At 34.3% G+C, this 72,089-nt stretch overlaps 1 protein-coding gene across 1 annotated transcript; it reads right to left on the bottom strand.

The window, feature by feature from the left end:
- Nucleotides 1-35,248: 35,248 nt before the first annotated feature.
- Nucleotides 35,249-37,131, bottom strand: LOC107961188 (probable indole-3-pyruvate monooxygenase YUCCA3). Its single transcript, XM_016897396.2, has 3 exons — nucleotides 36,453-37,131; nucleotides 35,995-36,366; nucleotides 35,249-35,585 (listed from the first exon to the last, which is right to left on the bottom strand). Exons 1-3 carry the CDS (start codon nucleotides 37,086-37,088, stop codon nucleotides 35,358-35,360), a joined length of 1,236 nt encoding a protein of 411 aa, XP_016752885.1. The 5' UTR covers nucleotides 37,089-37,131; the 3' UTR covers nucleotides 35,249-35,357.
- Between the last annotated feature and the right edge of the window lie 34,958 nt (nucleotides 37,132-72,089).

The raw sequence follows: 72,089 nt of genomic DNA, 5'->3' as shown, positions 1-72,089 counted from the left end.
GATCACTGAGTAGTCGAGTTGGAACCGTCTTACCCAACACAAGGTAAGTCATTAAGCATGTAGTTGGTATTATTTCAAATGGTCATAATGTTTATGTATTGATGCTGAATGGAATGAATAAATATACATATATATATATATGCATGTACGTATGTGATGATGAAATTGATGAATGAAAAGAAAAGAGGTAAGATGTACTGAGTTGTTGATCTCGGCACTAAACGTGCGGGTATAACCATTTATGACCATGAGATTGGCGCTAAGTGCGCGGGATTAAATTGTACAGCACTAAGTGTGGGATTTGACTATGTTGCACTAAGTGTGCGAAATGAATATGATGCACTAAGTGTGCGAATTGACCATGCGGCACTAAGTGTGCGAGTTTGACTATGTAGCACTAAGTGTGCGATTTGATTACGTAGCACTAAGTGTGCGAGTTGATTATATAGCACTGAGTGTGCGGACTCAATATACATTCGTGAATCATTATGGACACTATGTGTGCGACACTATTGAGTCGATCGCGGACAGCGGATCGGGTAAGTGTCTTGAGTACACGGCTAATAGGTGCTATGCTTATACTTGGTGTTGAGCTCGGTAAGTTTGAACCTATGTGACAACTATACTTGAAGTCACGTACATAAAATTTATCGTAGGATGGGTGAAAGGCCGTTTAGTCGTTTGATTGTAACGAAAATAAATTGATTTATGAAAATGCTTCAATGTCCTATTGATGAGTATATGGAATGTGAATGCATGAATTGATATGAAATTGAATCGATAGGTTGGAGGAACTATGGTATGGTTCGGAATGGATGGAGTAATTAGCCTCGTTCCATTTTGTTTTCTCTTGTGATAATGTTATTGATGGATGGTAGTGCATAGCTTATGACTTACTGAGTTATAAACTCACTCGGTGTTTCCTTGTCACCTATTCTAGGTTTCTTGGACACATCTCTTTTTGCGTGATCGGGCCGTCATCGAAGTCATCACACCGGATAGCAAGTTTTGGTACTTTCTTCTTAGTTGGCTTAGAAGAACATTTTGGCATGTATAAGCTATTACGTTGTGTTTGAACTTTGGCATGTAAACTTTAAGCCATGCGAAAATGGCACGAATGTTCGATTGAGTTGGATCAAGGGTAGGCATGAAATGGACCTAGTTACTTTCGTAACAGATGCTGGCAGCAGCAGTGTCATGAGATTGAAAAATCACTAAAAATAGTAGGAGTGGAATTAATTGATGAATAAATTATGTAATCGAAGCTCGATGAGTCTGTTTTCATGAGGAAGTAACGAAAAGATCATATGGGCAATATATTAAGAGATAATCAGATTTTTGTGGGACAGGGCCAGAACGGTTTCTGGATTCCCTGCTCCGACTTTGGAAATTCATTATAAATTAACCAGAGATAATTAGGGGTCGTACCATATATGTATAGATTCCACTCTGAGTCTACTTTTCATAGAAACAAACGGCATCAGTATTGAAGTCCCGTGCAGGGAGATATCCAAGTCGTAATGGGCAAAGGTCAGTGTAGTCGACCCCTGCAACATGGGAGACTTTGACTAATAAACTGTACTAATTGGCCTGACCAAAAATTCTAGAAAAAAATACATAGATGGGCACATGAGTCTAGTTTCTGGGAAAAATTACGAAACTGATTTTTGAGTTACGAAACTCAAGATATGATTTTTAAAACGACTAGTACACAGATTGGGCAGTGTCTGGAAAATAAATTTTATAAGGGGTTAAAGTCAGTTAACACCTCGTGTTCGACTCCGGTGTCGGTTTCGGGTTCGGGGTGTTACATTTGATTGGTATCAGAGCTATGGTTTAGTCAGTTCTAGGACTACCATAGCACGTATGAGTCTAGCTATACATGCCTTAATGTTAATGTTTAAAAGGGTGATGACTTCTGACGGTTGAAATGTTTTTGTTTTGATTAGTAAATGGATCCCGGTGTAGAAAGAACCCTAGCGGATGACGTTGAGAGCGTAGCGGCTGCTCCTGCACAAGGGACGCCGCCTGTTGAACCTCAGTCCTCTGCGAATAATCAAGGTGAGGGGGCTAAACAAGCCTTCTTTACCATGATGAATGAGTGGGTCGCGCAATATGCCCGAACCAACCCGGCTGTCCAACAATTCCCAAATTTGAATAATCCACCCCAAGAGCCTGTAATGCCATCAGTCGCTGATCCTATGAGGCTGAGTAAGCCACCTGTAGACTTGATTAGGAAGCGTGGGGCCGAGGAGTTCAAGGCCATAGTAACTGATGATGCCGAAAGGGCTGAGTTCTGGCTTGATAACACCATTCGGGTGTTCGATGAATTGTCATGCACACCTGACGAATGTCTAAAATATGCTGTATCTTTGTTGCGAGACTCAGCCTACTATTGGTGGAGGACCTTGATTTCCATAGTCCCAACGAGCGAGTAACTTGGGACTTCTTTCAAACGGAATTCTGAAAGAAATTTATTAGCCAACGGTTCATTGATCAGAAGCGTAAGGAGTTCTTGGAACTCAAGCAAGGCCGTATGACTGTATCTGAATACGAACATGAATTCGTAAGACTCAGTAGGTATGCCCGGGAGTGTGTAGCTGATGAGGTTGCTATGTGCAAAAGATTCGAGGAAGGATTGAATGAAGATTTAAAGCTACTAATGGGTATTTTGGAAATAAAAGAATTCGTAACACTAGTCGAACGAGCCTGCAAGGCGGAAGAACTTGGAAAGGAGAAGAGGAAGGCTGAATTTGAAGCTAGAGATTATCGTAAAAGATCGACGGGTAAAGCTCCGTTCTCAGCTGTAAAGAAGTTCAGGGAGGACATTAATAAGTCGAGGGCGACTGCGGGAATTTCCATCAGGGCAAGACCATCGATGGGCTCCCGAGCTACTTCGGTAGCTAGTGTGGGCAATAATCGTCACGAGAAACCTGAATGTCCCCAATGTGGAAGACGACACCTAGGTGAATGTTGGGGCAAGTCTACTAGCAGGGCCTGTTACGGATGCGGTTCGAAGGACCACTTCATTAGAGATTGCACGGAGCTGGATGAGAAGAATAAGATTCAAGGTGCAAGACCTAGTGGAGTGACATCTAGAGGTAGACCACCGAGAATTTTAGGAGGCAGGGGTGGTAGTCAGAGGGGGGCCTCTGATACGGCCGATCGAGCCGAGAACCGTACTCCTGCTAGAGCATATGCCATTCGCGCACGAGAGGAGGCATCCTCCCCCGACGTCATCACTGGTACCTTCACTCTCTTTGATACTAATGTGATTACATTGATTGACCCTGGTTCTACTCATTCATATGTATGTGAAACCTTAGCAACCAGTAAGACTCTACCTGTTGAGTCTACTGAGCTCGTAATTCGAGTATCAAACCCTTTGGGTCAATGCGTACTTGTTGATAAAGTGTGTAAGAGATGCCCTCTAATAATCCGAGAATCCTGTTTTCCGGCCGATTTGATGCTTTTGCCGTTCGACGAGTTTGATGTTATTCTTGGTTTGGATTGGTTAACCGCGCATGATGCGGTTGTGAATTGCAAAAGCAAGACTATCGATTTGAGGTGCGCAAATAACGAAATAATCCAGTTGAGTCTGCGGACTTAAGGGGGTTGCCAGCTGTAATATCAGCAATGTTGGCCCAGAAATATGTAAGGAAAGGGTGCGAAGCATACCTCGCGTATGTACTTGATGACAAGGAGTTAGAAAAGAAACCCGAATCGGTGCCGGTGGTTTGTGAATACCCGGATGTTTTTCCTGAAGAGTTACCGGGTTTGCCACCTGTTCGGGAGGTAGAGTTTGGTATTGAGCTTGTACCTGGAACTACGCCAATTTCGATCGCTCCGTATCGTATGGCACTAACCGAGTTAAAAGAGTTGAAAGCTCAGTTGCAAGAATTGACGGATAGAGGTTTCGCTCGACCGAGTTTCTCACCTTGGGGTGCACCAGTATTGTTCGTGAAAAAGAAAGACGGAACCATGAGGTTGTGCATTGACTATCGTCAACTGAATAAAGTGACGATAAAGAATAAGTATCCGTTACCGCGTATTGATGATCTGTTCGATCAATTAAAGGGAGCATCGGTGTTTTCAAAGATAGATTTGAGATCGGGTTATTATCAGTTGCGGATTCGAGATTCGGACGTACCCAAAACTGCTTTCAGAACGAGGTACGGTCACTACGAGTTCTTAGTGATGCCGTTCGGGCTCACTAATGCCCCTGCGGTGTTTATGGATTTGATGAATCGGATCTTCAGGCCGTATTTGGATCGGTTCGTAGTTGTGTTTATTGATGACATCTTGGTCTATTCAAGAGATGAGACCGAACATGCTGAGCATCTGAGGCAAGTGTTGCAAATTTTGCGGGATAAGCAGTTATATGCTAAGTTCAGTAAGTGTGAGTTCTGGTTAAGAGAGGTTAGCTTCTTGGGTCATGTGGTATCCGCATCGGGTATTCGAGTTGACCCGAGCAAAATTTCAGCCATACTTAACTGGAAGCCTCCGAGAAATGTTACCGAAGTCCGGAGCTTTCTAGGGCTCGCCGGTTATTACCGACGATTTGTCAAAGGTTTCTCGATGATAGCCACACCAATGATGAAGCTACTTCAAAAGGATGTTAAGTTCGAATGGACGGAGAAATGTCAGAAAAGCTTCGATCAACTGAAAACTCATTTGACTGAAGCTCCAATTTTGGTGCAACCCGAATCGGGTAAAGAGTTTGTCATTTATAGTGACGCATCCCTACTTGGGTTGGGTTGCGTATTGATGCAAGAAGGTCGAGTTGTGGCCTATGCGTCAAGACAATTGAAGCCACACGAAAGAAATTATCCGACCCATGATCTCGAACTAGCCGCCATTGTGTTTGCATTGAAAATATGGCGACATTATTTGTTTGGTGAGAAGTGCCATGTGTTTTCGGATCACAAAAGTCTCAAATATTTGATGACTCAACGAGACTTGAATCTGCGACAAAGACGTTGGCTTGAGTTGTTGAAAGATTACGAGCTTGTCATTGATTACCACCAGGGAAAGGCTAATGTGGTTGCAGACGCCTTAAGCCGGAAATCACTGTTTGCTTTGCGAGCGATGAATGTACACTTGTCTGTTCTACCTGACAATGTGTTAGTAGCTGAATTAAAAGCCAAACCATTATTGACTCATCAAATTCTTGAAGCTCAGGAAGTCGATGATGAATTGGTTGCAAAACGAGCTGAGTGTGTTCCGAACAAGGAATCGGAGTTTCAGATTGATGATGATGGTTTTTTGAGGTTTAGAAGTCGTTTGTGTGTTCCAAGGAATTCGGAACTCATTCCGATGATTCTGAACGAAGCCCATTGTAGCCGAATGTCAATTCACCCGGGGAGCACGAAAATGTACAACGACTTGAAACATCGGTTTTGGTGGCATGGTATGAAACGAGACATCTCCGACTTTGTTTCGAGATGTTTAATATGTCAACAAGTGAAAGCGGAACATCAAGTGCCTTCAGGGTTACTTCAGCCGATCATGATACCCGAGTGAAAATGGGACCGAGTCACAATGGACTTTGTGTCCGGACTGCCATTGTCCGCAAGTAAGAAGGATGCGATTTGGGTTGTTGTTGATAGGCTGACTAAGTCGGCTCACTTTATCCCCGTGCGTACGGATTTTTCATTGGATAAACTAGCCGAATTGTATGTTTCTCAGATTGTGAGATTACATGGAGTACCTATTTCTATCGTGTCGGATAGAGATCCGAGATTCACCTCGCGATTTTGGAAGAAATTGCAAGAAGCTTTGGGTACCAAGCTGCATTTTAGCACCGCTTTTCATCCCCAAACCGATGGTCAATCCGAGCGGATAATTCAGATACTCGAGGATATGCTGAGATGCTGCATCCTTGAGTTTAGTGGTTCATGGGAACGGTATGTACCTTTGATTGAATTCGCTTACAACAATAGTTTTCAATCAAGTATTAAGATGGCACCTTACGAGGCTTTGTACGGTCGTAAATGCCGTACACCATTGTTTTGGACCGAGCTCGGTGAAAGTAAAATTTTCGGAGTTGATTTGATTAAAGATGCCGAACAGAAAGTAAAGGTAATCCGTGAAAGTCTGAAAGCAGCGACAGATCGTCAGAAATCGTATGCGGATTTGAAACGAAAAGACATTGAATATCAGGTGGGAGATAAAGTGTTTCTTAAAGTTTCGCCTTGGAAAAAGGTACTTAGGTTTGGCCGTAAGGGCAAGTTGAGCCCGAAATTCATTGGGCCGTACGAAATCTCCGAACGAGTGGGGCCAGTTGCGTATAGATTGATTTTGCCCCCTGAGCTTGAAAAGATCCATGACGTCTTTCATGTTTCGATGCTTCGACGCTATAGATCTGATCCATCGCACATAATTAGCCCATCAGAGGTTGAAATTCAAGCCGATATGAGTTATGAAGAAGAACCGATGCGTATCCTAGCTCGTGAAGTGAAGGAGTTACGAAACAAAAGAGTTCCGCTAGTAAAGGTGTTATGGCTCAAACACGGGATCGAGGAAGCTACTTGGGAAACCGAGAGCTCGATGAAAGAACGATATCCAAACCTATTTACCGGTAAGATTTTCGGGGACGAAAATTTCTTAAGTGGGGGAGAGTTGTGACAGGCCAAAATTGACCCTAGTCGGGAAGTGGTTTCGGGACCACAAAACCGAGTCTTATAAATAATTAAAGATTATATTCTGTGTTTATGATGTGCGTAAATGCTTGTGTGATGGTTCCATACTTTAATTTGGTCAGTGTATGTGGAATTTATTAGTAGGGACTTATGTGAGACAATTTAGAAATATGCTAGGCAAGTGTTCAAGTGGCCCATTAATATATGTGGGAAAGTGTTTGTCCTTGCATGTCAAATTAGCCAAATTAAAGCATAGTGGCTGGCCATGCTATGGGGGGAAACATGTCACCAACATATTATGCTAGTGATGTATGCTAAGAAAAATAAAATAAAGAGCATGATAATTAAACAATGAAAAGGAAGGGTGATGAAAAAAAATGGTCTCATCCATACCCTCCCTTGTTGCCGTGAGTTGAGGAAAGAAAACAAAAAAAAAATGTGTTCATTCTTGAACACCTTTGGCCGAATAGAGGAAAGAAAGGAAGGGGAAGAGCTTGAGAAAATCGGCTATGGTGGTTTGCTAGACTAAGGTATGTTTGATGTTGTTCTTGAGATGCATGCATGTTTTAGTAGTTGACTTGAGTTCTAAAAACCCATGGTTCAATTTTGTGGATTGATGATGATTTTGTGTTTTTCCATTGATGAGTGCTTGAGCTTTTTGATAGTTGTTGATGAAAAGTGAAAGATATGTTAAAGATTAATATGTTAAATTAAGGCTTGGTAAGCTAGCTATTAAGGTGAAATGCTAATGTTAGTATTTGATTTGGTAATAATCTGTTTGGGGACAGCAGCAGTAAGGTGATTTTGGAAAATCGCCATAATTTGTAGGAGTTGAATTAGAAGCTGAGTGAATTATGCCATTAAAGCTTGAAGAGTCTATTTTCTTACAAAAGAAACTATAAAAACAAAAGAGTTACCGATCTTGAGATATTTGAAGTATTGTGGGGCTGAGTCAAAATGACTACTAGATTCCCTGTTCTGTATTTAGGAAATCATTATAAATTGTACAAAAATGATTATAAGATAAAATTTATATGCTTAGACTCCTTAATGAGTCTAGTTTCAAATGAGATCAAATACAACACATTTTGAATTCTGTAAAATGAGAAATTTGATTCGTAGTGAAGAGTGGTCAGAATAGTCAAACAGTGAAACAGGGGAAACTTTAAGAAAAATCTGGTATTGATTGGCCAAGCCAAAAATTCTGAAAATTTTATGGATGGAAGATATACGAGTCTATATTCAGGGAAAATTAACGGCTAGTGATTTGGAGTTTTGTAGCTCCAGTTATAAACAATTTAGCGACTACTGCTCAGGAAAATAGCTCGTAGTGAATATGTGATTTTGTTGTAAACATTAATGAAAATTTGCCAATGAGTTATTTATTGACTATTATAAAGCTTACTATAATCTATGTGTGTGAAGGTCAAATCAATATATATATTATTCTGAAAGTAATACTTGAATAGTCGATTAATGACTATTTTAAATTTTGTTGAACTTAAGCTCAAGAGCAAAAGGGGACTAGATCCGATAAAGGCAAAGAAAAGATCACTGAGTAGTCGAGTTGGAACCGTCTTACCCAACACAAGGTAAGTCATTAAGCATGTAGTTGGTATTATTTCAAATGGTCATAATGTTTATGTATTGATGCTGAATGGAATGAATAAATATACATATATATATATGCATGTACGTATGTGATGATGAAATTGATGAATGAAAAGAAAAGAGGTAAGATGTACTGAGTTGTTGATCTCGGCACTAAACGTGCGGGTATAACCATTTATGACCATGAGATTGGCGCTAAGTGCGCGGGATTAAATTGTACAGCACTAAGTGTGCGATTTGACTATGTTGCACTAAGTGTGCGAAATGAATATGATGCACTAAGTGTGCGAATTGACCATGCGGCACTAAGTGTGCGAGTTTGACTATGTAGCACTAAGGGTGCGATTTGATTACGTAGCACTAAGTGTGCGAGTTGATTATATAGCACTGAGTGTGCGGACTCAATATACATTCGTGAATCATTATGGACACTATGTGTGCGACACTATTGAGTCGATCGCGGACAGCGGATCGGGTAAGTGTCTTGAGTACACGGCTAATAGGTGCTATGCTTATACTTGGTGTTGAGCTCGGTAAGTTTGAACCTATGTGACAACTATACTTGAAGTCACGTACATAAAATTTATCGTAGGATGGGTGAAAGGCCGTTTAGTCGTTTGATTGTAACGAAAATAAATTGATTTATGAAAATGCTTCAATGTCCTATTGATGAGTATATGGAATGTGAATGCATGAATTGATATGAAATTGAATCGATAGGTTGGAGGAACTATGGTATGGTTCGGAATGGATGGATTAATTAGCCTCGTTCCATTTTGTTTTCTCTTGTGATAATGTTATTGATGGATGGTAGTGCATAGCTTATGACTTACTGAGTTATAAACTCACTCGGTGTTTCCTTGTCACCTATTCTAGGTTTCTTGGACACATCTCTTTTTGCGTGATCGGGCCGTCATCGAAGTCATCACACCGGATAGCAAGTTTTGGTACTTTCTTCTTAGTTGGCTTAGAAGAACGTTTTGGCATGTATAAGCTATTACGTTGTGTTTGAACTTTGGCATGTAAACTTTAAGCCATGCGAAAATGGCACGAATGTTCGATTGAGTTGGATCAAGGGTAGGCATGAAATGGACCTAGTTACTTTCGTAACAGATGCTGGCAGCAGCAGTGTCATGAGATTGAAAAATCACTAAAAATAGTAGGAGTGGAATTAATTGATGAATAAATTATGTAATCGAAGCTCGATGAGTCTGTTTTCATGAGGAAGTAACGAAAAGATCATATGGGCAGTATATTAAGAGATAATCAGATTTTTGTGGGACAGGGCCAGAACAGTTTCTGGATTCCCTGCTCCGACTTTGGAAATTCATTATAAATTAACCAGAGATAATTAGGGGTCGTACCATATATGTATAGATTCCTCTCTGAGTCTAGTTTTAATAGAAACAAACGGCATCAGTATTGAAGCCCCGTGCAGGGAGATATCCAAGTCGTAATGGGCAAAGGTCAGTGTAGTCGACCCCTGCAACATGGGAGACTTTGACTAATAAACTGTACTAATTGGCCTGACCAAAAATTCTAGAAAAAAATACATAGATGGGCACATGAGTCTAGTTTCTGGGAAAAATTACGAAACTGATTTTTGAGTTACGAAACTCAAGATATGATTTTTAAAACGACTAGTACACAGATTGGGCAGTGTCTGGAAAATAAATTTTATAAGGGGTTAAAGTCAGTTAACACCTCGTGTTCGACTCCGGTGTCGGTTTCGGGTTCGGGGTGTTACAGTTCTTGTGTTTAAATCGAAAGTGTTGTAGGTAAATTTATATCATTTCAATACATAAATGAAATTTTCTTGTGTTTTATATTGTTTTTCTCTAGTTAATTCATTTATATATATGTGAATTTACTTTGGTATGCCTGTACGTACTTCGGTACCCCTATTTGTACTTCGATACCTTTATTTGTACTTCAGTAGCCTTGTTTGTACTTCGGTCATGTATGTACTTTGGTACCCCTGTTTGTTCTTTGGTACGCCGTTTGTACTTCGGTACTCTTGTATGTACTTTGGTACCCCTGCTTGTACTTCGATACTCTTGTATGCACTTTGGTACCCCTGTTTATATTTTGGTACTCCTGTATGTACTTTGGTACCCCTGTTTGTACTTTGGTACTCCTGTTTGTACTTCAGTACCCCTGTTTGTCCATTCGTGCCTCTGTAAGCACTATGGTGCCCCTGAATGTACACCCATGCTTTTGTTGCACTTTGGTTTCCCTATTTTTGTATCTAAGATGCTCTAAAATATGGAATAAGATTTGAGTATGTGAACCGAGTATCGATGAACTTGATTAAAAGATACAAAGGGTTACATGGAATTGATATATTCTAGTGATGATGAAATTCTTGAAAACTTATAGACAATACAATTGAGAATTTTAATTGTCATGTTATAATTTATAAATGGCTATGTTAAAGCATCTCAAGTAAATTATACACTATAATCTTACTAGGCTATCAAGCTTATTGGTTTATCTCATGTTATTTTGTAGTTAACAATTGTGGACGGTTGGAAGTATTAACATAAAAGCTCACACTATCCATTTACTTTTGGTAGTATTTTCATCTCTTTTTGGGTTGTGGCATGTATATAGGTTTTGTTGTAAGAATGTAATGATAGTATTTTGGGATGGTGTGAAAAGTTATTTAGTACTTGGGATGAGTTATGTAGTGTTGAATGGTAAACTTTAGTAGTATGTTTCGAAGATGTTAATGTGGTTGATTATGAAAGTTGAATTGCATTGAGTTGATCTATTGAGTTTGGTTCAAATTGTAGTACCTATGAATGGCCCATTGGTTTGAAGCTTAGGTTGTTAATTTTGATATGTTTTAAATGTATGTTTTGGTTGTTTTGGTCATGGGATGATTTGTGTTTAGTTGTACCTTTTGAGGCAAGTTTTGGCTTGATTGTAGTTTGTTTAAGAAGTTAATTTGGAAACACATAGCCTGGGACACGGGCTGTCACAAGACTGTGTGCCACACAAGATTATCCCACATGGTCTTGTGTGATCTGTTAGTTTTAGTGCAGGTTTCACACGGTTTTAGACACAGGCTGAGACATGGCCATGTGTCTCAAGTCAGTGCGTTACACAGGCTAGCACACAGCCTACAACACAACCGTGTGAGCCATGTCAGTGAGTTACACGATTTGAGACATAGGTTAGGACACGGCTGTCTGTCCCTACTCCGAATGCCCACACAGTTTGGGCTGGGTCACATGGTCATGTGACCCCTATTTCTAAATTTTCAAGTTTTTCCTAAAATTTATGTTTTGATTCATTTTGATCCCCGATTGCTTTCAAACGAATTTTAAGGTATTAACAATTTCAACATGATGAGTAGTTGACTTACCACTTTTCATTACAAACATCTAAGTTTAGTATGTTACAAAATATACAAGTATTGAGTTTCTCAACTATAAGAATCAATCAACAAATCATAAAATTACTTTGATTATCCAACCAGAATACAAATAGTCATTTATGCATATGCTTAGTATGATGTCCATTCACGTGTGAGGATACTTGGTCACATAGGGCTTTCAGCTTGTAACATTTTGGGGCTTAGGACAAGTATGGAATTCAAAAACAGTAAGCATCAAAAGGTTACAAACACAAAAATAATATTGTATGCATTAGATAATTGTCTTAACATATGCTTATTTTGTTACTCATTCTATCTTGACATACAAATGCCAAATGACTGTTAGACTATGATAAGTATATTGTTATCAATGAGGTTCAATTGGGACAATAATTCTTCAATAAGCTTAAAAAATTGCGATAGTTGATTAGGTATGTTTAGCTTAGGATAGCTGTGTGAAAATTAACCCCTAAAAGTAGAATCACCTAATTATAATTGTAATTAGTCTATAGTAGGTTTCTTTTAATACACTTAGAAGTTCCTGAACCTAAATTTAGTAAATTGGCAATGAATAATAATAAAAACCATGGCAAAGCTAAAGAGAGAGAGAGAGACACCATGAAACACTCCAATGTTTAAAAATGTTGATTAGGTCAGTAGTATTCTATTTGATCCATTGTATTATTGACCAGAAAAGCAGGTTCAAACAAGAGTGAGTAAAAAAATAGTTTAGGGACACTCCACTACAATTTTAGGCTGAGTAGCTAAGAAGGTAGTTGTTTACTCTATCCATCTTCTAAGTTAAAAGCCTTAGCTTCATGAGTGAATTAAATTCAAACTGTGGCATGATGTAATACATGGCAATCTAGTGTATGCTCCACTGAGATTGTCAAGTAAAGAAACCATGTGACAAGATAAATTCCCTAGAAAAAAAAATTTGTAATTAAATTATGCAATGGTAGAATAATTGTGAGTAGAGAAACTGATTTTAAAGGAAAGATAAACTAAGAACACTAAGAGATGTTTGCTATGGTCAGAATTGCATGAATACATAGGAAGTTTTATTTTTAGGTAGCATTTTCTGCACTTCATATGCTAGACAAGCGTATAAAATTTGAACCAAATTTTTTAGAAGAAGACTAATAAGAATGGAGGTATAAATTATGCTTCGTATGGTTTAGCAGTACAATAGGTAATTGTGTTTTATTGGCAAATTGCAACCATGCATTCATGCATATTTTGCTTGAGGATAAGCAAGAACTCAAGTTTGGGGGTGTGATAACCCTTGAAAGAGATATATCTCAAGCTTCTAAACTTAATGAATTGCCACTACTTAAGTGGATATATTTGCATTTCTAGGTTATTATTAGAATATTGCATAATAAAGTTTGGATTGTGCCTTGAATGTCATTATATGTTACATTTATTGTTGGGAAGAAAGGAATTGCTTGTTGTATGCAACATGTAACACCCCAAAATAGGGCCTAGGAGTTTTAGGGGTATTTAACAAATTTTAGCCTTAGAGTGTTCAAAAGTTTGTCACATGGTATACCGATAATATTTTCAGTTATGATTTTTAGAAAATTAAATCAATTTTTGAAATGAGCTTTAAATACCTTTAATTTTGAAAAAAGGACTGGTTTGTAAAAGAGTCAAAATTGTGAGCTTTTAAGAGGATATTAAACCTAATTTTAAAAACCAAACTAAAATCACCCCCACCTATATGTTTCATGTTAGTTTCTTCCCCAATAGTGTTTGTCATCCCTTGATTCTCTCTTCCTATTTCAATCAATTTTGAACTTCAAATCCTAATTCCTTTCGATTTCTATCATCTCTTAAGTTATAAACCTCTATAAAAAAAACCAAGAAAATAACCTAAAAACTTCATTTTCTACATCATTTTCTCCAAATGTGGGTTTTTTCTGATTTGTATCAAATCTCAATTTTCTTCCACCGAAGGTAACCATTTGACCTTTTATGAGTTTTAAATGATATCTAGTCCCTTAAACTAAATTTTTAGCCATTGAAACGCATTATTTAAATAAAAGCTAAAAATCGGGTCTTTAATGGTGAATTTTGGGTTTATGGATAAAAACGTGGTTTCAAAGTGTTTTTAGCTTATTTTAACATGATTAAAAGGTTTCTAAACTTACTTTTCCATTTCGTTAAAGATTTCTTGAGTTTTAATGAATTTTGAAAAAATAGCTATAAAACATGTTGAAAAAGTCAGAATTGAGTAGTTTTGTGTAGTTTAAAGGTTGAGAATTAGTCGTGGGTGAATTATAAGATGAAATGAATTGGTTTTAGGTAGAAGGATTAAGTATAGACCGATATATTTGGATTTAAAGTTTGTCGTGTTAAAGGTTTCGATTACATGAGAACATAGTTTAGGCTTATGTTTGGTATGCTTGTAATGAGTCCTTGACTAATTTTTGGATGTATTGTTTTGTGATTTTATTGTTTTGAAGTTTCGTATTCGATAGAACCTTCTACGAGTAGAGATAGAGGCAAGGAAAAGCTAGTTTAAGCTTTCGGCTTTTCGACGAAAGAGTAATTGGCGAGTGTTTGGAATAATTATTTGTGAACATGATTCAATGCATATTTGGGAATTTAGTAGTAGCCTAGACCCCTACTCTAAATTCCAAGTGTAAGGTTTCTCATACCTTTGTTTTCTTGTGAATGAAGTGTTTACATGTTTGCAAATATGTGAATTGAGATGAGATGCTATAACATGTGATATGTGGTTATGATTAGGGGTGAGAAAAATCCAATTTGATCCAAAAAACTTGATAAAAAATTCAAATTTTGAATTAAATAGTTCGAGTTATTTGAGTTAATCAAGTTATTCAAATAAACTGCAATAAAAAATTAAGTTTTTCGGTTTAATTCAAATATGAATTACAAAATTCGAGTTATCCGAAAATTCGGATAAGAAAATGCAAAACTACCTCATTTTGATAAATTTTCACCTTTTCTAAAATTAAAAGTCAAAATCATTAAGTTAAAAGAAAAAACTACGTTGTTTTGATAAATGTTTACTCATTAAGTTAAAAGGCAAAACCATTATATTGTTTATGTAGTTAAATAATCTTGTAATTTGTCTACTAGTTAAATAGTCAGTCCATGTAAACGCAACATTGGGTATAAATAATAGGATTCTTTAATTCGACTCGACTCGACTCGACTTGAAATTTTTTGACTCAATTTGAAAAAAATTCAAATCAAGTTCGGTTGCTAAAATAGGTTTCGTCAACTCGACTAACTCAAAATTTTTTGACTCGAGTCAACTAAAGTCGATCAAATACTCATCCCTAGTTATGATCACTATTGTGAAAGTGCAAATATGTACATGTTTTGTATACGTTAAATGTTAGTGACTGTTTTGCTAAAGATGCAAATATGCAATGATTGTGCATGGATAATCAGTAAGTGACATGTGTTTAACTTCGAATATTGTGGCCTTGTAATCTTGAAACCGTTGGATATAGTTGGCATAGCCTGGGACATGTGAGTACTCACCTATATGTACAATGATTTGGGGCGTTGAGGCCTTGGGGCATGTTGGAGGGATAAGGGAATGTGATCTAAGATTCATTCAATGGGACATGTTTGGGGAAATAAGGAGAATGTTAGCTTTATGCTTCACTTTTGGGACATGTTTGACTCTATGAGTCTATGTTTGGTGTGTTGGAGATCTGCATATTCGACAAGTGATGATAAAGCTCACTTTTATGTTTCATAACTCAAGTGCCAAATTATCTTAAATTTGTATGTATTGTGATATGTGTTTATATGACATGTGACCATTATGCAATTTATCTATAAACCTATTTTTTAATATTGTGATATATGCTTGAATGCTAGGTGATTATATGTGGAATAGGATACATGCTTCAAAGTTAATATGTTTATCACGTAAAAGAACTAATAATAATGCACGAGTATGTATATTATGACAATAAAGTTGGAACTATTAAGGTTATGCTACATGGTTGTTTCGTTAATGCTTGATGAACTACTTGCATGGTAGTTGTTCTAGGCATTCACTGAGCTTGTTATGCTCACCCACTCTCTTTTTTAACCATTGCAAATTAGTTTTGTACCGCTCTGAGTGGTGTGGTTGTCCAAGGGAGTTGTCCAAAGGAGTCTCGTTTATTTTTATAGGTGTTTATTTATTTATTTATTTGTATTTGGGGAATAAGAAAATGTGGTAGATTTATGATTGGTTATTGCCATGATGTATTTTAACTATTTACCTATTTGACTCTTGTTCTTTGTTTTATAAGTATATATATTTGCTTAGTAATATAAACATAGTTGTTGGCAATGTTTCTCGTTTGGCCATGCTTTGATTTGAACTATTAAATTTAGCCATCGAATGAGTATTAATCAAAGTATTTGTTGTATAACGCCTAGGAACCATTTTGGAGAGAGCTACTTGCATATGTATGTTGTATTTCTTTGCCCAGGGGCAGAGGTATCGATATTTGAGGTTTAAAAATGATACCTCTATATTTCGAAAGTGCAGGGAGTTAGAATACCAATTTGGTATCGATACCTTGGCCGGAGTATCTATACTCGTGGTGTAATTATCGGTACTTTACGAAAGGTACTGATATTTTTCGATGTTTTGAAATTTGGCGAGAATAGAAAGCTAGTTTGGTACCGATTTTCTAAGTGGTATCGATACCACTTAAAGGAAATATAAATACTACAGAGGTGGTGTCGATACCTACGTAACATTTTTGGAAAAGTTTGCTAGGTGGTCCTAAAGCTTGAGATATGCATATTTTATGTTTGTTTGTCATATGTTAGTATAATCAAACGCTAAACTAAGCTTGCATGACTTGATATTCTCTTAAATGCTTGAATAATTAAAGTAAAACTAAACTACATGTATTTCAACTTTGATAATTACAACTAAATCGATGTAAGACAATGGTGTGGCATCTCGGTATTCAACCTGGCGTCCAAGCTGGGTATGGGGTGTTACATTCGATGGTATCAGAGCTCTAGGTTCAATAACCCTCAGACCTAGGTGATTGTTGGTGATTTTTTATTGGGGTTTCACAACCCATAGATCTTGGAAACCTAAGTGATTAAATTATGTTGAATGTTTGAATTGCATGAGATGTCTCTTGATTGTACATGTGGGGTAGGAACGAGAACACATTACCTTTAATCCTAAAGTTTGCTTGCAGGAACGAGACTTGGATCATCTCCTCGCCATTCACACCGTTTGTTTATTTATTTTTTTTGTGTACGTTAGATTGTTAGATATGCCTCCTAGATATGTTAATGTTAGAGCTAGTGCTCATCCTATACTACCGCGTAGAGTGAATACACCTGATGAGATTGTAGACACTTTAATGGAAGTGATAATTGAAGCATTTCAACAAATTGTTGGTGCTAACCCTACTCCTGCACCTGCCAATCCTACACCTATTAGTCGTGGGTTACCACTTGAATGTCTTCGGGTATTAGTTGGTAAAGAGTTTTATGGAGTAAAAGGTACTGATCCGACTGTAGCTAAGTATTGGTTAGAAGGGGCTGAAAGGATCCTCGAGCAAATGTCTTATTCTAATAAGGAAAGGTTGGGTTGTACTGTCTCCTTACTCGATGGTGAGGCTTATCGTTGGTGGAATACTATTAAGAAAGGTACTACTACTGATCATTTGACTTGGGGATATTTTCTTGAGGTTTTTAAGAGAAAGTTTATGGGCGAGCACCATATGGATGGAATACTATTAAGAGAGGTACTACTACTGATCATTTGACTTGGGGATATTTTCTTGAGGTTTTTAAGAGAAAGTTTATGGGCGAGCACTATATGGATGTAACAGCCCTCACTCGTATTCAACGCTGGAATAAGGTTACGGAGCATTATAAGACTTACAACACATTTAAACATACTTTTCCCATACATTTAATCAATACATACAATCATCATTCAATCTAAATCAACTTGTCCCTAATACGAGCCTACTAGGCCCTAAACATACATTGGGAGTGGTTTGGGACTAAACCGATGACTTAAGAAACTTTCACAAAACTTTGAATTTTTTTCTCAAAACAGGGGACACACGCCCGTATGGTCAAGCCGTGTGACCAGACACGCCTGTGTCACAAGCCGTGTGGACATTCAAAATGGGAGCACATGACCGTGTCCTAGCCTCTATCTGACCCCGTGTAACTCTCTAACTTGGGTCACATGGCCAACACATACGCCCGTATGGCTAGCCAGTGTGCCCTAAAAATGGTCATACACGTCCCTGTGCCAGGCCGTGTACTAGGCCATGCCAAACCTGTAAGGTACACTGACTTATGCCACATGGCCAAGTCACACACCTGTGTGTGAGGCTGTGTAGAGCATACTGACTTAATTTCAAATTCGACACCAAGGGACACACGGCTATGTAAAATGACCGTGTGTCACACACGGCCAAGATCCACGCCCATGTAGAGAAAAATAGGCTATTTACTAAGCCAATTTGCAACTCCAAGTTGCACACACCTACACAATCCAATTGGTACACCTTCATAGCATATATAGATATCCAAATCAACCACAACCAAGACTAAAATGTATCATTTCATTATCAACATCTAACATACTTTCAACACCATACTTTGCCTACTCAAATCATACTAATTCACATTTCCAAAGCATTCATATATATACCATACCAACTAAGCATTTATTAGCCTAAAATCACAAACACAAACATTCTTAATTTTTCAACCATTAGCTGCCATGAAAGTTGCATTTAACAAGCCATCCACTATCAAACATGAACCACATCACTAAGAGGCATTAATGCTTATATATATATACATCACATAAGTTCCAAAATAAACCAACTTACATGGCTAACACAAAACCAAACACTTAATATATACAAGCCAACACAAATGGCCAAAATCATGCTACAAATACCAAAATGGCTCAAAGTCCCTATACATGCCATATACTTAAAATACCAAGTTCATAGGTACCAGAGATAGGTGGATAGTGTGAAGTGATCTCCGACGATCCCTAAATCCGAGCTAGCTTGAATACATTATAAAACACGGGAAAAATAAACAAAGTAAGCTATAAAGCTTAGTAAGCTCGTATGACATAAATTCAATATAAGCATAATACATAATTCAACACTTGATCATACGTATAAGAATTCACATTAACTAACAAACATCTCAATTACTCATTCACAAAACTATATACTTCATTCACCATTTCTTTGATTTAGAGCTAATATGGTTCATGTACACACTTGTACCATCTCGTACCAATCTCATACACATTCTCGTCTTTCTTGTACCCATTGAATCATTCAGAATAGAAGTCAGATACTCAAGGGTCTCACTCGATAAGTACCCATACCATGACCCGTAGACAAATCAAGGTAACTTATCTACGAAGTACTGATATCATGGCCCATAGCCAAATCAGCCGATATGCATGGCCCGAAGCCAAATCCATATAACTCACACCCGAAGTGTTATATCATGGCCCGAAGCCAACTCAATGTATCCCCTAATGGCATGTCACTAACATCCTAAACTATTCCTAAGGTTCAACTGGGATTTCATATGTCGAATTGTCATCGAATCACTATCATTCATATCCACAGTCTCGTATTCACAATATATACAATATCAAAGCATATGAAATATATTTGTATTGAAATTTATCACATACGAACTTAACTCAAATGTGGAAATGACGAAATAAGTCGATTAGTCAATAACTTTGGTTTTCCCCCGATCTAGATCCAAATTCTTCTTTTCTTGATCTAAATATGTTCAAAATTAACTTATTTAATAATATCTCTATTCAGTTTAATCCAAAACACACATTTAAGCATATTTACGCATTTGTCCCTAATATTTTACCACTTTTACAATTTAGTCCTTAACTCACAAAATCACAAAATCATAAAATTGAAGCATAACCCATGCTAGAAAAATTTTAATTAGGTCCCTAACAGCCTATATTTTCCATTTATTTCACACTTCTACCACACAATTTACACATTTTTCAATTTAATCCCTATTTTGCATTTTTCTCAAAAACCATTTAACAAAACTTGTATATCTGTCAACAAGCATTCATAATCTATCAAGAAACTTCAAAATATACATGTATTCATCAATGGAATCATTCAAAATCTTTAACAGGTTTGCAAAATAGCCCTTAGGCTAGCTAGTACTAGTTGCAACGATCACAAAAACATAGAAATCACTAAAAATCGAACAAAAATGGACTTACAATTGAGCTAAGCAATGACCGAACCCTAAATAGATTCCATGGCTTCTTCTTTATTTGATTTTTGATTGTAGATGAAAGGTGGACACCATTTTATTATTTTGTTTTTATTTATCTTATGTTTCTTAACATTTTACATAATTAACCTTAGTTAATAAACATTAAAATCACATATTACATGTCCAATATTGTCCATTTACCAAAAAATGATCTAATTTCAACATAAGGACCTTAACTTTAAGGTTCTATAGCTATTAGATACTTTTAGCTAATAAAACTCCACTTTTACACTTTACACGATTTAGTCTTTTTTACCGGAATAAGCATTCAAACAATAAAATTAATGCACGAAACTTTCACAATACATGCTATCATGCTGTAAACACTTAAAATAATATTAAATTAATTCTTTGATCTCAGATTTATGGTTCCAAAACCACTATTTCGATTTGACTAAAAACGAGCTGTTACAATGGAAGCTCGTAAGCGGGAATTTCTAGATCTTGTTCAAGGTAATTTGTCAGTGGCTAACTATGTGCCTAATTTTGTGCAACTTAGTCAGTATTCTTTTGAGATGATACTTTCTGAAAGGGACCATTGTAAGAGGTTTCATTTTGGGCTTAATCGTAAGATTTAGATTTATCTGGTAGCACAAAATGTAGAGATGTTTGATGAGTTAGTTGAGAAAGACGAAGCAGTTGGGGAGACTTTAGCTGAGCTACCTTGTTCTGTGGTAACTGAATCGGGTAAGAGGACTTTCGATGGTGTATTTGATCGACCACTTAAGAAAATGCATAATATTCAGGGTTCTAATGGGAGTGTACGACACAAGTTTCGACCAAGTGAGTCTAAGCAGTAGGGTAATGTAGTGGTTAGTAATAGTGGTTCGACGGGTGGTTCTGGATGGCCTGCTTTGTGTGCATTGTGAGTGTAAAAATTCTAGTGAGTGTAGGAATTCTAGTGAGTGCCATTAGTTGACAGGTGGTTGTTTTAAATGTGGTTCTAAGGAAATTTTTTGAGGGATTGCCCAAATAGAGTAGAGGTTTCACAGACTCAGAGTTTGGCACCTATTTCTATGCCTACTAGACGTCATGGTCGTGGTGGAAGTAATGGAAGACTGGTTGGGCAGTGGATTTTTGCTCACACTATTGCTACACCGGTTGAGTCTGGAGGTTCAACTCGAGTTTATGCCATTAGGGGACAATAGGATCAAGATTCAAATGTTGAGACTGCGAGTATTTTTGTCTTGTGATCAATTTCATTATTCTTGTTAGTAGACTTAGGTACTATGCCTTTGTAAATTTTAAGTGAATCAGCTAATAAGTAGAGAATCCCAATAGAGACTAGTGAATTAGAAAAATGATTACGAGTTCTTTAGACGAGAGTGTCGTAGTGAATAGAGGAAATTGTTAGCAAACTTGTAGAATAAGTTTGCGGTAGTGAATAGGATCATTAAGAAAAACAGTCAAAAGTTAGAGAAAATAGGAAGCAGAGTGCGCAGCACTAGTGTGATGGTTAGTTTAAAAGTAGAAACAACATATTTTGTGACAAAACAAGTGACATATTAGTAGGGAATTTTGAGGACAAAATTCTTTTTAGAGGGGGGATTTGTAACACACCAAAATAGGGCCTAAGAGTTTAAGGGTATTTTAGGAATTTTAGCCTTAGAGTATTCAGAACTTTGTGACATGGTATACCGATAATTTTTTCAATTATGATTTTTAGAAAATTAAATCAATTTTTGAAAATAAGTTTTAAATATATTTAATTTTGAAAAAAGGACTGATTTGTAAAAGAGTCAAAATTGTGAGTTTTTAAGAGGCAACTAAACCAAATTTTAAAAACCAACCTAAGATTATCCCCTACATAAAAGTTTCACGTTAGTTTCTTCCCCAATATTGTGTAACGCCCTGAATTTTTGTGCCTAGAAGTGTTGGGACTTGTCCATGGGAGCCACTAAGAGACTGTACATAAAATTTTATGTGTTCAAGAAATATCACAAATAAAAGGTTTGCTCTATTGGTTAAGTAATTTAGGAGTAGTTGGGACTGTTTTAGAAGTCCTAGGTTCAAATCTGGGCTTTAGCAAAATTTTTAGTTTTCCTCTTAAATGAATTCTGGCGTTAGCAGGTGAGCCTTATATTTAATTGTGGTTAAAAAGTGTCATAATTGAGCTTGTGGTCCTGTGGTAAATGGCGTGTGGTAGTTGCTTGAGGTCTAAGGTTCAAGTCTTGGCAAGGTAAAAAAAGTATTTATTTTTCTACTCTTGCCATATAAGAAGTAGAAGTGGACTGGAACTCTGCAAGGTGGAATTTGAATTGCTAAAAGAGTATATGGTGGAGTAAATCAAGGAGGAGATAAAGGAGGATTTTTAGGAGGGATAGGGGGAGAAAATTAAGGGATTTTTTATGAAGGGAAGAGTTGTGGACGTTGGTGGACATCAACCACTCAGGAATTCAGCTAAGTAGTGGGAGTGTGACTCTTCATTTTGTCCTGAAGCCGAATGTAGTGTTGATTTTTGGGTTTTTTTCTTTCGTTTTGTGCCTTTTTCACTACTTTTTGGTTTCCTTGTTACCATTTTGCTCTTAACTCTCCGTCTCCAATCAACATTTTCGGTTGTTCTCCCTCTAGCTGATTATGCCATTTTCTCCTCTTTCGTCTCTCTTTTTCTCCATTTTTGCTTTTAGTGTTTGATTACCCATACTTCTTCTCTCGATTAGTCCTCAAACTATTTCTCTTTTCTTTTGATCTATTGTCGAATAACCTTTATCATCTCCTCTCTTCTTGTCATCTTTTCACCATTAATATTCGAGCCGTTACCGCATTGCTCTCTCCTTACTTCTACTTTCGATTTTTACAGTTGATCTTTGGTCAATTGGTAAGTTGTTTAATTTCTATTATTTCTATTATCATCTCTTTCTTTAAGTATCTAGGCTAAATACTGTTTCCCTAACTCTCTCTTTTTTCGGGTTTCTTTTCTCTTTTCACTTTTAGGAGTAGTCAAATCTTCCATCTCGAGGGTGGGTGTTCCTTTTTGTGCTTTGGTGTTAGGGCATACTCTAGTAGGCCAATTAGTGGTATCTCTTCACTTTTGGTCAACATTTCGGTAAGTTTTATACAGTTGGTGCAAACCTTTGATCAGTCAGTAAATGGATTCGGTTGTTAAAGTCTCAGTTGTATTGCAGGATATCTCTAAAGGGGGTCTGTAGACTATCTCTTGTAAAGGATTAAGTGTGAGATTTGCAGGCGATCAACCAAGGGTTTGGAGCCTGTGGGTATTAGTGCAGTTTTCGCAAACAGGTGTGTATTCCACACTTATTGGACTGTAAATCAGCAGAAGCCAAAAAGCCAAAGTGCTGAAACTTCAACATTTGAGGCCTCACGAGCGTGCGATAGCTCGTGGGGTAAATCGAGCCCACAAATCATGGGCGATAGACGGTAAAGGCCACCACGAACGTTTCGTGGACTTAGGCCGTTATGGGCCATGTTGGGCCAAAATGGGCCGTGTGGACCCAGTGGGTTTGTGGGCCCCACACAGATTAAATCCATGATAAGTGATAAATATTGGAATGGGCTATGTAGGTCACATAGCCATAATTGAATTTGGGCTAAATGGGCCACAAGAGCGTGTATGCCCACTTGGGCCGAGTAATGGGCCTTGGGCCCATTTACACCGGTATGATCATTTAGGTTATCAGTGTCGCTCGAACTGACTGTAGACCTTCAGAGAGGTCGTTATCTGAGCTAAAACCCCAATATAGATAAAATGACCCTAATACCCCTATAGGGTAAAATGACCGTAATGTCCCTGTAGGGTAAAATGACCGTAATGCCCTTGTAGGGTAAAATAACCGTAATGCCCCTGTATGGTAAAATGACCTTAATACCCCTATATGGTAAAATGATGATTATGGCCTTATGTTTCGTATGACTGATGTGGTTATGATTTACATATATGATAGTACTGAGTATGACTTTACTACACAAAATATTTATGACTTGACATACTGCATGGGGTAGGGATTTTGATATAAAGGAAGTACTATACTGGTGACTATGTCACATTCACTATTATTGGTGGCTATGCCACAATTACTGATACTGGTGGCTTTGCCACATTTACTGTTTCTGGCAGCTATGCTGCATTATTATTACTGGCAGCTTTGCTACGATATTGGTGTGCTGGCTGGGTGGGTTGATTTATATCCCTACATGGTGTGTTGGTTGGTACGAGTGGTGTGCTGGCTGGATTTGGGTGGGATGCATAATTTCATTACACTGTACTGATACTATATTAGGCTTAGGCCCACACTGTTACTATACAGGGCTAAGGCCCAGACTGTACTAATACTGTATAGGGCTAAAGCCGAGACTGTTTTCCATATTCTGATTTCTGTTGTCTGTTAGGGGATTACACACTGAGTTTTCATAAACTCACCCTTTCTTTTTAACTGTACAGGTAATCCCCAGCCTTAGACGATTTGGTGCTGCGAGGGACTTGGAGGTGGCCACACGACTGCCTGTCATGCATTTGAATTTATTCGATTTAAATTTCATTTTTGGGTTTTTAATTTTGTAATAAGGCCGTTTGTGGGTTTTAATTTTTAATTGTTCTTTGGATTATATATTTTTAAACTGCTAGTCTAGGTAAAGACGAGTTTTTAAAACAATTATTGTTTTCTAAAACATGCGTTTTAAACTTCATCGACTTAAAAAGCTTCCGTGTCTTTAAATCAATTTAATATAATAGTGATGGTTAATAAGGTAAACGTTTTGATGAGAACTTTTGTTATATAATAATAAAAGGATTTAAACTCAGTAACAATTTTTTTACCGAAAAGATCAATTTTCATAAAAACACTTCGATGTGACACGCCAGATTCGGCCATAACGTCTAGGCCGGGTTTGGGGTGTTACATATTGTGTTTGTCATCCCTTGATTCTCTCTTGCTGTTTCAATCAAATTTGAACTTCAAGTCCTAACTCTTTTCGATTTCTATCATCTCTTAAGTTATAAACCTCTATAAAAAAAACCTAGAAAATCACCCAAAAATGTCATCATCTACATCATTTTCTCCGAACGTGGGCTTTTTTAGATTTGTGTCAAAGCTCATTTGTTTTCCATCGAAGGTAACCGTTCGACTTTCTATGAGTTTTAAATGATATCTAGTCCCTTAAACTAAGTTTTTAGCCATTGAAATGTATGATTTAAATAAAAGCCAAAAATTGGGTCTTTAATGGTGAATTTCAAGTTTATGGATAAAAACGTGATTTCAAAGTGTTGTTCAACTTATTTTAACATGATTAGAAGGTTTCTAAACTTACTTTTTTGTTTCAATAAATATTTCTTAAGTTTTAATGAATTTTCAAAAACATAGCCAAAAACATGTCAAAAAAGTCGATATCATGAATTGAGTAGTTTTGTGTAGTTTAAAGGTTGATAATTAGTCGTAGGTGAATTATAAGATGAAAAAAAATTGGATTTAGAAAAGAAGATTAAGTATAGACCGAGATATTCATATTTAATGTTTGTCATGTTAAATGTTTCAGTTACATGAGAACTTAGTTCAGGCTTATGTTTGGAATGCTTGTAATGAGTCCTGGATTGATATTTGGATGTATTGTTGTGTGAATTTGTTGTATGTACTGAGAAAGGAGGGACTTATCCTATAAAAGAAGATGGAGAAAGAGAAGAAGATGAGTTTTTTCTCTCCAGAAAAATCTCGTGAAATGTCAAAGAAAAAGGGAAGAGGGTAACGGTATAAGAAGAGAGCAAAGACGCAAGGAAGGGGACGACACATTCAACCTTGGATCTTGCACGATTTGGTAGCATTAGAATTAAAGTTAGAGTGGCAAAAGCTTCTTGTAGTTCTACCTTCATTCTATTAATTGATTTCTTTGATTTTTAAATGGTGGATAATAATGTTGAATGATGTTGATATTTTGGATTTTAATTCCCAACCCATGAGCTAATATCATTAGGTTGGAATTACTGGATGAATTTTTATTACTTTTATTGACCATGATATTATCTTGAGTAGATCTACTATTTCATTCGATTTGGCTTATCTTAAATACATGAATGCAAGCTCTAGAAATAGATGAATGCATGGCATGTTCTTAGACTTGATTTAATTTTGAAAAGGTTAAGTGAGTTAGATCGTAATCGAATGATACAAGCCAGTACTTGAAAAAATACTTGTAGCACTCTAGACATAAAGTTGTGTTCTGTATAGAGACAGGAAAGATAGTGTTAGGTATCATTCTTGAGACATGTAGACATACAAAGTCTTGGAATGGTAGCTTAAAGTGTAGCTCTCGAAAAAAGAAGACTGTAGTAGTTATACTCTGAATAGTAATTTGGTTAAGGTTTTTTCATGGCATTATTATGTTATAAAGATATAATCTAAGTAATTTCAACCTTCCCTTTCAACAGCATAATCCTTCCAACTTTGTCTTGTAGATTTGCCACAGCAATTTATTTAGTATTTGATCTTAATATTTCATACATTAATACTCGTCATGAAATTGTTATTCTGTTCATTTTGTTATAGCTTAATTAGTATAGTACATAGTGATAACTCAATCATTTTAATCCATTCTGATCTCTATAGAGATGATCTCACTTATCACTTTATTACTTTATTCGACGTGTATACTTGCACATTTACATTACATATTCACACGCGACAACTTCTCTTCTCATCTTACTCCCTCATATGTAAAACAAGTTTCTATAATTGTAATTTGTAAAAGTTGATAAGAACTAGAGGAAAAGAAGGTTGGGCTACCTAAAGTGGAAAACAAGCTTGACAAGCTGTATATACCCTTAGGATTCCCTACAATTTTCCCATTGCCTTGGGAAGAACCTCATAGTTTTATGGGCTATAACCATTGCATTTATTTACTGCTTTATAAGTTTCATTTATATGATACAATTGATGATGTGTTAGCATGCATGTTATAGGATATTGATAAGATTAATTAAATGATTAAATGGACAAATGGACAAATGTCAACCATTAATGGTGACATTAATTTAATTTAAAACTCTTCAATAAAATATTAAGTTAAGATTATCTTCCAATATTTACCCTCGTTAAAGCCTTGATCGATACAATATAGGTTCTGCTAAAGCAAAGAACATGTATTTATCCTGGTTAAATGTGAAGAATACGCAAGTGATATTCATTGGTTATGATATTGGTTAATAACTTAACTAGGTTACTCTAATAGGATTAGATACCTAGAGGCAAGAGATTTGGATAAATCATGAGATGATTGGAATAAAATAGAGGAATTACATGTGATGTAATTAGCAAGCGTTGCTTACCTAAATAACCATAATCTTGAGAGTAAAGTCGAAGTTGACTTAAGAAGAGGTGAAAATGGATCTTTACCCACTAGAAAACTTTAGAGAAAGTCTTTCCAAAATTAAAATATGAGGGTTATTAATTTTGAAAAAAATTATGGGAGCATCATTTAATAAAGTCCTTTTAATGATTATAATAAACTTGGTAAAAGTGCTCATGACCATATTTTATTATTGTAGATTAATTATGGAAAACAACTTAAGTTCTTTATTATTGCGATTAGTCCTTGAGAAGGACAAGTTGAATGGCTTGAACTTCATTGACTGGTTCCATAACTTGAGGATTATCCTCAAACAAGAACAAAAATTATATGTCATTGAAGAACCCATTCCTTATGAACCAACAGCTAATGCTTTTAGAGCTGACGAAGATGCTTATAGGAAGCATCTTAATGACATGTTAGACATAGGATGTCTAATGTTTTCCACCATGATTCTTAAGCTTCAAAACTAACATGAGGATATGGTTGCCTATGATATGATCCAACACCTCAAGCAATTATATGAGGGCAAGCATGCCAGGAGAGGTACAAGACCTCTAAAGCTTTATTCTGATGTAAAATGGTGAAGGGAACTCTTGTGGGAACTCACGTTGTCATATAGTTTTACCCAATTTATCCTTAATTTCAACATGAATGAGATTAATAAGACTTTGCCACAGTTCCTGAGCGTGTTACGAACTGCTAAAAGTAACATGAAATAGGCTAAGCTTAACTCCATTTTGATGGTTCGCAAGGACAAGGTCAAAGGAAAGGCTATGGTTAAGGCAAAGCCTAAGGACAATGGCAAGGCCAAGCCCAATGGTAAGGCCAAGCCCAACAAAGGAAAAGTTGCATTGAAACCTAAAGGAGGAAATTCTAAGGAAGGAAAATGTTTCCATTATGTTAAGATCAGACAATGGAAGAGGAACTGCCCTACCTATCTTGAAGATGTCAATAAGGCAAAGGATAACGGAGCATTCGCTTTAGGTATTTATATTATTGATATTAATTTATCAACATCTACTTTTTGGGTATTTGATACCATATGTGGTTCTCATATTTATACCTATGTATAGGGACTGCAAAGGAGTAGAAATCTTGTTAAAGGAGATGTGGACCTATGAGTTGGGAATGGAGCAATAGTTGTTGCATTAGCTATAGGAACACATATTTTATCATTTCCTAGTGGACTTGATTTAATTTTGAAGGATTGTTATTTTGTGCCTACTTTGACTAGAAACATTATTTCAATTTCTTGTTTAGACAAAATCAGTTTGAAGATAATTATTAAAAATAATTTTTGTTTAATTTATCTCAATAATGTTTTCTATGGTTCGACACAATTAGTAAATGGCCTTTACATTTTATGTCAAGATAGACCGATTTATAACATAAATACTAAAAGATCAAAAATAAATTACTCTAATTAAACTTGTCTTTGGCATTTTCGTTTGGGTCATATAAGTGAGAAGCACATATCAAAGCTCCATAAAGATGGGATTTTGGATTCTTTTGTTTTTGAATAATTGGATATATGTGAGTCTTGTTTATTGAGTAAAATGACTGAAACTCCTTTTAATAGTAAAAATAAGTGAGCTAGTGATTTATTGAGCTTAATACATAGTGATGTATATGGACCAATAAACACACAAGCCAGAGGAGGTTTTTAATAATTCATTACTTTCATTGATGACTTCATTAGATATGGACATATTTATTTTATGTGCCATAAATTTGAAGCCCTTGAAAAGTTCAATGAATTTAAAAATGAAGTACAAAACCAACTAGGTAAAAGTATTAAAGCACTTCGATCAAATTGGGGAGGATACTTAAGCTTAGAGTTTGATGAGTTTTTGGAAAGAGTGTGGGATTGTCTCACAACTTACACAACCTGGTACTCCACAATAGAATGGAGTTTTTGAAAGGAGAAATTGGACACTACTATACATGGTTCGATCAATGATGATTCGTGTTGATCTTCCTAATTCATTTTAAAGAAATGCACTTGAAATAGCTGCTTTCATACTAAATCATGTTCCATCTAAATCGATTCAAAAGACAGCATATGAGATGTAGACTGGGAAGTGTCCTAGTATGTCTTTCATGAATGTTTGGGGTTGTGAAGCAAATGTTAAATGTCAAACGTCTACCACACTTGAACCCAAATCTCAAAAGTGTATCTTTGTGGGATAGTCTAAAAAAACTAAAGGATATTATTTCTTCAATCCTACCAAGAACAAAGTGTTTGTTGCTTTGATAGGAGTCTTACTTGAAAGATACTTTGTCTCTAGAAAAGGAAGTGGTAAAAGAATAGAATTCGAAAAAATTCGAGAATAGCAATAAATCACTGAACCAGAGATTGAACAACAATAGGTTCCACAAGTTGTTGCGGAAAAATCAATTGTTTTGGAAACATAACTACCGCAAAGATCTTTAGAGAACATCTTGTAGTTGAGAGATATGGATTTCTTATTACAATACATGGCAATATTCTACTTATGGATAAATATGAACTTAGGACTTATCAAGAAGCGGTGGTATGCCCAAATTCTGAGAAATGGTTTGAGGCCATGAGGTCTGAGATGAATTCCATGTCAGAAAATCAAGTATGGATCTTGGTTAACCCACTAGAAGGGGTTAAACTCGCATGGTGCAAGTGGGTTTTCAAAAAGAAAACTGACATGGATGGTAATGTACAAACATACAAAGGGCAATTGGTCACTAAAGGTTTTCGCCAAGTTCATGATATTGGCTATGATGAAACCTTTTTCTTCTGTTGCTATGTTTAAATCTATCTGGATCTTACTTGCAATAGTTGCATTTCATGATTATGAAATATGGTAGATGGACGTCAAAACAACTTTCCTTAATGGGAAACTGGAAAAGGATGTGTACATGACACAACCTGAAGGTTTTTTCAATCCAAAAGATGCGGGTATGATATGTAAGCTACAAAGAACCATTTATAGGTTAAAGTAAGCTTCTCGAAGTTGGACTCTTCGTTTTAATGATGCGATCAAAGAGTTTGGTTTTATCATAAATGAGTATGATCCTTGTGTTTATAAGAAAATTAGTGGAAGAACTATTGTATTCTTGGTATTGTATGTAGATGTCATACTTATCGCAGGAAATGATATACCTACCCTATAGTTTGTTAAGACTTAGTTAGAAAGTTGTTTTTCTATGAAAGACTTGAGCGAGGCTAAAAACATATTAGGAGTCAAAATCTATAGAGATAGATTAAGACGACTCCTAATACTAAGCTAAAGTATATACATAGATAAAGTACTAAAAAGGTTTAGTATAGAAGAATCTAATAGATGATTTCTACCTATGAAACATGGTATTTCACTCTCGAAGGAAATGTGTCCTTCAACTTCACAAGAGAGAGAACATATGAGTGAGATTCCAAATGCTTTGGCTATTGGATCTATCATGTTTGTCATGTTATGTACTCATCCAGATGTATAGTATGCTTTAGGCATGTTGAGCCGGTACCAAGTAGATCTCGATGAAAGTTATTGAGTCGTAGTTAAAAATAACCTTAAGTACTTAAGAAGGACTAAGGATACATTCCTTATATATGGAGGTGAGAAAGAGTTGAATGTAAAAGGTTACACTGATGCTAGTTTCAAAACAGACTAGGATGGTTCACGATCGCAAACGGCTTTTGTGTTTTGCCTTAATGGTGGTGCTATGAGCTACAAAAGTTCAAAGCAAGATACAATAACTGATTCTACAACTGAGGTTTAGTATATTATAACTAGTAAGGTTACAAAAGAGGTTGTTTGGATTAAGAAGTTCATATATGAATTAGGGGTTGTGCCTAGCATACCAAATGCTATAGAACTTCATTGTGAGAACAACGAAGCTATTACACAAGAAAAGGAACCTGGATCTCACCAGTGATCCAAACATATACTTAGGCCCTTTCATCTCATTCAAGAAATCATTGATTTAGGATATGTGGAAATATGCAAAGTACCAACAAATGTCAACATCGTTGATCCATTGACAAAGCTTCTGACATAGTGAAGCATGATCGTCACACTAAGTCACTCGGTATTAGATGTATGATTGATTGGTCTTAGTGTTAGTGGGATGATCACATACTCGTTTTACCTTATTTATTTATATAAGGCATTGCAATTATTATTTCAGTTTCTCTTTCTGAGTATATAAATAAACTGAATTGTAATAAAGTCTTAAGAAAATATGATTATTCTTAAAAGGTTCCTTAGTCAAGTATTATTGTAGACTTGAGCAATAATGCATTGATACTAATGTGTAGTTGATTGATGACAAAGAATTGTCATTGGCATAAGAATTCCAAAATCAATACATGACTATGTGTTAGAGAACAACTTATTGGACTTACCTGTTATGAGTTTTTTTCTTGAATTATTATGTAATAGTCACAATATTACTCATAGTGATAACTATGTATATGATCCTCAGACTTGAAATCATCATTGTCCCAACATCGTGAATCATATATTTTGATATAGTTAAAAAGTCTACTATAACAGGTTATACTATAAAGACTGAAGTTGGAAATACCACGATCCATGTAGTGGGATATGGTTGATCAAGATAGAATTTATCCCTCTTACATAATGGAAGCAATATCTTAGGCCTCTTAATGGAGTGAGACTAGAAATGCACTGCCATGCTCGAATAAGTTGTGATGAGATATCACACTTATTTGTTTATTGTAGTTTGCTCAAAAAATCAAGAAATATGATATCGGACTATAAAAGTGTGACTATTCCATTACTTGTGTCCAGTATAGTTATTAAGGATAAAAGGATATAATACATGAAAAGATTATCATATAAAGGTTATGTTGAATCACAACTTCTTCTAACTTGGTTGGCAATGATACATTGCTAGATGTCACTCATTGCTTGTAATGTTGGAAACGTTCTAGTATTACTACCAACATTACAAGATCCTAGAGGGTCACACCCTATAGTTGAAACGAACAGAATCCAAATACATTTGGCATTTGTATTTAATTGTCACATTTGATTGTAGAATTATTTTAATTTGATTGTTATATATTAAACATATTATATGTAGAAACTTGTTGTACACAAATAGAGAACATGGATATAATTAATATATGAATTTGATTCATACAAAATATTAATTGTATATATTTTACTGAATTAATTAATATAAACAATTATATTAATTAATTTCGGTCAAAATATAAAAGACATGAAAATTAATATTCTTTTGAAAAGAATATAATTAATATATGAATTTGATTTTTATAAAATATTAATTATATATATTTTACTGAATTAATTAATATGGACAATTATATTAATTAATTTCGATCAAAATATAAAAGACATGGAAATTAATATTCTTTTGAAAATATTATAATTAATTTTGAATTTGATTCATACAAAATATTAATTTTTATATTTTACCAAATTAATTAATGTAAACAGTTATAATAATTAATTTCGGTCAAAATATAAAAGACATGGAAATTAATATTCTTTTGGAAAGAATATAATTAATATATGAATTTGATTTATACAAAATATTAATTGTATATATTTTATTGAATTTATTAATATAAACAATTATATTAATTAATTTCGATCAAAATATAAAAGACATGAAAGTTAATATTCTTTTGGAAAGAATATAATTCATTTTTCTAACTTTCCATTCGTTTTCTCTATTAATAAGGAATAATCTTGGTTTTCCTTTTTAATAAGTGATATCAAAGAGGATAAAAATATGATAATCCATTAGTGTGTTAATGTTACCAACTTAATAATTTAAAAGGTCTAGCAACTGTTTTTAGCTCTCTTTGAAAAAATTAAGAGAAAGTGGTTGTTCGTTTTTTTACGGGGTGGACTACGTAAAGGTCGGGACGTTTTTGTTGTGGTTTGGAATCGACATTGAATCAGTAGCATCCTTTCAACATTTTCAGTAAAGAAAGTATATTTTCAACCCTAATTCAACCCAATTTGTACTTCGCACATAAATCCTTGACTGTGGATCGCTAGAATCTTTTTTTCACTGTACCACCAGCTGTCCCAATAGATGAGACTATGCTTCACCTCACTCCAAACATTAGCAATAGATCGCCATACATAAGAACAATTGCTATGGTGTAAATTCTCCGGAATAATCCCATGGATATTGTATTTTTAATATTATGTAACTCTTTAGATTAATTTTAGAAATTTATATTAAACAATTATATGTCAATATCAATACTAAAACTATCAAAATATTTTCACTCAATCGTACTAATTATAAACAAATGAATACTGAGTCATAAACATATTAAAAATAATTTAAATTTATTTAGAGATGCAACTTATTTAGGGTTTTCAAACCCTTATTTTCTTTCCATCTTCACGCTGCAAAGAACTACTCTCCCCACCTTCTCTCCGATTTTCACCATCATTGCTCCAAAAAACTTCCATCTACTCTCATATACTCTTCCAAAATATTTGAAACCATAGCACCCTTCAAAATCTTCTATGAAAAAACTCCTAAAACACAACATCATTTGTACAAGTTTCTGTTAAAAAATGAAAAGAAAATCCCGTGTCACCCATGGCTGTAAATTATTTGGATTCTTCCATCGCTGCACATTCACTACATATAAATTCGAAATATAAAAAAAAACTAAAATTAAAAATGATAATAGTAGAATATCAAAATAAAAAAATGTATAAATGATAATTGCATATCAGTTAAAAATTTAATTCACCGCTGAAATAGTCTACTCGATTTTTTTAACAATAATTTCATTATATATTCTCATTATATTTGTTCTGTTTGATATAATGCCATAACCCTTCCCAACTCTTAAATAAGAGGATAATGCGCTTCAGTCCACTTGAACCCACGTCCTCCTGCACTAGCAATAATATTGATTGAATCGAACTAAAACTCAATCAAATCTATTCAATTTTTTTTAAAATAAATATTTTGAAAAAAAATATGATTTCTACCAGAAATAATGTAATTATTTTTAATGAATAATTCCATAATTAAATTTGAAAATTCATGAAGATAAAGTTTATATTAGCATATATGATAAAGTTTATATTAGCATATATGTTGCATATTTTAAATTTTTCAAAATTTATATATTTCCGAGTTTAACTTGTGAAGATAAAATTTATATTAACATTTATATTGCATATTTTAATTTTTATTTATTTATATATTTTCCAATTTATCTTGTGAAGATAAAATTTATATTGACATTTTCACATTGGTTTTAAATTTTTTCTTTATCCAAGATAATCTTTAAACTTGATAATTGTTCTTATTTTAGGGCTTCAAGTTTTTTTTATTCAAGTTAGTCTTTGAACTTAGTAATTGTTCTCATATTAGGATTTGAATTTTTTTATTCAAGTTAGTTCATGATATTTTCTTGAAAAACAATTAGAAAAAAAAATTAACTCCAATGTGAGAACAATTGTCAAATTTAAAAATTAAATTGAATTAAAAAGAACTCAAACCCTAATATGAGAATAATTATCAAATCTAAGGACTAACTTAAAAAAAAATATTTATCCTATTGTAGAAACATTGAATTTCTTTCTTCACTTTTAGCATAAATAAACTCGGACCATCTTGTGTTGCAAGGTATAATGGACGCAGGGTCTAGCATATCCGAGAGGTCCTAAGTGGACCAAATTCTTGGGTGCCCATCATTTAGTACTAAATAATTAATTTATTAGTCATAATTTCCTTAAACCAATAGCTGAAGCTTTTCTTTGTTGATAACCCAAAACAAAAAGTTCAGATCTCTTTGTAGTTATTAAAAAGACTAATTAATAATTAATGTCACATTAAACCAGAAGAGATAGCGAAAGAGAAGTAAGATGAAATGAATTTTTTCACATTTCAATTATTGGTATTGTGCTACAAAGTTTCTTAAAGAAGTGGAACCATATCCAAAATCAATCAATCAATAAATAAATTAGCCTCATCTTCCTTTTGAATTCATAAATCTGATCTTTGTTTCTTTTCTTTCTTCTTGAGGAGAGGGCTACTGAAAACAAAAAAACAGTTTTTTTTTTTTATAAAAAGAGAAGAAAATTTTTAGTATTTCAGAAATGTGAAATGCATCTCCTATGCCTTGCAGCAACAGATTTTTTCTTCTGCTTAGTTTCATCTTTCCAGGTTTTGGCAATGTCAAGTGCTACACTAATGGCATCCAAAGATGCACCTGAAAGACCTCTCCTTGTGAACCCAACTGCATATAACCCTCCCTTGCTTTTCCACCCATTAGGGAATGGATTCTTTGGTACCCCCTCATTTGAAAATAATTCATTTTCCTGCATTCCGAGTACATAAAATTACACTTAATTCATCCATCCATCCGTTATAAGTTTGAAATTAAGTATTCGATATAATGAGTGCTAGTGCAATGAATTATGATAAATAATTATAGGAGGAAAAGAAAAGTCAACTTAAATATATATTTTTCAATCACGGAAGAAAAATACAAATAGATAATAAAAGAAGTTTGACCTTTGAATTAAGATAAAACAAACCATGAGAGACAAAACTGAAATTTCTGAAGAAAAAAAACATGTGAATGCATATGTCTTAATCAGTTGAGTATAAAAAATATATAAAAAATGGAGTCAAAGACTTCCATAACTGTCAACTGTCACATGAATCACAGAACAGAAGAAAATAGAATAAAAACAAAGTCAATGGGACAAGGGGAAGCTGCTTCACCTTAAGCCATGAAGGAACATTGCTTCGATAGCCAGTTGCAAGGATAACAGAGTCAATATCAAGAGTTTGGCCATTGACAAGCTCAACTTTTCCCCTTGAGAACTTTTTGATCCCTGGGACAATCTTGATTTTCCCAGATTTAATCTTCTGCAATGCACCAATGTCCAATACTGGTGTCTTCCCTGCAGTGTTTTTGAGCTCTAGAGGTCCCAAACAAGGCCTTTTCAGACCATATTTTTCAATATTTCCAAGTATTAGATAGGCTAAAATGATCAGTATCTTGTCAACAAGCCAAAGGGGTAGCCATTTCATCAATGAGACTGCAAATTCAAAAGTTGATGTACCAAAAACTTCCCTCGGCAACACATGGACCTGTTGATCAAATCAAAGCAACATGGTTAATTATATTTTGAAATATCATTACTTTATATTCATAGCAGAACCTTATGTTCGCTTACCGAGCTTCGAACAACCATCGATGGATTGGCATTGTGGTTGCAGAGGTCCAGAGAAACTTCCATGCCTGAATTCCCACATCCAACTACTAGAACACGCTCCCCAAAATAACTTTTACCAGATTTGTAGTCGCAAGCATGTGTAACATGGCCACCAAAATCTTCCAAGCCTTCGAATTCCGGAACTACTTTCTCCGCATTCTCTCCTGTGGCTACTGCAAGCCACCGGCAAATATATTCGACTTCCACCGGAATCGGACCGCCTGTTGAGATGGTTTTGACTCGCCATAAACCGAAAGTTTCATCGTACTTAGCCGACTGCACTGTCTCATTGAAATTTGGGTTTATATCAAAGTGTTTTGCATATGATTCAAGATATTTTATGAACTGGTGTTTAGTAGGGTACTCGGGGAAATCATCTGGGAATGGGAAGTAGGGTAACTGGCAATATTGCTTAGGAAGATGAAGCTTAAGCCGATCATAAGTCCGTTTCTGCCAAAGAGAAGCAATGCAGTCGGCTCGTTCAAGGATTATGAAGGGCACACCTTGGTTTTTAAGGCCTGCACCAACGGCCAGACCTGAGGGACCAGCCCCAACTATTACTGGTCCATTCACCCATATGCACCGGCGAGAAAGCATATGTATGTTAAAACAAATGGAAAACAGGAGTTGGGAGAGAGGTTTTGAAAGTGGTGATTAAGATGGAGAAGAAAAAAATGGATTGTTGTGTTTGAAATGATGTGTAGGGGAGGGGGAGGTGAAGGATTTAAATAGAGAGGGTTTTGGGCAATGGTGCCAATGGCCATGAGATAGCATGTGATTTTGAAAATGATTCTTTTTGGAGGTCAGTTCTCCAATGATAAGCACCTTCTATGATAATAATTATTATTTTATTAGTTTTGATATCATGCATCAATAATCTCCAACTCTTATATTTTATGTCAACTATGCATCAAGTAAACATTTTATTATACTTATTTAAGGGTATTTGTGGAGTTTATATCAATATGTAAAATTAAATTTTATTTGATAATATGTTTTGATATAATAAATTAAAATGTTTTTGAATAAAAGTTAAAATTAAACAAAATTAACAAAGTGATTTCTCCAATGAAGTCCAAGAGATAAAATTTTGAATCGTTACTTTGAACTCTTAGAAAATTTTTGAATCAACTTTATAATCAAGTCAAAATAATTTTAATCAAGTAAGAATTCTTTTAAGTTGAAAAATTGTTTTTAAAACAAGTCAGTATAGCTTCAGGTCAAAAAGTATCGATACTTTTCAGCTAAGTAACGATAATTTTCAAAATATCGATACCTCTCTTAAAAATGGTACCAATTTGAACTTTTGTTTTTCACGATACCAGCTAAGTATCGATTTGGCATCAATACTTTTCATATGGTATCAATAAAATTTGTCTGGTATCGATATTTCAGCTTCAATAGTCACTGAATTTTGCATTTAATGCAAAAATTATCGATACCATTTTATATGGTACCAATACTTGCTGTTGCAAGTGGATTAAATGCATTGGTTTTCACATCCCTAATAACTCTATTCATATCTCTAACAACTACAACGGTTAGAAATCAATTAGAGGGTATAAATATCAGCTTCCTAAGATCCTACAAAAACTAAGAAATCATATTCAAGCAAGAAGATCAATCAAACAACCTTTGTGCCAAATATTTCTAAATTGTGAGCTTTATTCTCATTGTATTTGCTCAAGTGTTTTTCATTGTAATTGAGCCTAATTTGCAAACACATTGATCTTGTAAGGATTATTTTTTTGTTTGCTTCTTTGTATCTCTTTGAGAGGATTTGTGTCATAAGGTTTGGGTAAAAACCTTAAGGGAGTTTGTAAGGTTAAACATTGTCCTCAAAGGTTATCAAATTAGTGAATTTGGAAAAATATTTAGTTGTGGAAAGGTAAGGTAGTGAAGTAGGCAATTGGGGCCAAACCACTTTAAATTCTTGTTGAGATGGTTTTGACTCCTTCCTCTCTAGCTTTCACAAATTTTTTAAAAGCCAATTCACCCCTCTTGGCAGTTTCAGTTTGATTATTTAAGCTAACAATTGGTATCAAAGCTAGCCTCTTTTAGATTGTAACTCAACATTCAGCCAATCAATCCACAAGAGATTACATTTACATTCGATTCAGTTTTTCTTGAAAAATCACAATCCATCTCCAAGCCTCCTTACTTCAACGATGCCAACTACTTCTATCGGAAGACAAGAATGATGTTGTTCATACAAGTGAATGATCTTCTCGTATGAGACATCATCATGGACTGTCCATCCATACCTCTCAAGCAGTGAGAGCTCTTTATTCCAAAGAGCAAGAAAGAGTGGAATGAGGAAGGTAGAAGAAGTATTCAGTTGAATGCCAAGACTATGCACACTCTATTTTGTGCACTTGGTTAGGAAGAATATAGTAGAGTTTAATATTGTTCTAATTCTAAGGAGATATGAGATACACTCGAAATCACACATAAAGGTATTAGCCAAGTAAAGAAGTCTAAGGTTGGCATTCTTACTTTCAGTTATGAAACTTTCAAACTTAAGCTAAAAAAAGATATCAAGGTAATGTTCGATCAGTTTATTATCATCATCAATGGATTGAAGTCTTTTGGGAAGACATATCCAGATAAAGAGATGCTAAGGAATATACTTCGAAGCTTGCCTAAATCATGGGAAGCCAATGTGACTGTAATTGAAGAAGCAAACAATTTAGAAATGTTGGCTATGGATAAGCTCATCGGTTCTTTACTTACACACGAGATGAAGCTCAATAAAGGGGTTGGAGAAGCCAAAATTGAGAAGAACAAGGTTGGTATTACTTTTAAATCCACTAAAAATAAATATAGTGAATCAAGTGAAAGGGTGGATGAAGACAAAGAGATGGTCATATTTGCTAGAAGATTTAAAAAGTTTATGAGGTCCAATAGAAAGAGAAAATTCCAAAAGAATGAAGGACTTAAGGTTGTATCTACTAAGGAGAAGGACCTTATCATATGCTATGAATGCAATAAGCCGAAAGATATCAAGTTCGATTATCCCCAATAAAAGAAAAATAGGTCAAGCAAACAAAAGCTTAAGGTTCATGTTGCTACTTAAAGTGATTAGGATTTATCCAACAATAAAGATCAAGTAGCCAACCTTTGTCTTACAGCCGTTGATGATCCTAAGGTAACTTTTAACTCATTTATTTCAATTTCCTATTCATTTGATGAGTTACAAGATGCCTATGATGAACTAGGCTTGAAGTTTGAAACTATGGTTTCAAAATATAATAAAACTATTTTAAAATTAAAAGATGAAAATAATTCACTCTCCAAGGCCAATCATGAACTCGAAAGTAAAATTCATGATATACAAGCAATTATAAATTATTTTGAGAAAAAAGAACCAAGCCTTGCATAATTTACTTTCAAAGGTTAATAGTGATCATCAAAAGTAACTTGAGTTGCTTAAGAGTCAAAAAACTCTCTCTAATAAAGTTTTACCAAAAATATTTCTAAGAGGAGAAAGCTCAAAATAAAACTTTATTAAAACTAATTTTAATTTCTATAAATATAGAGGTCCCCTAAGTTTTTATAAAGGAAAAATTATTAAAAGTGTATGGGCCCTTAAAGGACTCATAACTACTCAAGATAAGGACATTCTCTCAAAATGGAATCCTAGGGACTGAAATCATATGAACTAATGCTTATGGACCCTAAAGAATTTGAGTACTAAAAATCAAAGTTTAATTCTATGTTTGTAGGAAGAGGAGCATTGCTTCAAGGTAGGTAATTCATGGAAAAACTCATGGTGCCTTGATAGTGGATGCTCAAGGCACATGACCCATGACAAGAGCCACTTCATCAAATTTAAGCCAAAAAGTAGATGAGGAGTTACATTTGGTGATAACTCCAAGGGACAAACAGAAAGAATTGGCTCTATTAGTAAAAACTCTTCAATTCTTATAGAAAATGTTTTGCATGTCAATGGTCTTAAGCATAATCTTCAAAGTATTAGTCAATTATGTGAAAAAGTTCTCAATGTCATTTTTAAGTCTAACCGATGTAAAGTAATTGACATTGTGTTTAAGAAGATTATGCTTGTAGGACATAGGATAGGGAATACTTATATGGTGAATTTAGATGATTTGCATTATTCATTCATATGCCTTGTTGCTAAAAATGAAAATAATTCTTTATTGTTGCATAGAAAACTAGGACATGCTAGCATGAGCATTTTGTAAAAATTAGCCAAAATTGACTTAGTTAGAGGCTTGCCTAAAATTGAATTTGACTTAGATAAAGTTTGTGATACATGTGTTAAGAGTAAACATAGAATAGTCTCATTTAAACCTATTAATGGTGTATCAACTAATTCACATAGACTTATTTGGTCCTATTAGGACAACTAGCTTGGGTGGAAAACAATATTCTTTTGTGCTTGTTGATGTCTATTCTAGGTTTACTTAGGTTCTTCTCTTAAGTACTAAAGATGGGGCTTTAGAAAAATTCAGCACATTTTAAAAAATGAATGAAAATGAAAATGGTTACTCTATCACTAGTGTTAAAAGTGACCATGGAACCGAATTTCAAAATCTTGATTTTGTAATTTTTTTGCAACTCAAATGGAATTAGCCATAATTTTTCAGCACTTATAACCCTTCAACAAAATAGAGTTTAGAGGAAAAATAAAACTTTAAAAGAAATGGTTAGAACCATGGTCTATTAAAACAATTTACCAAAATATTTTTTGGCGGAAGCCATAAGCACCTCTTACTATATTGTTAATAGAGTAATGATTAGGCCTATTTTAAAGAAAATTTCATATGAACTTTTCAAAACCAAAAAAAATGTAAAATTAGCAATTTTCATCCTTTTGGATGTAAGTGTTTTATTTTAAAAAAATGGCGAAGACAATCTTGATAAATTTGATGCAAAAAATGATGAAGGAATTTTTCTTAGTTATTCTTTAAACTCTAAAGTTTTTCGAGTGTTTAACAGAACAACTTTAGTAGTACAAAAGTCTATACATGTTTTTTATGACCTAACCTTCCTCCTAGAAAGGATTCTTGCATTGATGATGATGATGTAGAAAATTTTCACAATGATGATAAAGTTGATCAATTATCAAGTGAGAAGATACAAGAACAAACTGAAGATGCTCTAAAAGAGCTTACAATAGAGGAGAGGGAATTCACTCATCCAAGAGAGTCCAACTATTCCAATGGGGTAACAACTAGATCTTCTCTTAGAAATACATGTAATTATGTTGCATTTATTTCATACATTGAGCCTAAAAATATCAAAGAATAATAAAATGATGAATATTGGATATTGGTCATGCAAAAAGAGTTAAATCAATTTGAGAGAAGTATGAACCCTAGTTGAAAGACCTAGTGAAAAATCTACTTTAGGTACTAAATGAGCTTTTAAGAATAAGCTGGATAAGAGTGGAAACATCATGAGGAACAAGGCTAGGCTTATTGCTCAAGGTTACACTTAAGAGGAAGGAATAGAATTTGATGAAACATATGCTCTTGTAGCTAGAATGAAGCCATTAGGATGCTTTTAGCTTTTGCTTTCTTTCATGATTTTAAATTATATCAAATAGATATAAAAAGTGTTTTTCTAAATAGTTTTATAAATGAAGAATTGTATGTTGAACAACCACTCGATTTTGAAGATTCAAATTTCCAAATCTTGTTTTCAAACATTCAAAAGCATTATATGCTTTAAAACAAGCTCTTAGAGCTTGGTATGAAAGATTACCAAATTTTCTTATTGAACAAGGTTTTTTGTAAAAGGAAGATTGACATAACACTTTTTTATCAAAAGGAAAGATAATGATTTATTAGTAGTTCAAATATATGTTGGTGATATTATTTTTGGTTCTACTAATGATCTTCATTGTCAAGAAATTTTAAAGCTAATACCATTGTGTCAAGATTTCAAGAACATTGATCAAGGTTTTCAATAGTTCAACACTTTTGAGGTAAAACTTAATATTTTCAATATGTTGATTTTATGAACTATAGATTGAAATATTGCTTTTTGATGAATTATTGGGTTGATTTGGAATATATTTATTGTGTTTTGTTGCAAGGGTATCTTATTTCTAAAAGTTTGTCAACATTTTATTTCAAACCCTCTACACACAAGTGTTTGTTAAGATTCCTAGAAAAAAAATTTTAGTGCTTAAATCTCTAGTATGGCCCTTAAGAAGTGTATTAGAACCGGTGCCTCATCACCAAATCCTCCTAGTGGTCTTAGATCATATTTCAATGAGTGTTTTCATTCCAATAATGAACGTGAACGTTTCGATATGAAATTTGCCTCAAAATGGGTTTGAGAGTCTAGAAAGGTTGATATGATCATGTTAGAAGGGATAAAATTTTCTTATCTTCCTATTTTTCAAAATTGGGGTTGGATAGGTTTTCTCAAAATTTCCTCGCTGACTTTTTACAATATTGTTCGAGCCTTTTCCTCTAACACCAAACTCGAACAAGATGAGTCTGATGATACTGTTATAGCCATCACATCATTTTTAATGAACACCTCTATTCGTCTAACTTTGGAAGAGTTTGAAAATTTACTTCATTTGCCTCCCAGAGGTAACTCCAATGAAAAAGGTCATTATAATCCCGCTATCTACATTGAGTTCGAATTAGTATCCAAACTTAATATTCATGATCGTGTTCCCCATTTGATTATCACTTGGAATTGGCGTTCTATCAAGAAACATGTCTAGCTTTACAACACTGATTATTGGTGGCTTGATTCTATCCATTCTGATAGGTTTCTGACCTAGCCCTTATTATGTTCAATAACATTAATAAGACTATTCATGATCGTGTTCTCCATTTGATTATCACTTGGAATTGACGTCCTATCAAGAAACATGTCTAGCTTTACAATACTGATTATTGGTGGCTTGATTCTATCCATTCTGATAGGTGTCTGACCTAGCCCTTATTATGTTCAATAACATTAATAAGACTATCAGGAGGGCAATGTTTACAAACCTCACCCTTCCTCATGACACTTATTTTTCATTTATTTTTTGGAGGTTAAGGATTAGTACCCTTGGAGACACCCTCATTTTCTCTAATTAGCCTATTAGTTGTAGGACAATTCACCATGCTGATTACCATCATGTTGCTAACTTTAGTGAATAGGTCAAGAGTGGTCATCCAATTGCAAATGAAGATTATATCGATGGCGCATTTGAAGACATTCTGACACTCAATCATGTTCCTCCTCTGGATACTTTATCCCAAGTTGCTTAACTTTCATATGATATTAACGTTTCCATCCTTGATGCTCTACACTCTTTGAGTAATGATGTTTGAGGACTAAGAGATGAGGTTAGATCTCATAGAGATGAGGTTAACTCTCAACTGTCGACGTTAGAGATGCAAATGGAATCTCTTCTCACTCATTTTTCTTCGACACCTCCTTTTTTTCCTTAGGATGACAATTAGAGTATATTTTTAAGTTCACATCTTCATATCATTATTCATAGCATTTACACTATTACTTTTGCTTATTTCCCATGTCTATGGCTTGTTGAACCTTAATCTATTTATTAGTATTATAACTTACTTTGGTATTTTTTTTTACATGTTAGTTCACTTAGTCTTTATTTTTATATATACTCTTGAGCTAACCATCATTTTCTCCGAAAGCTTATTTGATTTTTTTATAACAAACATGGAGAGAAAGTAAAGGTAAATTGCTTGATATTGTGCTAAATTAAATTAACTTTATGTAAATTATGTAACATTTTCTTCAAAGTAAAAATGAATGTCAAATTTTGAATTTATGTCAATTTTTTAATTTAGGCCTTAAATTGAAAAGACTTTTATTATGGGGAGCAATTTATTCAAAAATAAATTTACCAAATGTTTTATTTTATCAAAAGGGGGGAGATTGTTAAATTAAGCTTTATTTGATAATATTTTTTGATATAAAAAATTAAAATGTTTTTGAATAAAAGTTAAAATTGAAAAAAAATTGACAAAATGATTTCTCAAATGAAGTCTAAGAGATAAAATTTTGAATCCTTACTTTGAACTTTTAGAGAAATTTTGAATCAACTTTAAAATCAAGTTTAAATGATTTTAATCAAGTAAGAATTCTTTCAACTTGACAAACAGATTTTTAAACAAGTCAATATAGATCTAGGCCAAAAAGTATCGATACTTTTTGGCTAAGTGACCACAATTTTCAAAATATCGATATCCCTTTTTAAAACGATACCAATTTGACATTTTTCTTTTCACAATTTCAGCTAAGTATCAATTCGATATCGGTACTTTTCATATGGTATGGACAAAATTTGTCTGGTATTGATATTTCAACTCCAACGATCACTGAATTTTGCATTTAGTGCAAAAATTATTGGTACATTTTTTTCTATTATCGATACTCGTTGTAAGTGGATTAAATGCATTAGTTTTCACATCCCCAATGACTCTATTAATATCTCCAACAACCACAATGGTTGGAAATCAGTTAGGGGGCATAAATACAATCTTCCATAAATCCTACAAAAACTAAGAAAGCATATTCAAGCAAAAATATCAATCAAATACCTTTGTGCCAAATATTTCCATACTTTTCTTTCACAAACTTGTGAGTTTTATTTCCATTCTATTTGCTCAAGTGTTTTTCATTATAATTGAATCTAATTTCCAAATACGTTGATCTTGTAAGGAGTATTTCTTTGTTTGCTTCTTTGTGTCTTAAGGTTTGGGTAGAAACCTTAAGGAAGTTTGTAAGGTTAAATATTGTTCTCAAAACTTATCAAATTAGTGAATTTGAGAAAATTCTTATGTGTGGAAAGCCAAGATAGTAAAGTAGACAATTGGGGCCGAACCACTCTAAATTCTTGTGTTCGATTTTCTATCCTTTCTTTCTAGATTTTACAAATTTTTTAAAAGCCAATTCACCCCCTTTTAGCATTTTCGATTTGATTAATTGAGATAACACAATATAAATTACTTTTGAATCTTAAATTTTGATTTATTAATCGAATGTTGATTTATTTTAGAAATAATTTAGATTCAAATTATTATTGTAAATTTTTTTATATAAACTACCTCCTCTAAATAAATTGTTATTTTTTATTTTCAATTTTTTATATTAGATGGTCAATATTTTTTTAGATTAATTGTTTTAAATTTTATAGATAAAATTTGAAACAAATATATTACAAAAACTTTGAATAAAATAGCTTTTAAATATATTTTTTTATAAAATTTAAATGACGAAATTATTTAACAAATAAATATTAATTAAACATAAAAAATTTAAAAAATATTTGTGATAGCTTAATTGGGACAAAAGAAGTAATAAAAAATAGTGTATAAAAAATTCAAGTGCAAACAATAAGCAATAGTGATAAAAATTCTAAGCACATTCATTTTACATGGAAGTTCAAAATTTATTGGTTCCTTGGATTATAAGAAATGACATCATTGAAAATTTACTACAAATAGAAAAAAAGTATTATTATAACTATAAGTTTGAATTTATTCTTTTAGATAGAGGAGTTCTCATAACACATGTAACTTTATGTATTTATTTTTAAAATTTACTAAATAATATATTTTTATAATTTCAAAAGTATATGCTAATTAAATAAAAATGGTCTAATTTATAATAAATATTATTAATTATGAAAAATGATTGAGAAAATAAAATAATATTTTAAAAATAATGAAAATAAAAAAAATAAGAAACAATTGATAGTAAAATATTATGTAATTAGATAAAATAAGTTGTTATTCTAATTTGAGTTAAAATTCACCTCCAAAGAAGCATTATTTTAATACTACATTGCCCATTGGCATAATATTTCATAACACAATGGTAAACAAAATTCACAATTAAATAAATAATAATAAAACTATTAGATATCAAATATTAATAGCTAAACATCTCACATAATAATAAAAATCATACCTTTTGTGATGGAAACAAAATCTATTAAATAATGTTAAAATATGATTTTTCTAGTAAATGTTTAGATGTTTGAATGAAAATGTCAAGCTAATGCACATATTTTTAATTGGTATATAACTATAAGACTAATTAAATGATAATTTATCTAAAATAATAAATTTAATTTAATATTGATACAAAGTCTAATTAAGTGATAACAATTATCACATTGATAATGAAAACATTATTATTAAAACAATTATAATAATGATTATAATTATAATCATAATTATTATATATTATTAATTTGTTATCAACACAATTTTATATTCAAGATTTAATACAAACATTATTAACAAAATAATTATTTATTTTTATATTACATTATTGATTTTATAGATTAAAAAATAGAAACATAGATAATAAGAAATACTAAATCTCAATTAATAAAATTTTTTAATCTTAATTTCTCAAATAGATATGAGTCATACTATTTGTCGAGTTTAACTTTGTGTTGAATCAATTTGAGTGAAAGCAATTAGTAGTTATAAAAAAATATTTAATTTAATTATAAAATTTATTTATTTTCTTTCGAGTTTTCACATAAAAATTAAGAATAAATAAATAACTTTATACATTATAAATTAAGTTAGCAATATATTGATATTATCATTATATATATAATATTAATCTCACACATTTAATTTTTATTAATTATAAAAAATAACTTTAGCATTATTAATTATTATCATAATTAAAATATAATCATATTTATATATAAACAACTATATTATTTAATTAAAAATTTGAATTTTTATTATTTTTAAGTTATCCAATTATATTCAAATATTTTATAGATTTATAATTTTATTAATTAATAATATTTTATGTTATTCTTTAACAACTTCTAAAAGATAAGACCAAATTAATTAATTTCACATTAACATACTATCATATTAATTCATATTTAATTTATTATTATCACATAATAATACTAATGAACTATTATTCTAATGTCAACTTAGTAATATAATTGAAAATGAATGATATTTTTATTGTAAAAGAAAAACAATGAACGATATTCTTGTATTGAAATAACACAATCTCACATTTAAGAAATATAAGGTTGAAGAGTGTTTGTACTACTATAAATAGAGGTGGCTTCTCCACCTTTAAATCATCTAAAATTTGTCATTTTCTTTATAAGGCAAATTTTCCTTTTCTAACTTTATAAATTTTCACTTATATCATTTATAGTGAAATATATTTGATAGTGTTTGAGGAAGTAGGCATAATTTGCTGAACCTCATTAAAATTTTTATATTATTTATTTTTTTATTTATCTTTCAATATTTCTTAGGTTACAATTGTAATGATAAATTGTGATATTAAAATACATTGTAGAGAGATTTTGTCCAAGAGTTTGGGTTTCAGGCGGGACGATTTGTGACCCTTCAAATCTTTTTTTTTTTTGTGAATTCAACCTAATGTGATCTTCTAGTATAATAATTTACTTGCTTCTACCATATTCATCCAACAAGTGGTATTAGATCCAAATGTTATTTGAAGTATGCTCTTTGGTTATGGTTTAAATTGATCTTCCATATTGAAAAATATTTACTCAGACATATTGAAAAATTATGGCTAAAATAGTAAACAATCCAAGAGGATCCACATCTACAACATCTTCCATGTGGGCAAGACCAAAAGTGAGAAATACGAGATTGGTAGTGGAGCTCTTCATTTGCACGGGTCATTTCGACATATGGCAGAGTGAGTTTCTAGATACTCTATTTCAGTAAGGTCTAAACATTGTCATTGAAAAAAAGAAACCAGATGATGTGGAGGAGAAAGATAGGAAGACTAAATCATTTGGCATGTGGTATAATTAAATTGTTCCTTTCTCGAGAAAAGAGGTATGCTTTTCTCAAAAGTGACTTCTATAAATAGGTTGTGGTTGACACTAGAAGAAATTTTTTTGAAGAAAAACAATTAGAATAAGCTCCATATAAAGAAAAGGTTGTTTTTCTTCGTTTATGTTCTAGGTACCACTATGAATATAACCTCCTAAGCCTAACATAGACGTTATGGTCAAATCTCAAAGATCACATTGGCCATGACAATGGCGCAGTAAAATGTTTGAAAGTTTCCACTTTTAAAAGAACTGTAATCGCAAAAACATTTTTGAGTCTTATTTAAGTAAAACTAAATTCAGTTGATATCGTTTAACTTTAGAAAGCTCAAGTATTGATAGTGTTTCAAAAAAACATCGTAATTACATTAAAACATCGCAGCAGATAAATTTTTATATCTAAACTCATTTGTCAATTTAAAAACATAGATTGAACATACATCTTGTGAAATACCAATCTTGTGAGTAGATGGTGTTGAGTTTTGAAAACATAGTATTGAATTCTAGAAATCATCTTTATTGAGCTTAATTTTTTCATTTTTATGAAAATCCATCATAAATTGTTATTTTCACAAATCATTTAAATGGTAGATTTTAAAATCATAAACCATGCTGAAAAATCCAAAGTCCAGAACCAAAAACCAAAGTCCAAAATCAAAGTCTACAGTAAATAAACACATCCCAAAATATAAAATACCCAATATAAATAGTTTACTGAAAAATGTCTGAGAACGCCTCCGTAAGCTGAGCCCATCTTAACCTCGATTATCTAAAAAATCAGAATTTAAAAGGGGTGAACTTAAAAAGCCCAATGTGGGTTACCAATAATAATGATAACAAAATTTAACTCATAACAACATCAATTTAAGCCGATCATAACATGCCAAATATTTATTCACAGAATCAGATATGGTAGAATGCACAATGACGATGTCAATGAAACACTTTTTAGAAAATAGTGCAGATTTTTAGAAATCAGATCCTACCCAACTTCGTTGCACACCATAAATATTTCCTCAAAACTCATCCATCCAATAACACACAAATAATGTGGACTATCTACCAGATAGTGCACTCGAGCTGCCAGAAACATAATAATATGGTCGAACCACCAAATATTGCAGATTTACTACCAAATACAAAATATTATAGTCGAGCCACTAGATAATGCATATTTACTGCTAGATACTTCCACTGTACATATTTTCCCAACCACATGCATGTGATATGACATACAAAACATATTTTCAATAGGTATCCTTTACATGCAAATCAGAATATTGAAATATGACATGCCTAACATGCAGATCAGATGTCGTATATATTTTATCACAATCGCATGCTAAACATGCAAATAAGGACCAGAAATATGGCATGCTTAACATGCTAATCAAAAGATAAGGAATAGTAACTTATTTTTCATGCGAATCAGAACCTCGATAATCATATTGTCACATCATTTACACATACATAATCCAATAGCCATAAATCACATGTCATGAGTAATAGAAATCACATGATAACATATTTTATAGAAATTCCCAAATCACAATCATTATCACATTTATGAAGTTTTGGGAACTTACTTGGTATCCTTTTTTACCGAATCTTAAATCAATCTTTAAGAACACTTTTGTGCTCATATAATATTTCAATATTCAAGAATAATATTAACAATAATATTTTATTACTTATTAAATTATTTTTATCAATATTATCATCAACCATTATTATTAAAAGTAAATCCCCACACCTTCTAAATCTAATTGCACAAATCCTGATTCCACTTCGAAAGGGGAGAGTTCGATTCTCGAGTCACTACGGTTTTGACCAAATACTCATGTTAGTACGAATTTAATAAATAAATAAATAGCCATTGATTAAAAACGTTTGTGATTCGGTGAGACTTGCACAATTGATCACCAAATTGCTTACTTCTACAAATGGAATATGATTCTGAGATTTTTGAATGGCACTTCATGAAGGTACAATAAACAAAGTGTTAGTAAAATCCTAATCAAAATAATAGTATGAAAGAAAATCATGAACTAGAGGATCTTCCATATTCACATAATAATAGAAGAAAAAGGCTCAACAATATTTCCCAAAAAATCGACTGAAGAGGAGGATTCAATACTAAAATGCATAAAATAACAAGTTAGAAAGATAAGAAGTGATCTTTTAATGAAATAAAAATTAGAATTGATGGATTATAGAGATGAGTTTCAAAAAGAGGAGAAGAAAAGAATAAAAATGAAGAATTTTGGTGGTGGTCGATGGTGGCGGCGTGACGACGACGGTGGCGGCAAAAGAGAGGTGGTGGTGTGGAAAAGAAATAAGGATAAATGGACTTATAATATGGTAAAAATGAAGAAAGGGAGAGAAGAATGAAGAAGCAAAGTGGTGGTTCGGCTAAAGCAAAGGAGGAGAGAAAAGGGAGAAAATAAAAATGAAATGGGGAGTGTCTAGGTTCAATGGTCGACCTAGGTAAGGTAAGGGAGAGGTTTTGGCAAGTTGAGTGGACAATGGCACCAAAAGTGTATCATGGAAGTGAAAAGAGGAGAACTTAGGGAAGGTTGACCCTGTAATCAAGGAAAGAATCTTCCCTTGTATGGCAATATGTGTTAGATGACAAGGTTTGCTTGTGGGGGCTTAAACTTGGGACATTATAGAAACAACTAACACACTTAACCACTAGACCATTAATTCCCCTGTGACATAAACTAGTGCACATAAATAAATAAAATCGAGGGTGTGACAATGAATGATCACGTCATCAGTTTTAATCAATTACTCACTGATTTAGTGAATATGGATGAGGCTTTCAAGGATGAAGATTTGGCTTTGATGTTGTTAAGATCACTTCCTAAGGCGTTTGGGTTTGTCTAAACGACTTTACATCATGGGAAGGCTGATGTATATCTTAGTGAAGTGTGTGAAGCTTTATACAATTATGAATTGAGAAAAAAGGAAAAGTAAAGAAATTCAACTGGAGATGCAGAAGCTATGGTAGTTTAGGGTCGTTCGCACACCCAAAATAAAGTTCAGAATGGGTGATCCAAGTCAATGGGAAAACTAAAAAGAGATGAGTGTGCTTTTTGTTAAGAAAAAAGGACATTGGAAGAAATATTGCCCAAAGTTGAAAAATAAGGGTAAATCTATAGTGGAACCAATAGTAGCTAAGTGTGATGATGATGTTGGAAAAAATCTAGTTTTAAAAACGGTATTCTATCATAGCAAAAAATTAAAATTTTGAAAATCGACTTAGTTTGTGATATTTACAAACTTTTCCTGAAAAGTACTTGTACTTTGTATGAGGTAGATCCTTAATGTTCTTAACTTTTAAATGAATGATCTTCTTCATTATTCTTGTACCACGAATCGCTTCGAATGTGGGCTCGAACAATCATGAATCAAACATATAATCAATTTTTTTTTACTTTCAACAGTAAACTAATTCTCTCACAATAGACACCCATAGAATTTTTATTCCTAGAAAATATAATTTAGACTTAGAAATTAAATTCTCACTATTTTTGGGCAGAATAACAATATCTCAAAGTTGTATATTTTTAGCACTACTAGTGCCATCTATCTATAAGGAGAGATAGAAGAATTCTAGTTGAATTAATAGAATATAATAATACTTATTTGATAGAAAAATTAGTCCCCTAGTTCTACTAAGAGAGAGCAATAACAACCCTAGTATATTATACTACGGTTTCCACCCCTCATATGTATTATGAGGGGTTTTCAATCTCTCTTATATCGGGTCTGATTATATGTGCCTCCTTGACTTTTAATTCAACACTTCACAATTTAATCCAACCCAATACATGTTTTTCTATTTCCAAAAATAAATATTATTTATTAAACTAATTTTCCAATTAAATAATTTTCTTAACCCAATTCTGATTTCGTTAAAGTCATGAAAACTTTACTGTAAAAGATCTATGTAAAATTTAATTTTCATATTCAATGGATTCATGATGACCAATTAATTTAATTCCATTTTTTGAACATAAATTATTTGATTATACAATAATTCAAAAATATTTAATTAAATCTTAGCTCACTCCCGTACATAGTGAGAAACCACATTCATTTTCAAATGTAACACATCTCTCTAAGTTTATCATTTCTATCCATTTTTCTTCATTTAATTATATATGCAATTCATTTCTAGTTTTAACAAGCTAGTAGAGGGACTAATTGGATATAGGAAATTAGGGCTCAAATGATTTATAATTAAATTCCAAAATTTCACCTATTAATTATAAACTCATTTAGTCATGAAGTCATTCCACTATAGTATCATGCCTAAGCTCTCCCCAATTACAACAATTACGAAAGTTAATCAATGCTTGTCTACTGACCTTTTCATAAGTGTATTACCCTCATAGAATATCCTTAATCTCTTTGGGATAAATTCGTTTTCCCAATATGATCCTATTTTATGTCATGGTAACCATTACATCTTCCTTCATGAAAAGTCAATTAGCATAAAATAGTAATTAAGTCATTTATCAGTAAGAAATATGACTCATGGTGACGTTTACTTTTCATCTATAATGTGACGTCGATGAGAGGATATCATTTACCCATTTCTTAGGCTATCAATTCCATTATTATGAATGACACTACATATTGAAGAAGTCATATACCCAAAACACCACCTTTCGGTTCCTTATCTATTTGAACTTAGGTTTTTACTTACATTAAAGCATACGAGTCACACATACATAGTCCATCATCTACTCAGGGTTAAGGTGTAACCCCTCAAATCGGGCCTAGACATTATGGCCCAATCTAAGAAATTACATGGGTCATAGATATGGTGAAAACATTAGTTGAATAGAATTCATTCATCTTTGAAAAATATGTGTTATTATTTCTCTTAAAAAAATGATAAGTTTAATTTCAAAAACTTTGGTAGAAATCATTTGTCATTATTTGGAAAATAACTTAAATTCAAATTAGATAAAACGAGTTTGCAAAAAAAAAAGTTTTTCTTTAATAGTTCAAAACTTTATTTATTAGCAAAAAGTGCAATTTATTCAATCCATAAGTATAATCCATGCATAATGACCATTGTTAAAAATCCTATGCCGTAGTACCATAATTTAACATAAAATCTCCCAAATAGCAATAAAGTCAATAAACATCCAAATCATAAACAAAAGTCCATATGTGTAACATCCCAAAAATCTTAAGTTTTGATTCATTAATTTTTTTCATAAATAAGTATTTGCTTTAGTGGTTAAGCCATTTAGGTGTGAGTTTGACGTCATCGGTTTGAATACGATTTTGGGAAAATTCAATTATTTTTGTTCCTAGCCTTGTCCTTAATTGTTTGGCTTATATTATATTTTTGGTAAACTCATATCAAAATGAGCCTACTGGTTAAAGTGGTAAGGTGTTAGCTTGCCCTAAGATCTTGTGTTTGAATCTCCATGTGAGCAAATGGTAATAATTTTTGCTTTTGCCCGTGCGTGCCAGTTGTGTAGTAGAGGTTTGGTGGAATTGAAATTCTGTGGTAGCTAAATGAGGATTTGTGTGTCAGATTTTGTGGGATTTGGTTGTTAGTGAGGGTAGTAGGGAGTTTAGATCATTTTTCTTTTTTTATTTTAATTTTAATTTTAATTTTGTTTTGTTTCCCAAAAATCCCCTCTTTTTTTCCATGTTCCTTTTCTTTTTCTCTGCAATTTCCTTTTGACGTTTTTTCTTCTAGTTTCTTCCCACTTTTTTTTCCTTTGATCCTATTCCATTGTGTTTGTGGTTGTGGGTGGTGTCCATTTGGCTTCTTCGATTCATTTTGGATAGGTAAGTTGTTGGGAAGTTCTTTAATCGAGTGATTTGGGGGTTTTCATTATTCTTGTAATGGAAAATTTATTGATGGTGTTGTTCGTCTTAACGCTCAAATAGGGGAAAATCAAGAGACGATCGGTGCTCCTCCAGCATTTTAAGTGTCGTGTGGTTGTTGTTCGTTGACTGTACGTGTATGTATGCGTTGTTTGGAATTGAAAGGCTAAGTTCATGGTCAATTCTTGTTTGGATTTGTAAATAGATTACTAAATTAATTATTGGGATACTGTTTTTAGGTACTAGGAATCACGTGGTTGCTTTCATATCAAAATTGAGCCAGTGTGTAATGAGAAACCCGAAAAACAGTGAAAGGTGAAAGCCAGAATTGAGCACTGTTGACGCCACATGACCGTGTGTTAGGCCGTGTGTGACACACGATCTAGGATATTTTGGGCTATGTGGACCATATGGATGTGTGGCCCACACGGGCGTGTGTGAGCCGTGTGCCAGGCCGTGAGGGCCACACAGCCAAGGCAATTTGGGCCGTGTGGGCCCAAATTTTAGGATTTTTCCCTAGTGTCGTACACGTCATCCCTAGCGACTATGGGCCTTATGTGGGGTCAGTATGTATTTAAATATGCCATAAAACATGAAATCTAGTAATCTATTATTATGAATTCTGATACTCGTCTGTGCATCTGAGCTGTCATATGATAATTCAAACTGAGTGTGATGTTAAATACGCACATGATTTGCATCTGAAATGTTATGCATGATTTCTGTTCTATCTATATTTTATTCTGGGGTGGGATATACATTATTTGGAGGAAGTGTTCTATTAGAGGCAATTACTCGCCCATTACATTTGCAGCACTACTGTGAATATTCTGAAAAGTGTCATATCGACACTAAGTGGTGTGTAGAGCTGTATGGGTCTTTAAGACCCTACATGGTGTGTAGCGAATGGGGGTAGAATTATAAATTTGCATATGATTTTGATTTTGTATGAGCTATACATCTGTATTTGCTTTGTTATGTAATAAATCTAGAAATAAATCTATAAATCTATTTTCTTTTAAGTTACACACTGAGTTATGAAAACTTACTTTCTGTTTGTCTGTTACGTTCAGGTAACCCTCAAACTTAGGCGGGTCAGTGCGACGGGAGCTCGGATACTTCCACATTTTTGTAAACTCAGTTAATTTTAAACTTGATTCATTTAGAATTCTAGTTTGAAAGTTCTATAAATCTTGGATTCTTTGGACATTTAGGAATATTTTTGGTTTGGATTTTATTTTCAATTCTCGCGTGATACTAGTAAAATGATTTTATCAAAAATGTCTGTTTTCTTGCAAATAATTGATTTTAAGAAAACAAACATGGTTTCCAAAATACCACATTTTAAAAATTTTTGCTGCAAAGTATTTGATTTATTTAGAAAATGTAAATAAACAATGTTTTAACAAAATAATTATGTAACACCCCTAACCCATATTCGTCGCTGAACTAGGGTTGAAAGGCATTACCGGACATATCAGAACATTTCGAAATCATTTCATAGTCAAAAGTCATACATTGTCATATCATATTCAAATATCAACAATACGTCCCTTTCTTAGGTCAACGAGACCTTAAACATGCTTTAGAAAGGGGTCGAGACTAAACCAAGCACATACCCAATTTTTCAAAAACTTAACAAATTTTCAAAGTTACAGAGGTCACACACCCGTGTGAACAGGCCATGTGCCTCACATAGCATTAGACACGCCCGTGTGTCTAGGCTGTGGCAAAACAGGGCATACATACTGACTTATCCACACGGCCACAAGACACACCTGTGTGCTAGATCGTGTGAAAACTAGGGAGGTTACTGACTTGGGTCACACGGCTGACCACATGCCCATATGCCAGCCCGTGTACCACACACGACCAATAGACACGTCTGTGTGTCTGGGCTGTGTCAAAACTGTAGGGTATACTGACTTTAAATTGTAGGGTACCCTAAGGGGCACACGGTCGTGCAACATGACCGTGTGTCGCACACGGATGAGACACATGCCCGTGTCTCTACCCGTGTGGACAAAAATAGGGCATTTGAAAATCCAAATTGCCACCCATTTTGGGTCATCCCTACAAGCATAAAACCAAGCACATTTCATACCAAATTCCAACCAATACATAACCAAAACATACACCATTCATGCCATATCATTAACAACCAATTTCATGCTTATATCCATATCAAATCATAAGCCAAAATCATACAATGTTTCAAACCTCAATTTAATACATTCAATCTCATACTATTATCTTACCAATTCCTTAAATAGACATATACCAAAATCTTACCAAATTGACCAATTTTCTTTAGCCATCTATGAACACATAAACATACCATTTTTTTAACACAAAGCATATACCAAAATTCATTCATAATGTCATTCATAACCAAACCATATCAGATGGCTAGATATGCACATCTCAAAACACATTCAAAGTTCTCTAGCCTATACATGCCATACTTTGATATATACATTTTCAAAAGGTACCAAAATAGAGTTCGATAGTGTGGTGATGATCCTTGACGATCCTCAAGCTTTCAGTAGTTTCAATAATCTATAAGACAATGCAAACACACACAAAGTAAGCTTTCAAAAGCTTAGTAAGCCATATATAAATAAACTTATCATTTTGAGCACATAAACATCGTAAAATACATATATTTCATAGCCAAATACTATTACAAACCACATAGTCCATATACATTACCACATTCTCAATTTATTATACATATACCATAATTTCTTATACTTATCTCACATTTCATCACTTGCTCATATACTTACTTTTCATTCTCAATCATGATATACATTTCAAACATACCCGAATCAGATACCCATTCACATAGTTATTCATTTCTTGGAATGCCCATTGAACCGTTCGGAATCATTAAGGATACTCGGATAGCTTGAAAAGCTCATTGAATGCCAATGTCCCAGATGTGGTCTTACATGTAATAAAATATCGATGCAACTATCCCAGACAGGGTCTTACACAAAATCAAATACGATGCCGATGTCCCAGACATGGTCTTACACGTAAATCTCAAATTGAAGCCAACATCCTAGAAGTGGTCTTACACGAAATGAAATACGGAAATCCTATGTCATGACATATGTATCCTAACTGTTCCTATGGTTCGTACAGGGCTTTTCGGACGTCGTCGCATTATCAAAACTTTCTTGAATTTCACAAATTCATCTTCCATATTCATCCATCACAATTCAAACACGTATAAGCATAAATTATTCAACTCAAATACATTTATTTGTATATCGACTTACCTCGTACGGAAATGAACGGATTTAACCGACTACTCTGTAACACCCCAAACTTGGCCTAGACGTTACGATCGAATCCGGCGTGTCACATTGAAGCGTTACTAGAAAAGTCATGTTTTATCTAAAGTCTTTCTTAGTGTTTAAAGAATATCTTCGTTAAAGATTAAAGTGAATGGATACTACGCACCAGGTAGGATTCAAGAATAGAGGAGGTGAGTCAATTTGACTGCTTAAGTACCTAGCTCTTCCATGATCCAATCCTAGACATGAACACATCCATTGCCACACTTTAAGCTTATTACTTGTCCACGAACAACAAATTAAGTTTAAGTCTATTTAAAATATTTATTTCCTTTGAAAACATTTACGTTACGGAAGCTTTGCTCGGTTATCATGATATTTTGAAAATAAGTAACTTTTATAAAATGCGCCCTAGAGCTAACCAATTTTAAGGAATCAATTTAAGTGATGTGAATCTCAAGTTGAAAACGATTTAAGTAATTTAAAAACCCAAAATAAAAATAATAGAGTGGCCTTATTACAACTTTAACCAAAATAGAAATAATCAAAAATAAATGCGAAATTTAAAAGGAAGCTAATTGAAACTTATTTAAAAAACCAGAAATTTAATCTTCATGGCCACCCTGAATCCCGCCCAGCTCCAAGTCGACCAACTAGGGCTCACCTGCAAGGATGGAAGAGAAAGTGGGTGAGTTTGGAAAACTCAGTGTGTATGGAAAACCCATCCAAAGCCCAAGTCAGCTCAAGCCTATTGGGCCTAAGCCCTATTCAGATAATAGCGGGTACTGAGCTGAAGCCCTTTTCAGAATACAGTAAACTGGGCCATAGCCCCTTTTCAGATAACAGTATGGCCCATAGGCCCATTCCAGAACAGAACACACATATTCGTGTATGCAAGCCCAACCCAGCCTATAACTAACCGCTACACTCCACCCGTACCAACCCTACACTCTATGTGGGGAATAGCTCAACCCACCCAGCCCCACACTCCACAGTTGCAGCATTGCTGCTCAGATATCAGTAAGTTGAGGCAAAGCCTCCAGTATGTGGTCAAGCCACTTTCAGTACTTCCTCCATCAATAACCCAGTCCCATGCATCAGATAATAATAATAACATGGCATGCAGTAAATAGTAACAGTCAAACATGCATTCAGGTTAACCTTAACCCTAGGGGTATATCAGTAATTTTGCTCCTTAGAGTAAAACTGTAAACTTTCCACCTATAAAGGTATTTCAGTAATTTTATCAGTTTTAAGGGTTCTCATGAATGTTACGGTCCTTACTAGCCCATTTGTCATCGCAGTAATTTATTTATCTCAATTTCACAATTTTAGCCATTGGGCCCTAAAACCCCTAATGGGCCCTACAGTGTCCATTAGCAATTTAAGCCCATTTAACTCAAGTTTTATGACCAGTTTACCGGTTTAAGCAGTTTCGATTCTACAGTCTAACAGAACATACTTATTGCCTATTTTTTTTATTATACATTTATTATTATTATTATTACCCGTATGGGCCTGTAAGCTTATTGGGCCCAGTTTTAGCCTATCGAGGCCCAATTACCGAAGTGCACGAAACTTCACACGCGACTAACTTACCACTTTGCTATTTCAGATCTAATGATTTCTAAAAGTCTTGTGAGCACTCGCACACTCACAAGCCCATGAAATGCCAAAATTTCGGCATTTCGGCTTTTGCCGAATTGAACTATGAGAGGGTGTTCGATACACACCTGATTTAGAACGGTACGTTGGCGAGATCCTCACATGAACTGTCCACAATTGGATTACTAACACGTCAATCTAAATATAAAAAATGAACTACGTATTTAACCCTTTACCATATTCGGCCAACACAGCCTTAGATCCTAGAGTTCTTTACCTTTTGCCGAAATATGGGTTAGATCTGATGAGCCAACTGAATTAGTCTTCAAGACCTTTCCTATATGTCCCCTTGTCCACTCTAATACTTACACAACCAAACAGAAAGAGCACAAAACCCTTAGTCCAAAACGCTAGCCACCCATAAGGGTTTCGGCTTTTCTTAACTCCCGAAATAAGGAAATTGTTTCAAAAACTTCCCACTGGTTCCTTCAGCCAACGATTCCACTTTAGTTCTTATTCGATTCTGATGTAGATCTAACCTTCAAACCCTAGCAGAAGTCGGTCTTTTTCTGGTCTAAAGATTCGGCTATGCCCCTAAACTATGGGGTTTTCGGCTTTTTAAAACAGTGAAGAAGATGAGATATGAGAGTTTTGTAGTGGCTTTGTTGACAGAACTTTAGGGTTTAGAAGAAGAAAGAATCAACCACAAGATGGAAAAGAATTAGAGGGTTTCGCTAGGAGAAATCGACACAGAAGAAATATAGGATTTTGGGATTTCGGCTTTTGTGTATAAAGCTTAGGAACAAATGATTAGAAAGTGGAGATGAGTAAAATAGTAGAAGGATTCAGCTATGGAGGAAAAGAAGAAGAGAAAGTAGATGAAGAGAAAAGAAAAAAAAAAGAAAAGAAGGGGAAGAAGAAGAAGAAAGGAAGTAGATGAAGAGAGGAGAAAAGATAAAATTGAAGAAGAAAAAACTGAATCCTAAAGGCCAAAATATACGGCACTTATGAGCTATGGCCGAGTGAGTGTATTTTGGCATAGGAATTCTTCCTAAATTCCAATTCCCCAAATTGCTTCTTGATTTTTGGCCACATTCAATGTTTGAATTCCATTCAAACTCTTGACCGATCAGCCCACCGTTTGCACCGCCTCAGCATGCTGCCAAGAGTCCTGATCAGACCCTAACTCCTTCCCCACGAATGCAGCAAAAATCCCAACCTTTCGTGTGTAAGATTAAGCTCGAAGCCCAAACCTCCATCCGCCTTGCGCCCTTGTGCTTTCACCCGAGCTGGCCACTGCACCACGTTTTCTCCTTTACTAATATATGGTTACAATTAATTATAAACCTTACCTTAGTGCGACCTGGCTTCTAAAATAAAACAAGCCTTTCCGTGCGCCAACCCTCGAACCTAGGTACTATACCACACTCCCAACGCCTTTGCCACTGGACCGAGCTTCCCTTTGTGTTACCTTCTAACCCCAACTATATATAAGGCTTCCCTGCGTCGTTCCCTGATATAAAGAAAAAATAAAACACTTTTGCACATGCTAAGAGTCGAACCCCAGCTCTCCTTTCCACTACCTAGCATGCTAACCACTGGGCCATGTACGCTTCTTCATGCCCAGTCTTGCCCAATTTATTTTATAAGCCTTATGCCCAGATTCCCTCTATGAGGCAAAAATTAAAACAATTTTTTTCCTAGAGTTTAAACACCAACACAACAATACTTTTATAAATATATATATTTTTCCTATCTAATAATAATAATTATAATAATAATTTTATAAATATATCTGATAATAAAAATTTCAAATAATAATAATTTTCATAAAAATTTTCAAACATACATACAGTAATATTTTTCTAATAATAATAATAATTTTATCTCATAATACTAATTAAAATTTCATAAAAATTTAAAATATCCGTAATAATAAATACAGTAAAAAATTTCTAGTACTAATTTAATTCAAAATTTTTTTCTTAAACGATAATATTTAAAACTTCTTAATTATTCAGGTTTTCTTCTATCTGAATTCCAGACTCAAAGCCCAACTCTTCTAGGCCCCAAATTCAGGGTGTTACATACTCGACCACTTTCGACTTTCCTCGATCTAATTCTATTTTCTTTAGTTCTTGATCTATACACGTTCAAATTTAACTCTTTTATTCACCAAATCATTCAATTCAATCGATATACACATATTTAGGGCATTTTACAAATTAACCCTCACATTTTAACACTTTAGTCCCTAATTCATAAAGTCACAATACACATAATTTCATTTTACACATGCTAGGCCGAATTTTCATGTAGCTCATATAAGCCCATATATTTCATTTATTTCACATTTTAGTCCTTCAAAATATCATTTTTACAATTTGACCCAAAATACTCAAATTCATCAAACTAACACATATCTTTCATTTTCTATCATCAAGCTTCATAAACTCACATTATCAACAATGGTACATCTTAAAATCATAATCAAATTCAAAAATTGAGACATGGGCTTGATAGAATACAAAGTAACGATCACAAAAACGTAGAAATTATCAAAAACTGAGTCAAAACCATACCTTAATCAAGGAATCAAAGTACCGAACCCTAAGAACTCTTTTTCTTTCTTTTTTCTTTGTAATGTTCGGCCAAAAATGTGATAATGAAGCTAAAATTTGATTTTGTTTTATTTAACACATAATAATTATGCTAATTACTATTATAAACTTAATGAAAAACCATTATAAAACTTCTAATGGATCATCATTTATGTCCATTAACCTTAATTATGGTCTAATTACATCATAAGGGCCTCTCTATTAATAAGACATAACACTTAAGTACTTTTAACAAATAGCTAGCCACTTTTATATTATACGCGATTAAGTCCTTTTTCTAAATTAAGCACACAAACGATCAAATTTTTATACGAAACTTTCACATATATCAATTCACATATTATAAGCACGGAAAATAATATTAAAATATTTTTTGTCTCAGATTGTGGTCCCAAAACCACTATTTCGACTAGGGTCTAAACCGTGCTATTACAAATTATGTCAAACATGTTTTAAATAAAACGAGCTTTTAAGTAACAAAAGTTTAGGATTTTTTTTAAGTAAATGAAAGTTAGGTTTCAAACCATTTTATGTAATCACTTCAGATTCGGCCATAACATTTAGGCCAGGTTTGGGTTGTTACATTTAGTGGTATTAAAGCCAAGTTACAAAGCTCGGGCTGTGAAATTTTGGGTTCAAAATTGTATTTGTAAAAAAGCTTTTTTTTTGAGTAAAGCTTATTTATAAATTTGAAAGTTAAGTTTATAGAATATCGAGTCTCCGGTGCCGATCCTGTAAGTACTTCTGACTTTGAAATACTTTAATCTATAAAACTCTGATAAGATAGCTAGAGACTGAAACATTTCTGAGACTCCTAAAATTTCTTTTGATACTTATTTGAAGCATAAAATACTTGCAAATAAACATTGAAACTGATACATAAAATTTCGTAATATAGATCATTTATGAATACAATGAGTACTCGTGGGACATGTGGACACGGTACCAGTGGGTGCAACAGACGTCGTAGAGGGGCCCCAGCTGAGTCGTCCTCGATAGGTAGTATGCCTAATTTGGATACTTGTGAGACACCAGCTACACCTACTACTAAGGCCGGGTCTCAAATTCATTTAGCTGGGGATGACGCGTTGTCCTAAGCCATGCTTAGAGTGTTCGAGAGGGTTTCTGGACCCCATTCTGGTTTTGAGAGCCATGGTCAGTAACTTAACGACTCCAGTCTAGTGGCACTGCGCTGTTTAGGGGCGTTATAGGAGTCGACTATGGCTGAGTATTGGTTAGAGGCCAATGAGAGGATCATGAATGATACTGACTGCACCCTTGAGTAGAAATTGAAGGGTGCAGTATCTCTAATTCGCGATGAGGCATATCAGTGGTGGTTAATAGTTGAGGAGGGTACTCAGCCAGATCAGATTACTTGGGATCAATTTAAGAGCGCCTTCTAGAGTAAATATGTAGGGACAAGTTATGTGGATGCTCGTAGACGCAAGTTTATGAACCTTATTCAGGGTGATAGGACTGTAGCCAAGTATGAGGCTGAATTTTTAAGACTGAGTTGTTATGCACGAAGGATGGTGTCGATTGAGTATGAGAAGTGTATTCACTTCGAGGAAGGATTAAGGGATAATCTGAGGGTTCTGATAGCTTCACAGATGGAGTAAAAATTCACTGTCTTGTTGGACAATGTGAAAATCACTAAGGAGGTTGAGGTGTTGAGCGCGAAAATAGGTAGTGTTAGAGGGGTAAGAATAAGAGGGATTCAGAGCCCTCTAGTTCTATTCAGAGGCTTAATAGGCCAGGTCTAATGGGCCTTCGAGAGTTAGGGTTTAAGTTGCTCCTACTTTGGCTCAGCTGTGTGGAGACTATGGTAGACGCCATCCGGGCAAATGTTGGAGAAGGTTAGGATTGTTTCTACAATGTGGGTTGATGGAGCACCGTATCAGGGATTTCCCATAACATTCTGATTAGATGCAAGCTCTAGCTTTGAGATTTGTTCAGCCTCATCGGTCAATTTAATAGTTGCTTAAGGGCTGTGGTCCGACCAGGGATGGTAATGGTATGGGTAGAGGGCAGAGAGCATCGGAGAGAGGTGCTAATTAGACTGAGGTGTGGCAACCTACTTTGGTTTATGCTACTAGACATCGTAAGGACTGATATGTCGTTGATGTTATTATTGATACGTTTTGTATTCATACTGCCCCTTATTTTGCACTGATAGATATAAGGTCAACACATTCCTATGTAGCTAGCTCTATTTCTGTAAACTTTGGGATTTTTTTTGAAAGCAGTTTTGGAGAGATTAATGTACTAATTCCATTGGTTCAATCCTTTTGGGTTAATAGACTGTATAGGAATGTACCGTTGGAGATACAAGGAGTTGTGTTTTTGGCTAATCTGAAGACGCTACCATTTGGGGAATTTGTTTTGATTTTGGGGATGTACTGGTACGTAGAGCATCGAGTTAGTTTGGGTTGTACTAGTAAGAGGGTAGTTCTGATTTTTGATAATGATATGGAGGTGGTAATGGTCAGCAAGCGTTGGGATTACTTATCCAATGAGATCTCTGCTCTTGTGGCCAAAAAATTGGTACGAAAAATGTGTGAAGCGTATCTAGCTTTTGTGAGTAACTCAACTTCTATGGGTTTGTTTGTTGGGGACATTCGAATGGTTAAAAAGTTTCTGGATATTTTTCCCAAGGAGTTACCGGGTTTACCTTTCGGTATTGAGCTTCTACTAGATACAGCTTCGGTGTCTATAACTCTTTACCGTATGGCACCAAAGAAGCTTATAGAGTTAAAAGCTCAGCTTTAGAAACTCTTTGATTAGGGGTTCATCCGTCCTAGTGTGTTTCTATGGGGGCCACCGGTGTTATTTGTAAAGAAAAACGATGCTACTATGAGGATGTGTATTGACTACCGTCAGTTGAATAAGTTAACGGTGAAAAATAAATACCTATTTCTGAGGATTGATGACTTGTTTGATCAGCTTCGTGGGGCTTCTGTGTTTTCCAAGATAGATCCCCATTTTGGGTCCCATCAGCTTAAGGTTAAGGAGGTTGATGTCCATAAGACTACTTTTACAACTCGTTATAGGCACCATAAGTTCCTGGTCATGCCCTTTGGTTTGAAAAATGCTCCAGCTTCATTTATGAATCTTATGAATCAATTTTTTGAGTCGTACTTGGATCAATTCATCGTGGTCTTGATCGATAAAATTTTAGTATACTCTAAGACCAAAGATGATCATGATGAGCATCTTAGAGTAGTTCTTCAAATACTTTGAGAGAAACAACATTTTGCTCAGTTAAGCAAGTGTGAATTTTCGTAGAGGGACGTGGCTTTTCTGAGGCATGTGGTTTCTACAGAGGGGATTCGAGTTGATCTTAGGAAAATTGAGGCTGTGCTTGAATGGAAAGAGCCTAGGAATGTTTTTGAGATCTATAGTTTTCTTAGGCTTGTGAGTTATTACCAGAGATTTGTCGAGGGGTTTTCTTTAATTGCAGCTCTTCTGACTAAGCTATTGTGCAAGAATGCCCCATTTGTCTGGACTGATAAGCATCAATTGAACTTTAAGAAGCTCAAATCTATTTTGACTCAAGCTCTTATCCTGGTACAGCTTGAGTCTAGTAAGGAGTTTGTGGTTTATAGTGATGCATCTCATGTCGATTTGGGTCGTGTTCTAATGCAAGATGGTAAGGTTGTGGCTTATGCATCTCGATAGCTTAAGTTACACAAGGGAAGTTATTCTACACCATTACCTCGAGTTAGCTACAGTTGTCTTCGCCTTGAAGATTTGGAGTCACTATCTGTATGGTAAGAGGTGTATCATTTACATCGATCACAAGAGTTTTAAGTATCTCCTTACCGGAAAGGAGTTGTACCTTAGGCAACATAGATGGATTAAGTTGCTTAAGGATTACGATTGCACGATTAAGTATCATCTTGGTAAGGCTAATGTGGTGGTCAACGCTCTTAGCCATAGGGCAGTGACTGATTTGAGGGCAATGTTTGCTCACCTAAGTCTGTTTGATGATGGGAGTCTGTTAGCCGAGTTGTAAGTTAAGCCGACTTGGATTAATTAGATATGGGATAAATAGTTGGGGGATGATTCTCTGGTTTGCGATTCTGTTAGGTGGAGGATGGTAGTACGTCTAATTTTGGGCTAAATAGTGATAGGATTCTGTGTTTTCAAGGCCAAGTTTGTGTACCCAATGATTCTGATTTGAGGTAGTCCATTTTAATGGAGGTACACAGTAGCCTTTATGCTATGCATCCTTGTGGAAATAAGATGTATCGGGATCTTCGTAAACTGTACTGGTGGCCTGGTTTGAAACAGGAGGTAACAAATTTTATTTCTCGATGTTTGATGTGCCGGCAAGTTAAGGCTAAGCACCAGTTGTCTTTTGGTTTACTTTAACATGTTAAGATTCCCTTGTGGGAATGAGAATGTGTAACTATGCCCTTCGTTAGTGGGTTTCCCTTGACACCTACATCGTAGATCGTTTGACTAAGTTTGCTCACTTCATTCCTGTTCAGACAGATTACTCTCTCTAGAAATTGGCCAAGTTGTATGTTTCAGAGATTGTGAGGCTTCATGAGGTTCCGGTCTCAAATATTTTTGATAGAGATTCTCATTTCACTTCTCAGTTCTAGAGGAAACTTTATGAGGTTCTGGGTTCGAGGTTGGAATTTAGTATTGCGTTCCATCCTCAGATACATGGTCAATCTGAGAGGGTGATTCAGATATTGGAGGATATGTTTTAGAGTTGTGTGATCGATTTTTGAGGTAGTTGAGAGGACTTTCTGCCATTAGTTGAGTTCTCCTACAATAACAGTTTCTAGTCTAGTATTCAGATGAGACCTTACGAGGCATTCTATAGCCATAAGTGTCGTACTCTATTGTGGTGGATTGAGTTTGGTGAGCAATAGGTTTTGGGTCCTGAGTTAGTTTCTGAGATTTAAGATAAAGTTAGACTGATTCGGGATCGTCTTAAGGCAGCTTCTGATAGATAGAAGTCCTATGTAGATCTGAAAAGAAAGGACATTGAGTACTTCATGGGTGATTATGTGTTTCTTAAGGAGTTTCCATGGAAGAAAGTTCTACGGTTTGGATGTAAAGGTAAGTTGAGCCCTAGGTTCATTGGACCGTATCGAGTTTTGAAACATGTGGGCCTAGTTGCCTATCAGTTGGAGCTACCTCTAGGGTTAAATTGTATTCATGATGTGTTTCACGTTTCTATGTTGAGGCGGTAGTGGTCTGATTTATCTCATATTGTTCCTTTTAAGGAGATTGAGGTAAGGTCAAATTTAACCTTTAAAGTGGAGCAGGTTCAGATTTTGGATCGAGGACGATAAGGTGTTTAGTAGGAAGTCTATCCCACTGGTTAAGGTTCTGTGGCAGAACCATGACACAGAGGAAGCCATGTGAGAACCCGGGGACTTAATTCATCAACAATATCCGTATTTGTTTGAATCAGGTAAATTTCGATGCCGAAATTTCTTTTAGGGGAGAGTTGTAACATCGCAAAAGTCTTAAGTTTTGATTCGTTAATTTTTTTCACAAATAAGTATCTACTTCAGTGGTTAAGTGTTTTGGGTGTGAGTTTGAGGTCATAGGTTCGAATCTGATTTTGGGAAACTTCAATTATTTTTGTCATGGGTTCGAATCTGATTTTGGGAAAATTCAAATATTTTTGTTCCTAGCCTTGTCTTTAATTGTTTGGCTTATATTATATTTTCGGTCAACTCATGTCAGAATGAGCCTGCTAGTTCAAGTGGTAAGGTGTTAGCTTGCCCTAAGATATTGTGTTCGAATCCTCGTATGAGTGAAAGGCAATAATTTTTGCTCCTGTGTGTGCATACTGGTTGTGTTGTAGGGGTTTGGTGGAATTTAAAATCTATTGTAGTTGGATGAGGATTAATGTGTCGGATTTTGTAGGATTTGGTTGCTAGTGAGGGTAGTGGGGAGTTTAGATCATTTTTCTTTTGGATTTTAATTTTGTTTTGTTTCCCAAAAATCCCCTCTTCTTTTCCACGTTCTTTTTATTTTTCTCTACAATTTCCTTTTGATGTTTTTCCTTTTGGTTTCTTCCCCTTTTTTGTTTTTTTCTTCTTTGATCCTTGTCCATCGTATTTGTGGTTGTGGGTGCTGTCCATTTGGCTTCTTCCATTCATTCTAGATAGGTAAGTTGTTTGGTAGTTCTTTAATCGAGTGATTTGGGGGTTTTCATTATTATTGAAATGGAAAATTTATTGATGGCGTTGTTCGTCTTAATACTAAAATAAGGGAAAATCAAGAGACGATCGATGCCCCTTCAGCATTTTAAGTGTCGTGTGGTTGCTATTCGTTGACGGTAAGTGTACGTATGCATTGTTCGGAATTGAGAGGCTAAGTTCACGGTCAATTCTTGTTTGCATTTGTAAATAAGTTAATTAATCATTAGGATACTATTTTTAGGTATTAGGAATCACGTCGTAAAATTTGTATCAAAATCGAGCCAGGTGTGTAACAAGAAACCTAGAAAATAGGGAATAGTGAAAGCCGAAATTGGGCACTGTCAAGGCCTCATGGTTGTGTGCCAGGCTATGTGGTGGGACATATGCAAGGTCATGTGGTAGGCCATGTGTTGAGCCATGTATGACACACGGTCTAAGATATTTTGGGCTGTCTGTGGGCAGTATGGGCCCAAATTTTAGGATTTTTCCCTCGTGTCGTACACGTTGTCTCGATCGACTGTGGGCCTTCTGTGGGGTCGTATGTATTTATATATGCTATAAAACATAAAATTTGGTCATCTATTATTATGAATTCTAATACTTGTCGGTGTATCTAAGCTGTCATATGATAATTCAAATTGAGTGTGATGTTAAATAAGCACATGATTTGCAACTGAAATGTCATGCATGGTTTTTGTTCTATCTATATTTTATTCTGGGGTGGTATATACATTATGTGGAGGAAGTGATATGTTAGAGGCAATTTCTCGCTCATTATACTGGCAGCGCTGCTACGAATAATCTGAAAAGTTTCATATTAACATTAAGTGGTGTGTAGCGAGTGGGAGTAGGATTGTAAATTTGTATATGATTCTGATTCTGTACGAGTTATACATCAGTATCTGCTCTACTATGTAATAAATCTAGAAATAAATTTGTTAATTTGTTTTCTTTTAAGTTACACATTGAGGCATGAAAACTCACTTTCTGTTTGTCTATTACGTTCAAGTAACCCTCAGACTTAGGCAGGTCGGTGCGACAAGAGCTCGGATACATCCACATTTTCATAAACTCAGTTTATTTTAAACTTCATTCATTTAAAATTCTAGTTTGAGAGTTTTGTAAATTTTGGTCTCTCTGAACATTCGAGAAAATTTTTGGTTTGTATTTTATTTTTGATTTTCACATGATACTGGTAAAGTGATTTTATCGAAAATGTCTGTTTTCCTACAAATAATCAATTTTAAGAAAACAAACTTGGTTTCCAAAATATAACATTTTAAGAATTTCCGCTAAAAAGTATTCGGTTTATTGAGAAAATGCAACGTTTTAACTGAATAATTATGTCAAACATGTTTCAAATAATACGGGCTTTTAAGTAAGAACAGTTCACGATGTTTTTTTGTTTCAAAAATAAAAAAAGCTAGGTTTCAAACCATTTTACATAATCATTCTAGATTCAGCCATAACATCTAGGCCGGGTTTGGGGTGTTACAATATGTTTATTTAAAAACATTTCTAAGAGCATCACTAATGACCACATTTGAGTCCTAACCACGAGGATTAAATCTCAGCATATCAATCATCATAACTTTCATAAATTCTAACACTGTCACTTATGCATGAACTTATCAATGCATATTTTAAATATGATGTACATTTTTATAAATTTCGTACCCATCTCCGCTAAAAACCAATACCGAGTTCCCAAGAACTTGTCCATTCGAAAAACCATTTATGGACAAGCAACCACTAATTTGCAGATAAAATACCACTTATAACACTTTGTGGACAAGCCACCATTGATTAGCAGATAAACTACCACTTACTTCCACCTTTCACAAACCCACTTGTGCATGTGATATGGCAATTTCACTTTTTAACACATATTATTCACTTTGACACTTAGGCATGTAAACATGCTCTTATAATAACAGATCACATATTGATCACTTATAGTCACTTTAACATGTTTTTCACATTAGATCGTGGATCTCAAATTTACACATACACATATATAAATATCACTTGCTTTAGATCATCAAAAATATCACGCATGCCACGTATCACATATCATAAGAATGAGATTTACACATATATCACAATCATAGTTACCATCACAACATATATCATGCTTTCATAGAATCGTATGGTTAGGTTTACTTAGTCGATAGTCATTTTCGATGAGTTTTTCAACCCTCTTTTCAAGTACTCATTGTACTTGCATTTAATCTCAATTTTAATATTAACATACTCTGTTTACCGCAGCACTATACTTAATCTAAATGGCATTGAACCCACACCTTTTTCGTAGATCCAAAATGCCGCAATCCCCTAGTGGTGATTTCACTTGGATATAAACCCAACAAATGTATCTAGCACCCAACAATGTTTATTGGTTGTAATCTGTCAAAGGTATTTTATTACTAATAAATTAGTCACTAAAAATATTACCATAACACTTACCCCACGGTTTGCACACTCAAATTAATGATCTCCAATCTAAAGTTAAGGATCCCTCCTATTGTTATCATTTGACACTTCAAAGACTATAAAGAATAGTGTTATCATGTAAAATAAAAATAACTTCTATCACCACTATACTATTTGATGTAAGGGAAAAATAGGGAGAAGGGAATGATGCCAAAACTACTCATGTACTTACTCTAGACAATTAACACGACAAGATCGGTGATTCAACTTGGTAAAGGAATGGAAAAGTTTAGTGATCTACAAGAGTTATTTGATTGGTGAGCCTAAAATACAAAGTAAGGAATTCAAGTAGGAGAGTGGAGTAGGTTTGATCACCAGAGGAGACTGAAGAGATTGAAAAGAAAAGAAGAAGAAAACTCAACCACTGGCGGTCTGGTGTCCAGAGCAGCATTGGTTTGGAGAAGGGTGTAGGAGAATAGAAATGGAGGAGGTTTGACATAACAAAGGTGAAATATTATAATGAAAAGAAGAGGGCTAGAGGAGAAATAATTCATGGTGGCTTGCGGTGGTGGTTACGGCAGCGACGGGTGACAACTCTACCCTCCTTAAAAACAAAATTCATCCTCGAAATTTTTGTGATGGAAAAGGGTGAAGATATCATTGTCGCATCGAATCATCTGACTTTTAAGTGGCCTCATTAGAGCCGTTGTTCCTCCATAAAACCTTTATGAGTGGAATTTTTTTCCTTCACAAAACCTTGATGTCGTAATCAAGAATCTGTATCGATTCCTTATCAAAAGAAAAATCTAAATGAACCTCAATCTCCTTAATTGAAACTATATGAAAAGGGTCAGATTGGTATCGTCTCAACATGGACACGTAAAAAAATGTTGTGGATATGATCCATCTTTGGAGGTGACTCTAGTTGATATGCCATTGGTCCAACTCTCTTAATGATGCGATTGGGTCCAATGAATCTCAGACTCAATTTCCTCTTATGGCCAAACCTGAACACTTTCTTCTAAGGAGAAATCTTAAGGGAGACTCGATCATGAACACTGAACTTTATATGCTTCCTCTTCAAGTCAAAATAAGACTTCTATCGATCTAATGCTGCTCTTAAATGATCCCAGATAATCTTCATAGTATTCTCGGTTTCTTGCACTAAATCTGCTCCTAACACTTTCTTTCCCCCCAATTTTGTCTAATATAGAGGTTTCCTTCACTTTCTTCCATAAAGAGCTTCATAAGGAGCCATCTGAATGCTTGACTGGAAGCTATTGTCATACGCGAATTCAGTAAGCAATAAATGTTCCTCCCAACTCTCTCGACAATCAATCACGCAACCTGTCAACATATCCTAAAGAATCTGGATAACTTTCATCGGTTGCCAATCAGATTGTGGATAAAAAGTTTTATTAAAGTTTAACCTCGTACCAAATGCCTCATACAGTTTCTTCCAAAATCGAGACATGAAATGAAGATCCCTATTAGAAATGATAGAAATCGATACACTATGAAGTCTCACAATTTAGGAGATATAAAACTTTGCCAACCTTAATAACGAGTAGTCAATACGCATTGGTTGAAAATGGACAGACTTGGTCAATCGGTCAACAATTACCCAGATGGAGTTTTTCTTAGAAGGCATCAAAGGTAGGCCACTAACAAAGTCCATGGTGACATGCTCCCATTTCCACTAAAAAATTTATAGGTTGGAGCAAACCTGAAGGAAACTGGTGCCCGGTCTTGACTTGTTGGCATTTCAAGCATCTTCCACA

Source organism: Gossypium hirsutum, chromosome A05 (genome assembly GCF_007990345.1).
Source record: "Gossypium hirsutum isolate 1008001.06 chromosome A05, Gossypium_hirsutum_v2.1, whole genome shotgun sequence".
Classification (NCBI taxonomy): domain Eukaryota; kingdom Viridiplantae; phylum Streptophyta; class Magnoliopsida; order Malvales; family Malvaceae; genus Gossypium; species Gossypium hirsutum.
Note: the sequence above shows the minus strand (reverse complement) of the source record. Positions and strands in the feature narration are given on the sequence as shown.

Coding starts and splice junctions, on each gene's coding strand:
- LOC107961188 (XM_016897396.2), bottom strand. CDS start 37,088: ATGCTTTCTCGCCGGTGCATATGGGTGAATGGACCAGTAATAGTTGGG. Junction 36,367..36,452: donor CGATGGTTGTTCGAAGCTCG/GTAAGCGAACAT, acceptor TTTGATCAACAG/GTCCATGTGTTGCCGAGGGA. Junction 35,586..35,994: donor ATGTTCCTTCATGGCTTAAG/GTGAAGCAGCTT, acceptor CTCGGAATGCAG/GAAAATGAATTATTTTCAAA.